At 50.6% G+C, this 69,467-nt stretch overlaps 1 protein-coding gene across 3 annotated transcripts; it reads left to right on the forward strand.

Annotated features, from left to right (window-relative positions):
• The first annotated feature begins 20,624 nt into the window (after positions 1–20,624).
• COL6A2 (collagen type VI alpha 2 chain) lies at positions 20,625–60,415 on the forward strand. 3 transcript variants are annotated; one of them, XM_027548155.1, is made up of 28 exons: positions 20,625–20,730; positions 34,263–34,402; positions 34,574–35,172; positions 35,372–35,392; positions 36,107–36,172; positions 46,137–46,190; positions 46,276–46,320; positions 46,613–46,639; positions 46,869–46,895; positions 46,994–47,038; positions 47,598–47,651; positions 48,052–48,114; positions 48,531–48,593; positions 48,878–48,967; positions 49,575–49,637; positions 50,225–50,287; positions 50,498–50,560; positions 50,927–50,989; positions 51,263–51,313; positions 51,558–51,593; positions 51,818–51,880; positions 51,965–52,027; positions 52,171–52,206; positions 52,393–52,438; positions 52,701–52,853; positions 53,019–53,471; positions 53,688–53,726; positions 59,305–60,415. In XM_027548155.1, the coding sequence occupies exons 2-28, from the start codon at positions 34,264–34,266 to the stop codon at positions 59,901–59,903; spliced, it is 3,084 nt and encodes a 1,027-aa protein (XP_027403956.1). In that variant the 5' UTR covers positions 20,625–20,730; position 34,263; the 3' UTR covers positions 59,904–60,415. The 3 variants fall into 3 exon arrangements, with proteins under 3 accessions (XP_027403956.1, XP_027403965.1, XP_027403975.1); XM_027548164.1 differs by lacking the exon at positions 59,305–60,415 and adding an exon at positions 57,138–58,220; XM_027548174.1 differs by lacking the exon at positions 59,305–60,415 and adding an exon at positions 56,125–56,390.
• Positions 60,416–69,467: the final 9,052 nt, after the last annotated feature.

Consider the following 69,467-nt stretch of genomic DNA (forward strand, 5'->3'; position numbering starts at 1 on the left):
ATGTAACAGCCAGGGGCCCAGGGACACAGAGGTCAGGTGGACGCTGAGCTAGGCTGAGCTGTAAGGAAATGAAACGCGTGGTCCTGGCCCCACTGCACGTAGCTGCAAAGCACGAGGCACCCAGAGGACCAGGACACAGCTGGGTGGGACAAGCTGGGGAGGCAGCCCCTGGAGCCGCAGCCCCATGCTTTCAGGAGGGACCTGGCCTACCACACTGCCAACTCATCGGGCCAGACCAAGGACCCAGCCAGGTGTCCTGAATGTGGGTCAGGAGCACTGACGCAGCCACTGCCGAATGGGACCCTGTCAGGTCACCAGCCTCCCAGAGCCCGGCCCTCTCGCTGCCCCATGGTGGATGGGAGCACCAGCCCCTGTGGGTCTGAGGGTCTGAGAGGCTATGAGGAGCTGCTCCCAGACACCAGCCCCCACACATGGCAGGCTCTGTGCCGGCAGGACCATAATTAGAAACAGACCCATATGTGACTCAGAGGGAGCTGGCGCCACCCTCCCCCACCAGCTCACACGGGCCTTTTAACCAGGGTTCACTTCCTGTGAGCCCCCGCCTCTGTCTGGCTGGCATGTGTAGGCTGCATGGCTGATGTCATCCAGCTGGGATATTCTAGTAGGCTCTGCTCCCATGCATGTCCACTCCAACTCTGGGAGAGAGGTCACCAAGTTCCTCATGCCTCCCAAGAGCACCCGGTTACATAAGTACACATGCATACATGCACACACATTCCTTTACATGTGTGCACACAAACAGATACATATACACAGACATACTTACATACGCATTCCCTTACATGTGTGCATACACATACACTTACAGGCATACACACATATGCCCCTACATGCATGCATACACACGCACACATTCCCTTACATGTGTGCATACATATACATGCATTCACTTACATGCATGTACACAACCATGCACACACATGCGTGTACATGCACTTCCTTGCATGTGTGCACACAGATGCACATATATGTCTGCTTAGCTGCATGCACACAGACACATTTACATACATGCACACAGGGGCATATACATATATACCTACACAGAGATGTATACACATCCACATACGTATGTATGCATAAACATGCACACAGACATGCACAGACACATATGCAAGTATACATGCACACAAACATACACACACGCATTTAATATGGCTACACATATACGTGTGCACTTATATATGTGTACTACACATGCATACATAATTCAGACAGGCACATACACCTACATACACATACACGCAGCACATTCTACCAGCTCCTCACCCCTGCAGGGACATGGAATCCCAGCTCACTGCAGTGACCACTCAGGACTTCCAAGGCCCTGCCCCAGCCTCTCCAGGGGCTCTGCTTTGGAAAAACACAGATCTGCCATGGGATGAGAGGGACACCAGTCCCTCCTACCAGCCCATGACCCTCTCTCATATCCTGCTGGAAAACAGCCTTCATTCTCACAGCAAATCAGCCCTGCTCTGTGGGTGTGCACCATGGGAGTTATGTGTACCATGGGGGAGTGAGTGCACCATGGGGTAGGTACACCACAGGGAGGTGTGCATGTTGGTTGTGTGTACCATGGGGTTTGTGGGTACATGGGATTTGTGGGTACATGGAGTGTGTGCACCATGGAGGGTGTGCACCATGGAAGGTATGTACCAAAGGGGTGTGTGCCTGTGGGGTATGTGTGCACCATGAGGGTGTGTGCACCATGGGGGGTGTGCACATGGGGGGTGTGTACCATAGGGTGTGTGGGTACATGGGGTGTATGTATACCATGGGGGCGTGTGCACCATAAGGGTGTATGCACCATGGGGGTGTGTGCCCATGGGGTATGTATGCACTGTGAGGGTGTGTCCACATGGAGTGTGTGTGGACATGGGGATGTGTGTACCATGGGGTACACCATGGTACATACACCATGGGGGTGTATGTGCACCATGAGGGTGTGTGTACATGGGATATCTGTGCACATGGGGTGTGTGCACCATGATGGTGTGTGCACATGGGGTATGTGTGCACATGGGGGGATGTACACCACGTGGTACATGCACCAAGGGGACTACCAGGATACATGCCACTTGCTCCCAGACCTGCCCCTCAGCCTGAACTCCTTCTGTACCCCATCCTTGTGTTGTCTGCTCTTGTTCCCTGGAGGAAGGTCCAGATGAACTGCCCTGGCCACACCCACCTGACCTCTGGCTTCCCAACTCTAGAACCCACTACTATGTGAGTGGGGAATAGCCATGAGCTTCTTCTTCTTTTTTACCTAAGGTGTAATTGGCATAATTAATAATAGTGAGTATAATGTAATGACTCAATAATTGTATACATTGCAGAATGATCACCACAGTAAGCCCAGTGTGCCTCCATTACTACACACACTCATAATCTTGTGATGAGAACTTTTCAAGATCCACTCTCTTAGCTACTTTCACATATACATCTTTTTTTTTATATACATCTTTGTATTAAGTACATGACATGCCCATGATGGATTCATTTTATAACTGGAAGTTTGTGTCTTTTGAGCCCTTCATTTATTTTGCCCACCCTCTACCACCCACCTGAGGCAACCACCAACCTATTTTCTATATCCATAGTTCAGGTTCTTTGCTTGAATTTTTGGTTTGGTTTCGGTTTTCTTAGATTACACATATAAGTGAAATAGTATAGCATTTGGTTTTCTCCATCTAACTTATCTCAGCAAAACGCCCTCTAGGTCCATCAGTATTGTCACCAATGGCAAGTTTTCATTCTTTTTTATGACTGGGTAATATCCTGTTGCATGCATATACCAATCTTCATTCTGTTGTATGCACACTCTGCGTCTTCTTTACTTCTATTCACCCATCAGTGGGCACTTAGGTTGCTCCTACGTCCTGGCTATTGTGAATAAGGTTGGAATGAACATGGGGGTGCATATGTCTTTTTGTGGTAATGTTTTCTTTTCCTTTGCATAAATACCCAGAAGTGGAATTGCTGTATCATGTGGAGGTTCTATTTTTAGTTTTTTGAGGAATCTCCATACAGTTCTCCATAGAGGCTGCACCAATTTACATTCCCACCAACAATGTAGGCAGGGTCCCTTCCCTCCCCATGCTCACCAGCGCTTCTTGTTACTAGTCTTTTTGATGATGGCCATTCTGACGGGTGTGAGGTGATACATCACGGTGGTTTTGACGTGCATTTTCCCGATGATGAGCAGTATGAGCACCCTTCATGCACCTAAGCCTGTCCGTGTGTCCTCTTTGGAAGAAACATGAGCTTCTCCCTGGACACTGGGAGCACATCAGTGGGCACCAGGTGGACCAGTGGGATCTGCCAGTGGTCCAGTGGGGTCCGCCACTTGAGTCCAGTGGGATCAGAAAAGCAGTTAAACGTTCAGGGCAGGTGCTGACAGCCTGCCAGCTCTGCAAGGACTTGGCAGACGGGGCCCCAGGAAGTGTATTCATTTTCTACAAACTTCGGCTTGAACACAACCACCCATAGCCCGACATCCATGGGTGAGAACTGCAGGAGCCCTGCTGGTCCTCACATGCAGCGGCAAGGACAGATGAGCTGGGGTGCGATCGGGTGGGGCTCTGAGGACCCCTTTCCAGGCTCATCCGGGTCCGCGGCTGAATCCAGTTTCCTGTGGCTGCAGGACTAGGTCTTTGGGCCGCTGTCAGCTGGGGCCGCCCTGAGCTCCTGCCATGAGTCCCTTCGTCTCTGCTTCAGAGAGCTCCCTCAGGTCCAGTCCCTCCCAGGGTTCCCTTGCCTGCCTCCATCCAGAGAAAACTCAGCTCCGGAAGGACCACCGGTCAGGTCAGGCCACCTGGACCATCTCCCCATCCTAAGGTCAGCTGACTGGCAACCTCAATTATACTGCAAGCATGCCGTGGTGCTCAGGCCTGGCCCAGGGGTCATCTCAGAATCCTGTGCCAAGGGACAGAGCTGGACTCTGAGCTGGGCACCAGAACAGGCAGATCTCCTGGGCAGCAAAGTCAGGGTCCCAGAGGTGGGGAATAAGGGTGGGGTCAAGGGGTTGGGAATGAGCCAATGCAACCACCACACCTTGGACATGCAAAACGATATCAGGGATGGTGGGATGGGGGAGGAGACGCAAAGGCCCAGTGATTTCGTCTTCAGCTCATCCAGACACGGGGGGCCTGTTCCACAGAAAACGTGGGTGTTTCACTGTTTCCACAGTTACTCACAAACAGCCCAAATTCCTTGATAAATTTGCTGTGACACACTCACCTCGATCCAACCACCTTCGCAACATTTTCTTAGAGTGACTAATGAAGCTCAGCTGCCCGGGTTCTGGAAAGTGCATCGTTACAGGAGCTGCTGTGGCCAAGCTGGCTGGCCCAGGAAAGGGCTGTGGCTGTGTCTCTCCCCAACAGGGTGACGTCCCCACCCAAGTCCCACAGGAGATGCTGGCCCCCAACCCTAGGGACTGAGATATGGGCACATAGCAGGGAATAAGGGAGGGAGCCCTGTCTCTGGGTCTCTCCTTTGGAGGAGCCAGTGGGCTGGCCAGTCACCCTGTCTCTGGGCACTTGCCCTGCGCAGGGCGCCTGGGCCAATGGCAGCTGGCTCAGAGTTGCACGCGCCTTCCAGCCCCAGGTGGCGGGATGCCCAAGCTGGCAAGAGGCACGTGCAAGCCCTGGCGTCTAGGACAGCCATGGAGATGGCCACTGCCGGCCAGCAGCACCACATCTGGAACAGGGTCCAGAGTGGACAGTGGCCCCACCCAAGAGGACTGGACGGGTAGGTGCACCCTGACCTCTGGGGCAGGCGGATCTAACCCAGCCAGTGTCCAGGACTGACTGCTGAGGTCGGTGGAATTTCTCACTGGTGGTATGTGGTCCGGTGATGTCCTTTTACCTTTGTAGCCATTTCCTTGTTCTCGGGTGGAGCCCTTCACGTGGGGACAGGAGAACCTCAACTGATGGCCAGGGTGCCTGCTCCATCTCACTGACCACTTCGCAGGACGTGTCCGCCCATTTCACAGGTGGGGAGACTGAGGCAACGTGGGGCCTAGCAGTTGGCCTCAAGCTACACAACAGATAAGCGGGGCTCCAGGATCCCGGCTCCTCATTAGTGCCATGTGTGGGCAGAGGTCTGCCCACCATGGAGTGACCAGAGTCTGAGGCCCAGGGGGAGTGGTCCCTCTGTCATGCCATAGCCATGCTACCCAGAGGCTGACCATGAGCATTTACCTTGGGCAGTGCAAGAGCCCATGTCCAGGAGGGCAGCCCCCAGGGCCAGGCTGAGTGGGTGGGACAGGAGGGCATGAAGATGGGGACCTCAGGGGCTTCATGTCAGAAACAGCTTTCCACATACACAAGCCTGACCCCCACCCTGGCAACCACTTGCTTGCACCAGCCACAGCTCGACCACTATGCTGATGGCTTGGCCACCATGGCAGGGACCCTAGGAGGCCAAGGTCAGTCCTAAAGCCAGAAGGCAAGGCCAGGCTGTGGCCTATCTTCCTGGAGGGAGTGACCCAGGCCCCTACCACTCCCTTAGGATCCGCCACTGCATCCCTCAGGTACCTGGGCCCTCCAAGGCCCCACCCTCCCTTCTGACTGCTGACCCAGAGGACTTTGTTCTTGGGCCAGACACCTTCTCCAAGACCCTTCCTGCGGGCCCGGCCTCAATGGCAGAGCTGGGTGGGCAATGGAGGCTATCTCTTTGGGCCCCCATGTCGCCCAGGCAGCCATTCAGACCAGCGGGGAGAGAGGGCTCAAGAGGACCTGGGATCTGGCAGGACCAAGTGAGTCAGCACCTCCTCCAGGAAGACCGCTTAGAATAGGGGAGCCAGGTCACCAAACAGTCCAAGAGAGGCAGACTAGCAGGATCCAGGGACAGGGCAGGGTGCTGGGGTAACCAGATAAGGGGGCTCAGAGCTGATAGAGAGTGGGCTCCAGGAAGAGCTGGCCAAGGTAGGGCTTCGCCACAGGCCAGGCTCAGACCAGTCCTGTAGGCCAGGCCTATGCAGTCCTGTAGGCCAGGTGGGATATGGTAGCTATAGCCAGAGGAACAGCCTGGCAGGGTTCTCCAGCCTGGCCAGTCCCTTCAACACTCAGCCACTTCCCCAAGTTTGGAAAGGTGCCCAAGGCTGGTCAGCTGCTTCCCCACCAAGTTCCAGGGTGGGTGAGGATTAGCCCTCTGCAAGAGGGTTGTCCACTCCCGCCAGACAGAAAAAGTGACTTCCACACCCCTCCCACCTCTTCGGCTATGTCCACGCATGTGTGGAGGACTAAGTGTATGGAATAACTGAGTGGAGGGAGGGGTTGTAGGGACACAGCGCTGGTCTCTCTCAACCTCATCCACGTAACGAGGAAAGGCCTGCTCGATGGGGTTAACCATCCCCTGGGGCCCTGCAAGGGGAGGTCGGTGGCAGCTGCAGCCTGAGCCCCTCCCGGCCGGTGAGGCCCTGGTCTGAGGGAAACTCGATAGGGCTCGTTTGGCATTTCAGAAAAGCCCACACCCGCAATCACCCTGAGCCCTGGAACCAGGACTCTCTTGAAGTCCCTTCCAACTTGCAAATCCATCCCAATCGCCGCCCACAGAGCCGCCCACCCGCAATGTAGGTCTGCAGGAATTCACGACTCGGCTCCTTCGTTCTGTGTCTTAAGGCTGTTAATCCTCAGACAAGCTGGTTCTGTTTAGGGCTTGATTTGTCAGACAATTGAGAATTTTCTTCCTGCCAGAAAGGGGTTCCATCAAAGGGCAGGGACCCTTCTCTGTGGCTGATATCTCCTTCTGAGAGTCAGCCATGGACCAGGGAGGGGCCAGAAGGCCTCCAGAGTGGACTCACATTGGGGGAGGGGTCTGCAAGCACCAGGAGAACGCTCATCCCCGGGAAACCCCGCAGGGCCCCAGGTTGGTGCTGTTACACCACCAGCCTTCCTAATTTCTCAGAGCAGCAGCACACTTGGGGATGGGCATGAGTCCCTGCGTCCTGACTCCATGGGGTGAGAGGACTGGGGGTGCTGTGAAGTGGGTGTCCCTCCAGGTGGACCCTGAGGTTCCTTCCAGGCAGGGGACGCTCCATGTATGACTCGCAGGCTGCGCTCTGTGCCCAGGGCCCTTCTGCCTCCTGAGCCTCCCTGTGTTGGTAGTAGACATCTAAGCAGCAGCAGTCTGACTGACTCAGTGTCCAGGCTCTGGGTATAAGTCTCCCCAGGTCAGCTGTGGCCCCAGACCTCACACTCCAGCTCTGGGGAGGAGCCAGGTCCCCTCCCAAGCCCTATGGTGTCCTCTCCCCTCTAACCACAGCATCTGCTTCGGCACAATCCCGCCAGTCCAGAGGCACCAGGACACAGCTGGGCGGGAGGAGCAGGGAGTGAGCGGGCACCATGGAGGGGGACTGCCATCCAGTAAGGTGCTGACCCCACAGCAGATGCAGTAGAGGAACAGCCAGAGAAGCAGAGTGAGCCTAGGCAGGAAGCAGTCACCATGCCAGCGGGAGAATGAGGAACACATGGGAGGAACCCTCCCAGGCTCGCTGCCAGCGTGAGTGCCATTTCTAACAATGTGAGAACAGGGCTCGTCAGGACAGATGCTGGGTGTTGCTAGAAGCACTCAGCTTGTCTCCTCCTCTTCATATGGGACACTCAGATGTGTTCCCTGGGTTCTGCTGGACCGTTTTCCCATGACTGTGCCAACCAGCACACATGTGCACTCAGTGGTGACTTGGGGAAGACACCTGAGGGGCCAAGCTACAGACCAGCAGTGTCCTGACCCTGGTACCCTGCAGAGTCCCTTACACGTGTGGGATGGCTCCCTGCCAAGAGTGCTAGGAAGAGCCCCAAGACAGAGGAGCAGCCACAGCTCAGGTGACCCCGAGGCCTGGTCAGCGTCACACGGCACAGCTGGGACTCTGCAGTCATGCCCATTGTGACCCGTCACTTGTGTGCCTGGGCCCCAGCGTCCTGACCACCGTCATCACAGACCAGCCAGAGGCAGTGATCTCCCGGACGGATGGGCCAGCACAGGACTGCTCTTCATCTCAGAAAGAGAGATGGGTCCAGCCACACAGGGAAGTCAGGCTCAGACACACCAGCACCGAAGTGGAAAACAGACAAATGAAAGATAAACCACTAAGACAAAAAGCTGATTGCCTGAAAAGATCAATACATTTGATAAAACTCTACCTATACTGATTTTTAAAAAGAGGGACATCACAAATTATCAACATCAGAATGAAAGAGAAGACACCACTACAGATCCAAAAGACACTAGACAGACAATAAGGAACAATAAAGACAAGTGATGGTGAGAGACTAGAGAAGCATCAGCAGAGTTCCACCAAGCTGTCAACACAATGGGAATCACAGTTAGAAGACCCTGGGCTTGCAGGTTTCAGATTTGTTGTTGTTGTTGTTTTTTCTTTTTTTTTTTTTCAGATTTGTTTTATCCCTGGTTCTTAAGTAATAATGTAAAGAGTTCTTCTCTCTCTACTTCAGTTTCAAAAAAAAAGAAAGAAGAAAAAAAAATAACAATGACCATCATTATGCCATTTAATTTGGACAACTTATATGAAACTAATTCATTGACAGACACAAAATTTTCTAAACTAACTCGAGAAGAAACAGTCCTATATTTATTAAGGAAATTGATTTCTCTATCTGAGAGGGATTCACTGAAGAATTCTATCAACCATTTAAGAAAGAAGAGGCATCAATCCTATATAAACTCTTCCAAAATACAGAGGAAAGGGAACACTTCACAACTCATTTTATGAGGCCAGCATTACCCTGATACCAAAACCAGACAAAGGTATTAAACGGAAAGCACAGAGCAACATCTCTGATGAATACAGAGCCTTAGAAACTGAACCTACCAACTTCCAAAACCATGACCAAGTGGGATTTAACCCAAAATGCAATTTGGAGTTAAGATTTTAAAAAATCAGACAATATAACAGAATAACAGTGATGCACATATTTGATCTCTTCAATAAACACAGAAAATATATTTGGCAAAATATGATACATGTTTAAGAAAACACACTAAGAAAACTGGGAACTGAAGGTAACTTAGGCTCAAATGGTAGAGAATCCACCTGCAATGCAGGAGACCCAGTTCAACCCTTAGGTCAGGAAGATCCCCTGGAGAAGGAATGGCTACCCACTCCAGTATGGTTGCCTAGAGAAGTCCATGGACAGAGGAGTCTGGCAGGTTACAGTCCAGGGTGGCCCTAAGAGTCAGACATGAGTGAGTGACTAATACTTTCACTTTTCTCAACCTAATAAAGAACATCATCAACAATAACCAAAATTCAGTTCAGTTCAGTCACTCAGTCATGTCCAACTCTTTGTGACCCCATGAACCACAGCACACCAGGCCTCCCTGTCCATCACCAACTCCCAGAGTCCACCCAAACCCATGTCCATTGAGTCGGTGATGCCATCCAACCATCTCATCCCCTGTTGTCCCCTTCTCCTCCTGCCCCCAATCTTTCCCAGAATCAGGGTCTTTTCAAATGAGTCAGCTCTTTGCATAAGGTGGCCAAAGTATTTGCATTTCAGCTTCAGCATCAGTCCTTCCAATGAATATTCAGGACTGATCTCCTTTAGGATGGACTGGTTGGACCTCCTTGCAGTGCAAGGGACTCTCAAGAGTCTTCTCCAATACCACAGTTCAAAAGCATCAATTCTTCGGTGCTCAGCTTTCTTTATAGTCCAATTCTCACATCTATACATGACTACTGGAAAAACCTTGACTAGACAGACCTTTGTTGGCAAAGTAATGTCTCTGCTTTTTAATATGCTGTCCAGTTTGGTCATAACTTTCCTTCCAAGGAGTAAGTGTCTTTTAATTTCATGGCTGCAATCACCATCTGCAGTGATTTCGGAGCCCAGAAAAATAGTCAGCCACTGTTTCTACTGTTTCCCCATCTATTTGCCATGAAGTGATGGGACCAGATGCCATGATCTTAGTTTTCTGAATGTTGAGCTTTAAGCCACCTTTTTCACTCTCCTCTTTCACTTTCATCAAGAGGCTCTTTAGTTCTTCTTCACTTTTTGCCATAACCAAAATTACTCCTCAGCTAAGATCATATTTAATATGAAAACAGAAGGCTGTCTCTAAACTCGGGAATGCAGTCAGAGTGTCCCCTCTCACTGCTGCTACGGGACATTGGCCGGGGGGTTTCACTAGTGCACAAAGGTGAGAGAGGGAAACAAGAGAAACCTAGATCGGAAAGAAGTAAGACTGTCTATTCACAGACAACCACAGACTGGTTCCAAATAGGAAAAGGAGTACATCAAGGCTGTATATTGTCACCCTGCTTATTTAACTTATATGCAGAGTACATCATGAGAAATGCTGGGCTGGAAGAAGCCCAAGCTGGAATCAAGATTGCTGGGAGAAATATCAATAACCCCAGATATGCAGATGACACCACCCTTATGGCAGAAAGTGAAGAGGAACTGAAAAGCCTCTTGATGAAAGTGAAAGAGGAGAGTGAAAAAGTTAGCTTAAAGCTCAACATTCAGAAAACTAAGATCATGGCATCTGGTCCCATCACTTCATGGGAAATAGATGAGGCAACAGTATAAACAGTGTCAGACTTTATTTTTCTGGGCTCCAAAATCACTGCAGATGGTGATTGCAGCCATGAAATTAAAAGATGCTTACTCCTTGGAAGGAAAGTTATGACCAACCTAGACAGCATATTCAAAAGCAGAGACATTACTTTGCCAACAAAGGTCCATCTAGTCAAGGCTATGGTTTTTCCAGTAGTCGTGTATGTACATGAGAGTTGGACTGTGAAGAAAGCTGAGCGCCGAAGAATTGATGCTTTTGAACTGTGGTGCTGGAGAAGACTCTTGAGAGTCCTTTGGACGGCAAGGAGATCCAGCCAGTCCATCCTAAAGGAGCTCCGTCCTGGGTGTTCATTGGAAGGAATGATGCTAAAGCTGAAACTCCAGTACTTTGGCCACCTTATACAAAGAGTTGACTCATTGGAAAAGACTCTGATGCTGGGAGGGATTGGGGGCAGGAGGAGAAGGGGACGACAGAGGATGAGATGGCTGGATGGCATCACCGACTCGATGGACGAGAGTCTGAGTGAACTCCAGGAGTTGATGATGGACAGGGAGGCCTGGCGTGCTGCGATTCATGGGGTCGCAAAGAGTCAGACACGACTGAGCGACTGAACTGAACTGAACTGACTATGTACTTAGAAAATTCTATGAAATCTACCAAAAAAAAAAAAACCCTGCAAGAACTAATGAGTGAATTTAGCAAGGCACAGGATCTATATACAAAAGTAAATTATAAGGCAGGACTTCAGGAATGATGGAGTGAGCACCTCTGTGAATTCACACCTTCATACAAGCAATGAAGTAACTGACAAAAGTAGCTAAATTAACTTTTTCTGAGCTCTGGAGATTAGCCAAAGGATTATAACAATCTGAAGAGCTTATTCAAGAAAAACTACTGTACTTTGGTAAGAATAAACTACTGAAACATGCTGTGACATGAATGAACCTCAGAAACATTGTGCCGAATGACAGAAGCCAGACACAAGTGTCCACGTGTTATATGTTCCATTGTTTGTTCGTTTGCACTGCGAAGCGTATGGGATCTAGTTCCCTGACCAGGGATTGAACCTGTTCCCACTGAATTGGGAGCACAGAGTCTTAATCACTGGACCACCAGGGAAATCCCTATATGATTCCTTTTATATGAAACCCTCAGAAAAGGCAAATCCATACAGATGAGTAGACTAGCGGTTTCCTGGGGCTGAGGTGGAAAGGGTTGACTGTAAATGAGCCTGAGGGCTCTTGTTCAAATGATGAAAAAGTTCGAAAACTGATTTGTGTTGATTATTACACCACTTGGCAAATTTATTGAAAATCATTGAATTGCACACCATTGAATAGGATGAATTTTGTTATGTAAAATACACCTCAATTAATCTGTTTTTTGTTTAAGCTACCCATAGTCTTTGCTATTATCTCAGTTCAACAGCTAGAATGCTGGACCTTCAAAAGAACAGCAGCCTTGGTAAATATGCCACACTCTCAACTGGGTCACTTAGAAAGTTATGTTCTAAAAGTAAGGAAGAAGTGGTAATAATATACCATTCTTCACAAAGGCATAAACCTAGATTTGAATTACATCAGTTCCTGATTAGAAAAAGGTAATCTGTCCCTAAACTAACTTCCCACTAAAATAAAATTAAATCCTATAAAAAGGAAGATAATATTAAGAAGAATCTCTACAATCTTTCACAAATAACGTCCAGCATTTAATAAAAAATCACCAGGTTAGTCAAGAGACAAGACTATATGGGGAAAGAAAAAAACAGATCCACAAGTGGGTCTGGTTTCAGAGTTATCATATGTTAACTTTAAATGTGATTAATATCTCATATTATTAATATTGAGATATTATTATTTTTTCCCATAAAATGAAAGATGAGATAGCCAACTGAGTAAGAGAACTGTAATCTAGAAATTGAAGATAAAATGGAAATTCCAAAAATTAAATAAACAATGACTAATAGTAAGAACCCAGTGGATGGGATTAACAATGATTAGACACAGTGGAAGAGAAGATAAAATAATTGGAAAGTTGAAAATGATCAATAGGAAATGGTCAAGACTGAAGGACAAATGAGAAATGGAAAATACAGAAAAAAGCATAAGAGATAAATGCAAATGATGAAAATATCTAACATACGTGAAACTCAAGGCCCAGATGGAGAAAAAAGACAGAATAGGGCAGAGGCAGTATGTGAAGAGATAACAGCCAAGAATTTTCTAAAACTGATAACAGGCATATACTACAAGTCCAAACAAGGAATCCACATATGCCAACCAGGATAAATGCAAAGACCAGCACTCCTAGGTATGTCACAGGAAAACAGCTATAAACCCAAGACAGAACATCGTAGAAGCAACCAGAGAAGAAAGGCACAGTATCTTCAAAGGAACCACAGAAGGACGGACTTCCCGCAAGTCTGGAAGCCTGAGGTCGACGCCTATCTTCTCTGTCATCTAGCTGAGAGGGAATTCTGCCTAGGAAACAGCCTTCAAAACTGAAGGCTAAATAAAACGTTGCAGAGACGAGTGAGAACTGACAAGATGTATTACCACCAGACGTACACTAAACTAAATATTAAGAGAACGACGATGGGCAGTGTCTGAAGCGTCCCCTGTGGAACCTGGCAGTGATTCTCTCCCGTCAGGCATTGCAGGGTGGGCTGAGAGGAAGGTCTGTTTGCTCTTCTCTGTCCTGTTGCACCTTTTGAATTTTGCACAATGAACAGGTGTTATCTGCTCCAAAATAAATAAATAATGTTATAAACATTCAGTGTCAAACATTAGTCAAAATTTTTTAATTACTAAAATCGAAAAGGCCGTGGAAATGAAACACGACTGATAAGGGCACTCCTGCACATGGGCACACTCCCATCACACATTCCATGTGGCTCGTGCAGGGACAGAGGCCTCGAAGAAGAAAAGTCCCAGCCCCCCAGGCCCCCTGCCCTCTCTCTCCCTCCAGTCTGAGGGTGAGTGAGGAACACGTGGTTAGCACTCCAACATGAGTGCACCCATCATGAGTGTCGTTCATCTTCACTCACATGGCAAGGCCTTTGAGAACAGAGGCTGTAACTTTCTAAGATACAAGCCCCTGAAATGGTCAGCACTTGCCTGGGGAGAGAGCATGATGGGGCCAAACGGGATGGAGGCCACATGGGAGAGGGCCTCAGTTGTGGTGGGAGCATCGACCAACCACCGTCACAGAACCTCTGTACCTCTTCCCACACCTCCATTCTTGAGTCATAGTAGTCCTTCGTCTTGCTTTGACCAAAAACATGTGCAAAGTGATGCAGTTCTTCTGAAATGTGGTGTTGGAGAAGACTCTTGAGAGTCCCTTGGACTCTTGAGTCAAGGAGACTCAACCAGTCCATCCTAAAGGAGATCAGTCCTGGGTGTTCATTGGAAGGACTGATGTTGAAGCTGAAACTCCAGTACTTTGGCCACCTGCTGCAAAGAGCTGACTCATTTGAAAAGACCCTGATGCTGGGAAAGATTGAGGGCAGCAGGAGAAGGGGACGACAGAGGATGAGGATGGTTGGATGGCATCATCGACTCGATGGACATGGGTTTGGGTGGACTCCAGGAGTTGGTGATGGACAGGGAGGCCTGGTGTGCTGTGGTTCATGGGGTTGCAAAGAGTCGGACACGACTGAGCGACTGAACTGAACAGATGCAGTGTGATTTCTGAGCCCAGGTCTCAAGAATCTCTGCAGCTTCTGGTCTCATTCTGTTGCAACCCTGCCATCACATCAACAGGTCTGAGTTTCTAGAGAGGCCACAGCACGGAAAGTCATGACCCTGGCCAACAGACAACTCCGAAGGACTTCTAAGCGATCCCATCCTGGATCCAAAGGCGGTGGTACTGGTGGTGGGGGTGATGGTGGTAGTGAAGGTCGTGGTGGTGATGGGGTGGTGGTAAAGGTGGTAGTGAAGGTGTTGGCTGGTAGTCATGGCAGGAGTTTGGTGGGGGGGTGATGGTGGTCACAGTAGTGGTGTGACCCCTCTGGACCTCCTGCTGCTGCTGCCACCAAGTCACTTCAGTCGTGTCCCACTCTGTACGACCCCATAAACGGCAGCCCACCAGGCTCCCCCGTCCCTGGGATTCTCCAGGCGAGAACACTGGAGTGGGTTGCCATTTCCTTCTCCAATGCAGGAAAGTGAAAAGTGAAAGTCAAGTCGTTCAGTCGAGTCCGACTCTTCGAGACCCCATGGACTGCAGCCTACCAGGCTCCTCCGCCCATGGGATTTTCCAGGCAAGAGTACTGGAGTGGGGTGCCATCGCCTTCTCCTCTGGACCTCCTAAGACATCGTAAAAAGACTAAACTTTATTTCACATGGTTTTTGTATAATTTTTTGTGTCCCAGTTCTTTGAAAATCTGTGATGCCTTTGGAATTACTTATTCCTTCGAGAATACCATGAAACTTGTGGGTCCTCTTTCCTGGAAAATGTGCATGGGACAGTTTTGCTCAGACTTTGGGGGTCTGGTGACCTGGCCCTTAAGGCAGACCCACAGTGAGAATCCCTGTGGTGTGGCTGCCTGGCCATCCCATACCCCAACCATCCAGGCCAGCCCTGGCATCCCAGAGTGGCCTTCCCGAACCAGCAGAAGTTGAGTTGCATGACATTCTGGGCCCTTTCAGTTGAGGACAGTACGGCTGGTCAGGAGGAGGCATAAACATTTTGAGGCATTTTGTAAACTAATTCCACGTAGTTTACAAGTACCCAGAGGTGGTGGAGGGGAAAAACCACCGCTGCTGGGGAGATTAGATGTTCAAGACCTAGAACCTTCTTCCCCCAACCACCCTCCCTGTGAGCACCAGTCTCTTGACTTCGAGGCTCTCACAACACAGGATCCATTAGTCAGATGTGTGAAGGGAGCACTCAGGATGCTATCGTCAGCCTGGCTTCACTCCCTAAGACATGACCAGACATGCAGGAGAGGTAAAGACCCCTCAGGAGCATCACGTGGCTGGGTCGAGTCCACCGGGCACTCACAGCGTCTTTCCACTCACCCGCCAGCACAAGTCCCCTGACCCTCCTGCCACCCTGTGCCCTGGCCCCTCGCGGGCCCCTCACCGGGGCTCACCGTTGTTCTGGCTCCCCCCAGAAAGGTGGATGGTGGTCCATGCTGAGCTGTCACAGCGCCCAGGGGTTGTCATCAATACAAGCACCCCACCGCCCAGCCCCGCTAAGATGGTCCAGACTAGCGAGTGGCTTTGGCTTAAAACCATGAAAGCTGAGGCTCTCCCGCTGACTTGGGATCCGAGCTGACACACTGCCTCTCAGCATCACTGCTGATGGCAGGTCTTGTTTCTGCGTGTCTCCCTGGAGAGTGGGAGTTAACTCTGTCAGCCCTGAGAGCGAGCAAAGGAAAATGTGAGTCCTCACTCATCTTCTGCACGCATTTCTGAGGATGTGAGAGCCCCGCCCGTCACCCAGAATGGTCCCACCAGAGGCCCTGAACATGAGAAAGCCGCAGAGGGCTTGTCCATACGGAAGCACTTAAGGCCTCCCTGGGCCTGAGAACGTGTGGGCAGAGGAGGAAATGGCCAGCAGGGCCCGCAGCCAAGCACGGCTCCCTCCCCCACTGACAGCACACATGTGTCTCCTGGAGTCACTGGTCCCAGTCCTCGGAGTGTCTGCGCTGCTGAGGCCTGGGACCAGGCTGTCCACACCCTTCGTGCTGCTTGTCTCCACACCCTTCCCCACAGATTAGAGTGGCCCTGGCACCTGGCTTCCTCCTGGAAACTCTCGGGACCGAGAGCCCCCAGCCTCTGACTGAGCCAGGCCCTTCACGGATGCTGCCTGGACCAGGCGGCCATCCCAGTGCAGACAGCTGCCCAGGGCCAAGGGCCGACTTGAGTGCCCCCTTCTGCACCTCAGAATCCTGAGGGAACAGTGGTGCAGGAGCAAGGGGACAGCATGACTGGAGCTCCCCGGGGGGAGCAACCCCCACCCCCACCCACTGTCAGCCTGCAAATGGGACTAACGAGTGGGGAGCAGACATTGCCCAGCTGCAATTCTAGGACGTCAGGATGGCCCCCTCCCACATCCCGGCTCTGACAAGGGGAGGCTCCTTGGGCTCAAGGATCAGAGAGGCTGAATAAAGCCAAAGCAGGAGGTCCTCCCAGCGGGTGTCTGGTTTCACTGCTGTGGTCTGAGATCTGTAACACACCTTGCAGAATCCCCCACCCCCACAGCCAAGGTGGGCTGGACGCAGCGGGCAACCCTAAGGGTCTCAGTCCCATGAATCTCCACGGAATATCCAGGCCCTGCAATGCCTGCACTTCTGAGGTTCAGGGATTCACTGATTCAGCAGCCATTCCCCATGCTGAAGCTGGGCACTGCCCTGCAGGCGGAGGGCTCAGGAGACCACCCTCAACTCCAAGGCTGAGGTTCTCTTTCCAGGAAGGTTATGTCCACTCTCAGACCTGTTTCCTTGGCAGCGAGGGCAGGAGGGTATGGACAACAGGTGTCAGAAGCTGCACAGAGGTACTGCCTGGCGGGGAGCTCCCCCTCTAGAAGTAGGAAGCCGTTGAGTGACTGATGATGTCATCACTGCCTGGACAGGCAAACAGAGCAGCAAGCACAGCTGGCCTTGCACTGATGGCTCCCTCCACGGAGGAAGCGGGGGACGCAGTGTCCCAGGAGGCTGCAAGTGCCTGGCACCCCTGATGGTGGGCCCCCCAGGGCAGAGAGCTGCAAGACTGGGCTGCTCCCCATGCTCGGGAGTCAGGAAGCATTTCTCTAAAGGTGAGTTTCGTCCACAGACACACAACCTCGCTCCAGAGCCCAGGGCCTGCCCACAGCCCAAGGGGCACCTGCCCACTGACACCTCCAATACCACAGGTCCAAGTGCAGGGCCAGTGGCCCAGGCCTGCTGCACAGACATTCCTGCTCCCTGACGCCCTCAATTTCTGCTTTATTGATTATGCCAAAGCCTTTGACTGTGTGGATCACAATAAATTGTGGAAAATTCTGAAAGAGATGGGAATACCAGACCACCTGACCTGCCTCTTGAGAAATCTGTATGCAGGTCAGGAAGCAACAGTTAGAACAGGACATGGAACAACAGACTGGTTCCAAAGAGGAAAAGAAGTACATCAAGGCTGCATATTGTCACCCTGCTTATTTAACTTCTATGCAGAGTACATCATGAGAAACGCTGGGCTGGAAGAAGCACAAGCTGGAATCAAGATTGCTAGGAGAAATATCAATAACCTCAGATATGCCGATGACACCACCCTTATGGCAGAAAGTGAAGAACTAAACAGCCTCTTGATGAAAGTGAAAGAGGAGAGTGAAAAAGTTGACTTAAATCTCAACATTCAGAAAACAAAGATCATGGCATCTGGTCCCATCACTTCATGGCAAATAGATGGGGAAACAGTGGAAACAGTGGCTGACTTTATTTTGGGGGGCTCCAAAATCACTGCAGATGGTGATTGTAGCCATGAATTTAAAAGACGCTTACTCCTTGGAAGAAAACTTATGACCAACCTAGACAGCATATTAAAAAGCAGAGACATTACTTTGTCAACAAAGGTCCATCTAGTCAAAGCTACGGTTTTTCCAGTAGTCATGTACAGATGTGAGAGTTGGACTATAAAGAAAGCTGAGCACTGAAGAATTGATGCTTTTGAACTGTGGTGTTGGAGAAGACTCTAAAGAGTCCCTTGGACCGCAAGGAGATCCAACTAGTCCATCCTAAAGGAGATCAGTCCTGGGTGTTCATTGGAAGGACTCATGTTGAAGCTGAAATGCAAATACTTTGGCCACCTGATGCGAAGAGCTGACTCATTTGCAAAGACCCTGATGCTGGGAAAGATTGAGAGCAGGAGGAGAAATGGACGACAGAGGATGAGATGGTTGGATGGCATCACTGACTCAATGGACATGGGTTTGTGTAGACTCCGGGAGTTGGTGATGGACAGGGAGGCCTGGTGTGCTGCGGTTCATAGGGTCACAAAGAGTTGGACACGACAGAGCAACTGAACTGAATTGAACTGACTCCCTCAAAGCTGCCCTCCGTCTGAGTCACCCAACACATGGGGTCGAGTGATACGCCTAAGAGTGGAAGATGCTGCCTCCAGAGCCCAAGTGGCCTGCCAGGCCCGTGCTTCTGCCTTGGAAGGGGACACAAGGCACAGCAACTTGTCCTTCACTTTGGGGACATCTGGGCATGCCCTGGCAACCAGCCCCTACAAGTGGCATGAAGGGAAGCTCCCTGTATTTCACAGGGCTCCTCTCCCACCTCCAGGGCACACATGTCTTAAGGCCCCCTGCCCACTAGCCTCCTGGCCCATCCTGACCAGTGTGAGATGACCTCAGTGTGAGGGGCCTGTCCTGTCCTGGGGGGATGTCCAACATCAGGACAGAGGGGAGAGTTGGCACCGCCCTGAGGCCAAACCGTAAATGAGCACTGTTGTGCCCCCACATGACTGCAAACTGTTTCTGAGCCTCTTTTGGTAATTGGGATGGAAAAGAACGTGATCACTGACCAACGGCCTCACTAACCCATGACAAGGGTGTTGCACCTGGCACAGCCTGGGGCCTGTCTGTTCCTCCCTCCGCCTTCTACCAGGGAGGCTTCAGCGCTTCCTTCCTGCTAACCATGGGCCAGCATTTTCTCCAGGCCTCTGTGAGTCATCCCAGAATTGAGTCTGTCCTGTGACCTCAAGACTGCTGGGAGATTAAATCCTGCGTTCCAAGACGGTACCTCCGAGTCCAGCTTTCCTGCTTCTCTAATCTTCTGTCCTGGCTTCTGGGTAGTATACGCATGCGAAGTTGCTTCAGTCGTGTCCAACTCTTTGCGACTCTATGGACTATGGCCCACCAGGCTCCACTGTCTAAGGAATTCTCCAGGCAAGAATACTGGAATGGGTTGCCATCTCCTTCTCCCGCCCAGGGATCGACCTGTGTCTCTTGCATCTCCCGCATTAGCAGGCGAGTTCTTTCACCCCTAGCGTCACCTGGGAAGCCCTTCTGGGTCAAGGACCCACAAATCCAGCCCAGGACTACAGTCAGCACCTGTGGGCTCCCTCGCCACTCCTGACACTTGGCCTCTTTCCTTCTGACCAGGCCTGCATGTCCCCATCCAGGTTCAGTGTCTCAGCGTCACTCCGCCTGGGCCTGACAGTCACAGACCAGCAATGGCCAAGCAGACACCTTCCACGGCCTGGCCCGCTTCAAGGGTGCTGGTGAGGCGCCCTGTCCCTGAGCCAGGGACCTCGCCCCCAGTCCCTTCTGCATCCCTCCTCCAGAAGGAGCACTGGTCCTAGGGAGTGGCAACCCCCACCACAGCCCTACCTGGGACCTCTTCTGACTCTGCTCAGGCAGGGACATCACAGAAATCCCAGGGCCCAGTCCCAAGAGCAGCTCCGGGGTTCTCACAGGGTAACGGTCTGCCAGTTCCTTAGGCCCTCCTCTCCACCCAGAGAGCCTGAGGCTCCCGCTATCCTGGCCATCCTTGCCCCTCCTGGCTGGCCCTTCACCTCTGGGTGGCGGAGACCCCAACGCAAGACACACATTGTGATCCATGGGTCACAGAGCTGCGTGTCCCTGAGCGAGGAACGAGACCCCAGCCTGCCGGTTCTGAGCAAGGGGGACTTGGGAAGGAGACGCCTGGCGGGAGGACTCTGCAGCCTCCCAGGGCCATTCCTCCGAGGGCCGAGTGAGTGGTGAGTAAGGTGCCCCAGGCCCGGTAGTAGACACTCCAGGTCGCCAGGAAATGGGGGAGTGCGCAGCAAGCAGGGAGGTGGGCAGGTGTCCAGTCGGAGCAGCATCCAAGAACAGGGAGGGGTCCTGACTTAGCAGGGACCGCAGAGGGGCCTCTCTTCCGCACCCTTGCCCCCTGGGGTCCCTTCCCGCCCCCCACCCGCACCCCTGTCCCCTCGGGTCGCCTCCCGGCCCCGCCCTGCCGCCATCCACGTGGCCGCAGCGCCGCCCGGTGGCCGCCGTCTGGCCGCGGAGGGGCGGGGGCGCGGAGCAGTTGCCCGGGGCGCCGGGCGGTGGACTGGACGAGGCGGGGCGGGGGCGGGGTCTGGCGGCGGCCCTTCCCGCCGCCCCTCCCTCTGCCCACTCGGCGCCGTCTTGCGCGGTCAGGACCCGGAGCCTCTTCGCTCCGGACGAGTCCGACGAGGGCGCCCGAAGCACGGTCAGGTAAGGCCACTGGCAGCTCAGTGCCGCGCAGCGGGGACGCGGGAAGTTGGGTCTTGCCCGGTGGGGTCCGCCCCCGCCGCGGTGCTCCCACTTGCACTGCCGGCCTCGCTTGGAGCCCCCGGGTACGCTCCTGGGGCGCCTCGCGCGGGGACCCATCCGGCTGCCCCCTTCTCTCCTGGGCAGAGCCGGGTCCCCTTTCGGGGCGCCGTGCTGGGGCTCCGGGCGCCTGCCATCTACGCCCGGTCCCCCATCTGCATCCTGACCCCTGGCCGTTCCTGGAAGGTTCGGTCCTGTGTCTCGTGCCTGGGGACATCTCTAGAGTTTGAGTAGCCCAACTCACTCCCATGGGATGACTCCCCCCCAACACGAAACTGGGTACGGAGTGTCCAGGGTTGCTGGCCCCCCTCCTCGGCTCAGCTGAGAGGGAGCGGTTGTCCCTCCTCCCCAGAAAGACTCGTCCCTAGAATGAGGTCCGAGGGGCCAGCTTCCCTGCAGTGGGCCTCAGGGGAGGAGGGGTCCCTGACTTTCCGATGGAGAGCAGGGGAAGGGGAGTCACACTCACACCCCGCCTACCCAGGAGCCAGCAGGAGCCCAGCCTGCCCCATTCCTCTGAGGCTGGAGGTGTCCACTGAGCATCTGCCCCCGACCCGAGAGTCTGCTGAGGGAGACTGAGGGGAGCGCGGGGGGCAGGGCGGGTGCTGACTATGCTGGGCGGCTCCCCTTATGGGCCGGCCCCACACCCGCCCGGATCCTCAGGATCCACCCCAGCAGAGCCAGGGACAGGGCCCAGCACCCTCTGGGGTGGTGAGGGGAGGTCTGCCGCTGGGAATAACTGCTGATACCAGTAAGGACGACTGAAAACAGCAGGATGCCACCCCTGTGTGCCTGCCATCCTGCCCAGGGCCCCCAAACATCCTCCCCTGCACCTAGGAAGGAAGCTGACGGCTCCCACACCCCTAGGCCACCCAGCTGTCCCCAAGGAAAGGCTCTTCACTTGCAGATTGACACCCAAAAAGAAGGAGGCTTGAGGTCCACACATTTCCCTGGGTTTAGTTTCCAGTAAAGGAGCTCTGGCCTGGAGGCCCTCATAGCAGGGTTTATTCCCTGCCTGCCTCTGTCTGCCTCACCAGGGCCAGGAGGCCTGATGGGTATTTGGGGCTCCCAGGAAGGAGGGAAGTGGTCTGCTTCCTCCTGTCGCTTGGAGGCAGGAGGTGGGGTGGGAAGAGGGCCTGGGCCCTGGGGCATAGGTGACTGGAGGGGCTAGACATAAGGGGCAGAGATGTGTCCATTCGGCCAGACGTGGGTCTCAATGGACCTCTGAAATACTCTGGCCACTGCAAAGCTGCCACCCTGGGCTGATGACAGTGACCTGGGGGCAGGGCTGTGAAGACCGCAGCAGGTTGGGGGCAGTTGTTGGGCCCGTCCAAGGTGGAAGCTACAGGCAAGGCAACATACAAGAGACCAGGCTCCAGCTGCTGGGTCACCTGGTCAGGCAGGGCACATCCACACCCAGTGGACTCTGCATTGCCAGCCAGCACGGGTGGCTCTGTTGTGCAGTGGACCTGCCTGAGGTCCCTCAGGTCAGTCGAGCTCCCTGGAATGGGCCAGTGCCTGGGAGAAGGAGCAGGACCCAGGGGTCTTCCCAGGCCTCAGCAGAGGGTGTGGGCTGAGCCTGCCCTCCTCTCCATTGCCATTTTCTCATCTGTAGGACAGGGTCTCCAGGTACAGAGTGGAGGGAGACCGTGTTTGCTGCCATGAATGCTTTATGATACCTGGAAAACTTGGCTCTCATGATTATTTTAAGAAAAACCCAAATAGTTTGATTCTTTTATTTTAAACCCCACCGCACGTTCCACTGGATTGATCCCTCCTGTGACTCCTTTCAAGCATTTGTGCAGAGCCGGGGCACCCTGGTGTGGGGTACATCTGCAGAGAAGCAGGACTCATGGGGTTCTGCTCACTGAACAGGACCTGGAGGCCAGCCCCTACCCTGAGTACTCGTTGGGGCTGGGCCAGATCACACAGCAACAGTGCAGTTAATGCAAATGGAATTGTTTTCTTAATTTACCTTTTGTGGTGTTCATTGTTGGTGTGTAGAAATGCAGATGATTTTTGTGTGTTGACTTTGTATCCTGCTACTTAAATTAACTCATCTATGCAACAGTTTCTTTCTGTGGACTCTTTTGTACATGGAAGATCATATCATCTGTGAACAGAGATAATTTTACGTCTATCTTTTATTTCTTTTTCTTGCCTAATTATTCTGGCTAGGACTTCCAATACTATGTTGAATAGAAGTGGTTAAAATGGGCATCTTGTTTTGTTCCTGACCTTAGAAAAACTTCTAGTTTCTCACGATTGAGTTTGATATTCGCTGTGGGATTTTCATAAATGGCTTTTATTATGCTGAGATAGTTTCCATCTAGTCCTACTTTGTTGAGTTTTTGAATCATGAAAGGATATTGAATTTGATCAAAAGATTTTTCTGCATCAGTTGAGATGATCATGTGGGTTTTTCCTTCATTCTATTAATGTGGTGTGTTACATTAATTGATTTTCATATGTTGAACCACCTTTGCATTCCAGGAATAAATCCCACTTGATCATGATGTCTAACCCTTTTTCCATCCTGTTGAATTCTGTTTCCTAATATTTTGTTGAGGATTTGGGGCTGTAGTTTTCTTTTCTTGTAGTGTCTATCTGGTTTTGGTATCAGGGTAATATTGTTCAGTTGCTAAGTTGCTAAGTCCAACTCTTTGTGATCCCTTGGACTGCAGCACACCAGGCTTCCTTGTCCTTCGCTGTCTCCCAGAGTTTGCTCAAATTCATATTCTATGAGTCAATGATGCCATCTGTAATGCTGACTTCATAGAATGAGTTTGGAGGGATTCCCTCTTCTTCAATTTTTTTGGATAAGTTTGAGAAATATTGATATTAGTTCCACTTTAAATGCTTCATCAGTTCGGTTCAATTCAGTTGCTCAGTCGTGTCCAATTCTTTGCAACCCCATGAATCGCAGCACGCCAGGCCTCCCTGTCCAACACCAACTCCTGGAGTTTACCCAAACTCATGTTGAAGTCAATGATGCCATCCAGCCATCTCATCCTCTGTCATCCCCTTCTCCTCCTGCCCCCAATCCCTCCCAGCATCAGGGTCTTTTCCAATGAGTCAACTCTTCGCATGAGGTGGCCAAAGTATTGGAGTTTCAGCTTCGAAATCAGTCCCACCAATGAACACCCAGGACTGATCTCCTTTAGAATAGACTGGTTGGATCTCCTTGCAGTCCAAGGGACTCTCAAGAGCCTTCTCCAACACCACAGTTCAAAAGCACTAATTCTTCAGTGCTCAGCTTTCTTCACAGTCCAACTCCACATCCATACAAGACCACTGGAAAAACCATAGCCTTAACTAGATGGACCTTTGTTGGCAAAGTAATGTCTCTGCTTTTGAATATGCTATCTAGGTTGGTCATAACTTTCCTTCCAAGGAGTAAGTGTCTTTTAATTTCGTGGCTGCAATAAAGCCATCAGGTCCAGGGCTTTTCTTTGTCAGATTTTCAATTACTGATTCAAATTCCTTACTAATATACTCAGATTTTTCTTCATGATCTTCTCTTTATAGGTTTTGTGTTTCTAGGAATTTGTCCATTTCATCTAGGTTATCTAATTTGTTGATGTGCAACTGATTATAGTACCCTCATAATTCTTATTTCTGTAGAATAAGTAGTAATTTCCCACTTTCATTTATGATTTTAGTGATTTGAGTATTCTCTTTTTTTCTTAGTCCATCTAGCTAAAGGTTTGTCAGTGTTGTTGAACTTTTTGAAGAATCAACTTTTGGTTTCATTGATTTTTTTCTACTGTTTGTCTATTATCCATTTCATTTATCTCTGCTCTAATGTTTATTATTTCACTCCTTCTGCTAGATGTATGCTTAGTTTTTTTTTTTTTTTTTCTAGTTCCTTAAATTGTAAAGTTAGGTTATTGATTTGAGATCTTTCTTGTTTTATGTAAACACTTATAGCTGTAAATTCTCTCCTTCATACTGCTTTTACTGTGTTTCATGTATTTAGTATGTCTTGTTTTCATTTTTATCATCTGTGAGTATTTTCTGATTTCCCTAGTGATTATTCTTTAATCTTTTGGTTGTTTAAGAGTGAGTTGTTTAATTCCCACAATTCTGTGAATTTTCTAGTTTTCCTTCTGTTATTGACTTCTAAAGTCATCCCATTGTAATCAGAGAAGGTACTTTTCATGATATTTTCTTTTTAAATCTTTTGAGGCTTCCATTGTTGTTACATTTTTCCCTATCATTACAAGCCTTACCCTCTCTGGTTGAGTTGACTTTCAGGGGATTTAAAAGACTGCCACCTCCCCCACCCTTTTATTTTTCTCTTTTTCTCATTTTGGAAGTCAGACATTGAAGACTATAACATTGGAAAGCAATTGCATATACAGGGGAAATTAGACAGGCACTGCACATATCTAGGGGAAAGTACAGCCTCAGGAAGGATATAAGAAGACCTTACCATTACTCTTCAGGGCTTCCCAAGTCCAAAGTGGTCAAGAACCTGCCTGCCAATGCAGGAGACATAAGAGATGCAGGTTCGATCCCTGAGTCAAGAAGATCCCCTGGAGAAGGAAATGTCAACCCACTCCAGTATTCTTGCCTGGAGAATTCCATGGGCAGAGTAGCCTGGCAAGCTACAGTCCATGGGGTCACAAAGAGTCAGACACAACTGAAGTGACTTAGCACGTACACACGCACCTTTACTGTTCAGGCTGATCCTTGGCACAGAGACAGCCTACAACATAAATAAAACAAAAACAATCAAAAATAGCAAACCCTAGGGAAGGAGAAGAATCTGATTTCCAGAGTTACATATTAGATTCAAATGTCTAGTTTTTACCAAGAATCAAAAGGCAAGTAAATGAACAGGAAAATATGGCCCATTCAATGGAAAAAATGTAAACCAACCAAAACCATCCTTGAGAAAGACCTGATGGTGGATCTACTAGACAAAGACGTTAACACAACTATCTTAAAGATGCTCAAGGAGCTAAAGGGAGATGTGAAGAAAGTAAAAAATAATGTATTAATAAAATAGAAATATCGATAAATAGAAAACCTGGTAGAATCAAAAAAGATTTAATAGAGCAGAAAGCACAATGATTTTACTTATTAGAGGGCTTCAAATGCCAATTTGAGCAAAGAAAGGATCAGTGACATTGAAGATAAGACAATGGAAATTATGAGTCTGAGGAGCATAAAGAAAAAAAGATTAAAGAAAAGTGAACAGAACCTAAAGGACCTGCATACAGTTTTAGGAGTCACAGAAGGAGAAGAGAGAGAAAGGGGCAGATGAAACATGTGAAGAAACTTCCCAAATTTGATGAATGACATGAATATAAACATCTAAGACAAATAAGATGAACTTAAAGAGACTCACATGTTACACAGTATAATCAAACTGTCAAAAGACAAAAACAAAGAGAAAAATTTTATATCAGCAAGAAAGAAGTGGCTCATCAGATCCAAAGGAACTTCAATAATGTTACCAGAAGATGTCTCATCAGAAACTCTGGAAACCAGAGGCAGTGGGTTAATATATTCAAAATGCTAAAAGAAAAAAAAATCTGTCACCCAAAAATTCTATATCCAGCAAAACTGTCCCCCAAAATTGAGGGCAAACTTAAAAACTTCCCAGATAAACAAAAGCTGAAGAAGTTCATCACCAGATCCTCCCTATAAGAAATGCTCAAGAGAGTCCTGCAGGTGAAATGAAAGGACAGTAGACAGTGGCTTGAAGTCATATGAAGAAACAAAGATCTCAGTAAAGGTAAATACATGAGCAATTTTATAAAGCTATTATTATAACAATGGCATATAACTCACTTATTTTCTACATGATTTGAGAGACTAATACATGTTTAAAAAAAAAAAATTAATGTATACCCCGGAGTGGAATTGCTGGGTCATACGGTAGCTCCGTCTTTAGTTTTTTTGAGAAGCCTCCATACTGTTTTCCACAGTGGATGCACCAACTGATTACACGGTGGAATCCACCAATTCCCTTCAAAAGTGCGTGAGGGTCTCCTTTTCTTCACATCCTCATCAACAGTTGTTATTTGTATTCTCTCTGATGATAACCATTCTGACATGTGTGAGCTGATATCTTATTGTGACTTTGATTAGCAATTCCCTGATGATTAGCAGTATTGAGAATCTTTTCCTGTACCTCTTGGCCATCTGCCTTTCCTCTTTGGAAAAATATTCAGTTTTCCTGCCCATTTTTTAACTAGGTATGAGCTGTTTATATATGTTGGATAGTAACCCCTTATTTGGAGAAGGAAATGGCAACCCACTCCAGTATTCTTGCCTGGGAAATCCCATGGACAGAGGATCCTGGCAGGCTACAGTTCATGGGGTCGCAAAGAGCTGGACACAACTGAGTAACTAACACATACACACACAACCCATTATTGGTTGTATCATTTGCAAATACCTTTTCTCATTATGCAGGTTGTCTTTTTGTCAATGGTTTCCTCTGCTGTGCAAAAGCTTTTAAGTGTAATTAGATTTCATTTGTTTAATTCTGGTTTTATTTCCTTTGTTTTTGGAGATAGAGCAGAAAAAAAAAATTGTGCTGTAATTTATGTCAGAGTGTTCTGCCCTTGTTTCCCTTGGGAGTTTTATGGTATCCAGTCTTACATTTAGATCTTCAATCCATTTGGAGTTTATTTTTGTATATAGTGTTAGACAACGTTCTAATTTCCTCCTTTACATTTAGCTGTCCAGTTTTTTCAGCACCAATTATTGAAGAGACTGTCTTTTCTTTATGGTATATTCTTGCCTCCTTCGTCATAGATTAATGACCGTAAGTGCATGGGTTTATGCCCTGGGCTCTCCGTTCTTTCCTGTTGATCTGTGTCTGTTTTTGTGCCGGTACTATATGGTTTTGATTACTGTAGTTTTGTGGTGTAGTCTGAAATTGCACACATGATTCCTTCAGCTCTGTTCTTCTTGAAACTTGTATTATTGTAACTTCAGTTTGTAACTCCACATTTTGTTTTCTACATAATTTAAGAGACCAATGCATTACAAATAATATTTGCTTGTGTTTTTGGAGCAGTTTTTTGTGTGTATGTTGTCGAACTTAAACTGGCTTCCCAGGTGGCACAGTGGTAAAGAATCTGCCTGATAATGCAGGAGACACAAGAGACACAAGTTCTATCCCTAGGTGGGAAAGATCCCCTGGAGTAGGAAATGGCAACCCCCTCCGATATTCTTGCCTGGAAAATTCCATGGATGGAGCAACCTTGGGGGGCTACCAGTCTATGGGGTCGCAAAGAGTCGGACATGACTGGGCAGGCAGCACAAAGTTAAACTGGCATAAATTCCAATTATATTGTTATAGTTTTATAATGTTAAGTTAATCCCATGGTAACCATAAAGAAAGTACGTAAAAACTCAAAAAGAAATGAGGAAGGGACGTAAATGTTTTACTACAACAATCAGCTACACAGAAAGGAAGAAAGTAATGCAGAAAATGAGGAACAAAAAACTATAAGGTACATAGAAAACAAATAGCAAAACTAAAGAAGTAATTCTCTCCTTATCAATAGTTATTTGAATTTTAAATGGATTATACTGTCCAAGCAAAACACAGATACTGGCTGAATGGACTTTAAAAAACACCATACAGCTAAATACTGTCTATAGAAGATTCACTTTAGATCCAAAGACACAAATAGGTTGAAAATGAAAGGATGGAAAATGCTATTCCATGCAAATAGGAACCGAATGAGAGCAGGGGCAGCTATACCAACACCAGGTAAAGTGAACTTTAAATCAAAAAGAGTTATAAGAGACAAAGAAGGATATTATATATTAATAAAAAGTTTACAACAGAAAATAACATATTATAGTTGTAAATATATACACAATAACAGGCTATCAAAATGTTTAAACCTTAAAAATGCTAAATCTTGATCAAGCATTGGGAAGATGGTTGCCTGGCTCTTGGTCCACTCTGCCCATGTCGCTTTGTTGTAATAAAGGTGATAAGTGAGAGCCCAGTTATCACGACTGTGGACTCAAAACCATGCTGCCTGGATTTGGAGCTCCGCTACTAGCTGAGCACCTCGGACAAGGTACCTATCTTGGTCTCAGTTTCCTCATCTGTGAAATGGAGGTTATATTGGCACTAATATCCAAGGGCTGTTGTAAAGGTTAAAAGTCTGCAGTGTACCATCTGGTGCAGAGTAATCATAGGCATTTCATGCCACTTCATCTTTTCTATTTTCTTCAAAGGCTTTTTAGTCCATGCTCTACACACAGTTATTTGCTCCTCCTGGATTTTATTTGGGTGCCCTGCATGAGGTAGGATTACTTTCAGTCATATTGTGAGCCCTTTTCCCAGCCTTCTTTCACTGCTCTGAAAACAGCCATCTCATCTTTTCAGTTCTCATCTGGTTTTATGCCACTGCTGTGTGGTCTTCTGGCCATTTCCAACACCAAAACAATAAATACTTCATTACTGTGATTGTATTCCATTATTGTACTTGATAGCATAAATTTTATCAACCTTCATTTTTTATTTTTCTCACCTACTCTTATTTATTCCTTCAGATGAACCTAGAATTTATTTTGTCAACAAATAATGGCAAAAAAGAAAATTTATTGGAAATTTTAGTCAAAATTACATTCAATTATAGATTTGGTTAGAAATAACTGATATTCTGAAATAACTGATATTCTTAAGTATTGTGTCTCTCATCTAAAAACAAGGTTTTTCTCTCCAACTGTGTTCTTTGGAAATTTTTTGAGTTTTTTCCATAAGTCATGCACATCCTTAGGTTCTTGTTAAGTTTATTCCTTGGATTTATTTTGGTTTTCTTGCTAGTGTAAACAGTATTTTTTCCATTACCTTTTCTAATTGGTCGTTCCTGATAGAAGAAAACCTGTAGATTTTTATGTATTTTTCTTATAACTGCCTCAATGAAACCCGTTTCTCTCTCCCCTAAACTTTGTTCAGTTTATCTTATTGAGTTTTCTAGGTAGATAGTACCATCTTTAATAAGGAGTTCCCATCTCATCCTTTACAAGATTTATACTTGTTTCTTTTTACTGTCTTATTGCATTGGCTTCCAACACAACAGTGAGTAATAGAGTGAGATCAACACTCTTTGTCTTTTTTAATTTTTGTACTCTAATGGTCATTCTTCAAGGGCAGGAGTTTCAAATCCAGAGTCAGTTCCATAGACGGGTCCACTGAAGTAATAAGGAATCTGATTTCTGTATATGAGTAATCTGTGTATTTGTGTCAGGTAAAATTGTCCACATTCTTAAAGGAGTCTGTGACCCATGAAGACAAAAACATCTATTTTAGCTTTGTGTAAAATTTGATTGCTGTTGTTCAGTTGCTAACTTGGGTCTGACTCTTTGTGACCCACTGGAATGTAGCACACCAGGCTTCCCTGCCCTTCGCTGTCTCCCAGAGTTTGCTCAAACTCATGTCCATTGAGTCGGTGATGCCATCCAACCATCTCATCTTCTGTTGTCTCCTTCTCCTCCTGCTTTCAGTCTTTCCCAGCATCAGGGTCTTTTCCAGTGAGTCATCTCTTTGCATCAGGTGGCCAAAGTACTGGAGCTTCAGCATCAGTCCTTCCAATGAATATTCAGGGTTGATTTCCTTTAGGATTGACTGGTTTGATCTCCTTGCAGTCCCAGGCACTGTCAAGAATCTTCTCCAGCACCACAATTCAAAAGCATCAATTCTTTGTCATTCAGCTTTCTTTATGGTCCAACTCTCACATCTGTACATGACTTCTAGAGAAACCATATCTTTGACTAGATGGACCTTTGTCAGCAAAGTGATGTCTCTACTTTTTAATACATTGTTTAGGTTTGTCATAACTTTTCTTGATTTGAAATTTATATCCTTTATGGTATTAATCCAACTCCTAAATCTCTTAGGAGGTTTTGCCTTGTCTGATTTTTTTTAATCATAAATGGATGTTTGGTGGCTTTAATAGAGCTGTTACATACATACCTTATTTTAATGTACTTCACATTATTGAACCTTGCAGATATTTTGGTTTTTACAAATCAGCAGCTTGTGGTAACCCTGCATTGAGCAAGTTTATCAGAGCCATTTCTTCAACTCTATTTGCTCACTTTCTGTCTCTGTCACATTTGGGGAGTTCTTGAAATATTTCAGACTTTTTCATTATTACCTTGTTATGGTGATCTGTGATCAGCAGTCTTTAATATTACTAATACAACTCTCTGAAGGCTCAGATGATGATTAGCATTTTTTAGCAATAAAATATTTTTAATTAAGCTATGTATATTATTTTTTAAGACATACACCATTTCACACAATAGATTACATTATAGTGTGAACATAACTTTTCTATGTACTAGAAAACCAAAAAAAATCCATAAACTCCCTTTATTATATTTGCTCTATTATGGTGGTCTGGAATCAAATCCACAGTACCTCCCTATTGTTTGCAGAAACTCCTTGCAGAATATTTTTTAGGAATGGTGTGTAGGTGGCATAGATCTGAGCCCATTTACATCTGAGGTGCTTATCCATTTTTTACTCTTTGTTTGTTTTTAATTGAAGTATAGTTGATTCACAATAGTGTGTTAATTCCTGCTGTACAGCAAAATGATCCAGATATACATGTATATGCTTTCTTTTTTATGTTCTTTTCCATTATGGTTTATCTGAGGATATCGAATATATTTCCTTATGCTATATAGCAGGTCCTTCTTTTTTATCCTTTCTAAATGTTAGTTTGCACGTACTTACCCCAGAGTCCCTGTCCATACTCTCTCCCCCTTGGCAACCACACGTCTGCTGTCTATGTCTGTGAGACTGTTCTGTTTGGTAGATAAATTCATTTATGCCATATTTTAGATTTCACACGTGCTATCATATCACTTATGTCATATGGTATTTATCTTTCTCTGAATTACTTCACTTAGTTTGATTATCTCTAGTTACATTCACGTTGCTGCAGATGACATTATTTCATTCTTTTTCTGGCTGAGTAGCATTCCATCGTGTGTATTAACTATGCACCACCTCTTCTTTATCCACTCCTCTGTCAGTGGCCATGTAGCTTGTTTCCATGTCCTGGCTATTGTAAGTAGTGTCACTATGGACATATGGGTGTATGCATCTTTTTGAACTAGAGTTTTGTCTGGATATATGCCCAGAATTGGGATTGCTGGATCATATGGGAATTCTGTTTTTAGTTTTCTGAGATGTTTATTCTTGTATATGAAAGATAAGGTAGCTGGGGAGACATCCTTGGGTCATTTCATTTTCCTGTCAAAATTCTGAATTATTATCTCATCTTCAGTCTACAATGTTGTAGAAGAAGAGTTTGATGCCTCTATTAGTGATTTATTGCTGTATAATAAAGTATTCAAAAACAGTGATTTAAAACAATGTGCTAAGTCACTTCAGTCATGTCTGACTCTTTGCAACCCTATGGACTGTAGTCTGCCAGGCTCCTCTGTCCATGGGCTTCTCCAGGCAAGAATACTGGAGTGGGTTGCCATGCTCTCCTCCAGGGGAATCTTTCCGACCCAGGAATCTAACGCACATCTCTTATGTCTCCTGCTTTGGCATGTCGGTTCTTTACCACTAGCGCCACCTGAGCATTTACTATCTCGTAATTTATTCAGGTTAGGAATTCAAGGGAGGCTTTGCTGGGTGCTTCCAGCTCAGGGTCCCTTGCAAGGTGCAGGCAGGATATTGGCTCTGCCATGGTCATCTGAAGTCTTGGCTAGGGTGGAGGCTCTGCCTCCAAGATGGCTCACTCACCACTGTCAGTTGGAGGCCTCATCGCCTCCCCTAGTGAGCTGCTGCAAAGGCTGTTGTGACAGCCTGTCTGTCCTGTCGTGACAGACAGCCTCGTCCTTAGCAAGCAGTTCAAGAGAGGACCAGGCAGAAGCCACCATGCCTTTTATGTCCCATATGTGGAAGTCACACAACACACTCTGAGTTATTCTGTCAGCCACAGTGGTCGGTGATAATTTGGGGCTGAAAGGACTCCAAGGAGGGTACCTTGGAGATTGCCTCCCATAGGCCAAAGTGATTTATCCCTTTGGGTATTTCTGTATTTTGTTGTTGCTTTTGTGTTTTTCCACTGGGTAGATACTTTTAGAAGTTTTCATTACATTTGAGAATAATATTTTCCACCAGTACACTTTATTATTGGAGAAGGCAATGGCACCCCACTCCAGTACTCTTGCCTGGAGAATTCCATGGATGGAGGAGCCTGGTGGGCTGCAGTCCATGGGGTCTCTGAGGGTCGGACACAACTGAGCGACTTCACTTTCACTTTTCACTTTCATGCATTGGAGAAGGAAATGGCAACCCACTCCAGTGCTCTTTCCTGGAGAATCCCAGGGACGGGGGAGCCTGGTGGGCTGCCGTCTATGGGGTCGCACAGAGTCAGACACGACTGAAGCGACTTAGCAGCAGCAACACTTTATTATGTGGGCCTCTTTTTAATTATGTGTGTTAGTGCGTGGTGTGTGTGGTGTATGATGTGTGTGTGTGATATGTGTGTGTGGTGTGTGTGGTATATGTGGTGTGGAGTGTGTTGTGATATGTATAATGTGTGTGTGGTGTGTGTATGATGTGTGTGATATGATGTATGTGTGTGATGTGGGGGGGGTATGGAGTGTGTGTGGTATGTATACTGTGTGTGTGTGGTGTATGATGTTTTTGTGGAATGTGTGTGGTGTGTATGGTGTGGAGTGTGTGTGTGATGTGTATAATGTGTGTGTGGTATGTGTGTAATGTGTGTGTGATGTCTGTGTGTGTGGTGTCTGTGTGATATGTATAATATATGTGTGCCATGTGGTGTGTATAATGTGTGTGGTGTGTGGTGTGGAGTGTGTGTGTGTGATGTGTATAACGTATGTGGTATATGTATGATGTGTAAGTGATGTGCGGTATGATGTGTGTATGATGTGTGAGTGTATGATGTGTATGTGATGTCTGTGTGTGTGGTATGTGTGGTGTGGAGTGTTTGTGTGATGTGTATAATGTATGTGGTATAATTCAGAACCCCTGGCCTGCACCTCACCCCACCTTCTCAGTCAACACAATCGAGTGTTGCCCCCAGCCCTCTGTAAACTAGATTCCTCTGGGTGGGGAGTTCCCTTCCTCTGGACACTTCTCTCTGGGCACATCCATCACCTCCTGCAGGAAACCCTCCTGGATTTCCTGATGCTCCCATGGGGCTTGCTTTAATCTCTACACCCAGGCTGCGCAGGGCAGGGAGGAACAGTGAACGTCCCACTCAGAATGGAGCCCAAAGCCTGCAGTCTCTGCTCCCACTGTGTTTGTGGTCCCTACCCAGGCAAAGGAACAAGGCGCACCCTGAGATGAGGTGCTTCCTGACCTCCGCGTGTCCCCCAGCATCATCTGGGGCGGGGGGCTGGGGGCTGGTGATGTGAGGGTGGGGCACGGTCTGCAGCGCCACTCTTCCCTTTTGCAGGATGTTGAGGCGCAAGGGTGCTGCCAAGATGCTCCGCAGCCCCTGCTCTGCCCTCCTGCTCTGGGGGCTCCTGGGGGCCGTCCATGCTCAGCAGCAGGAGGTCATCAGCCCTGGCCCCTCGGACAGGAATAGCTGCCCTGGTACGACTGGTGTGGGTGTGGTGGGGCGGGGCCGAGTGGGGCAGGGATGGGGCGGGGCCCAGGGTGGAGGGGCGGGGCCGGACCGAGGGCGGGGCCGGCTGCGGGGAGACCTAGCAGGCAGACCCCAGGACCACCGGCTCAGGCCCCGTGGTGACGCCTGTGCATCCCCAGAGAAGGCCGACTGCCCGGTCCACGTGTACTTCGTGCTGGACACGTCGGAGAGCATCACCATGCAGTCCCCCACTGACAGCCTGCTCTACCACATGCAGCAGTTCGTGCTGCAGTTCATCAGCCAACTGCAGGATGAGCTCTACCTGGACCAGGTGGCCCTGAGCTGGCGCTACGGCGGCCTGCACTTCTCCGATCTGGTAGAGGTGTTCAGCCCGCCGGGCAGCGACCGGGCCTCCTTCACCAAGAGCCTGCAGAGCATCAGCTCCTTCCGCCGGGGCACCTTCACCGACTGCATGCTGGCCAACATGACCCAGGAGGTCCGGCGGCATGTGGGCAAGGGCGTGGTCAACTTCGCGGTGGTTATCACCGACGGTCACGTGACCGGCAGCCCCTGCGGGGGCATCAAGCTGCAGGCAGAGCGGGCCCGCGAGGAGGGCATCCGGCTGTTCGCGGTGCCGCCCAACCTGAAGCTGAATGAGCAGGGCCTGCGGGACATTGCCAACACACCCCACGAGCTCTACCGGAACAACTACGCGACCATGCGGCCGGACTCCACTGAGATCGACCAGGACACCATCAACCGCATCATCAAGGTCATGGTGAGTGGCCGGGCTGGGGCAGGGCAGCAGGAGGCAGTATGCTCCAGGTCTACCTGCTGTGAGGTGACTGAGGGTGTGGGCCGGGGGTGAGGAGGGGTCTGATGTCTGCTCTGATATCCTGGGTCTCCACCCAGATGTGGAGCTGGTGCCACCTCCAGTTCCCCACTCACCAGGGTTTCTCTCTGTGTCTTTTCCGCAGAAACATGAAGCCTATGGAGAGGTGAGAGTGTCTCCATCCCAGCCCCATGGCTGCCAGGGCCTCTGACTCAGAAGAGATGACCACTTCTTCCCATACCCCACTCCCGAAAGCTAGGAAAATGAGAAGGGATGAGGGAGCATGACCCCTCTGCTCCCTGTGGAGCCTGAGACTGGAGCCTGATTGAGGGGCTCTTGGCCAAAACCATGCTGTTTAAGCCCAGGAGATCAGCATCAGGGTCACCTGCAATCCCTGTGGATGAGGCTCAAGGTTGAAGGTTGCCCCCGGGCTGACAGGCTCTATCCACCTAAATCAGGCCAGGAGAAGGCAGGTGGCCAGCTATGTGCCCAGTGTGGGACCCTCGTCCCTGTGCTTCCCCAGCACCATCTCACAGCCCTGGCTCCTACAAGCGTACGCTTTCCCAGGACAGCTGCTCAGAACACAGAGATTTAACATGCAAGATCAGCGGACACTGGCCAGCAGCGACTTAATCCTTCCTATTGCCAGTCGTTGCTTAACCCAGCCTTGGTTTCCCAAACTTGACTGGAGCTCTCATGTGGACCCCCGAACCTGCCCCTGGTGGGCACAGAGGCCTCCTGGACACCTCTCAAGTCTGTTCCATCACACAGCCCCGTTTTCAGGATGGCCCAGCGTCCAGGGGGCCCAGGCTACGCCCCTCCCTCCCTCCTGGTACTTGTGACCCTGGCCTCACACACTGCCCCTTGCTTCTGATTTTAGTGCTACAAGGTCAGCTGTCTGGAGATCCCTGGGCCCCCTGGCCCCAAGGGCTACCGCGGACAGAAGGTAAGCTGCCCAGACCACCGGTGGGGTCGATGCCACAGGAAAGCCTCTGACCTCTCCCCAACTCCGTATCTTAGGGCCAGTGCGCCTTGGATGGACTCCCCACTTCTCACCCCAGAGGATCTAAAATTCAGTTTTTATCAACTTCTTTTCCTATGGCATTTTCAGAAAAGTAGGAATACTTATAAATTAAGATTTGCCCATAAAATACTCCTCTAAAGTAAACAAGCATGCCCATGTGCCGGGGACCAGCCCCGGCTGAACCAGGGTATTCGAAGGAGAGACGGCGTAGGCGAAGATCAGGAAACAATTGCTTAATTAAATGTTAATTAAGGATATAAAGAGTAATAGAATGAGGATAGCTCAGTAGGAAAATTCAGTGAAGAAAAGAGGCTGAATAATTCAGCCAGAAGGTAAGAGAAAGAACGACATGGTGAGACCAAGTTTCGGTGAACAAGGCCCGCACTTTATTTTTCAAAGTAGTTTTTATACCTTAAGTTATGCACAGAGGATAATGGGGGAAGGGGTAGAGTCTTGCAGCAAACCAGGCTTTCTTCCTGCAAACTTATCATATGCAAAAGCTTAGGTGATTTGCATCATCTTCTGGCCCAGAGGCCTGTTAACATTTTAAGACCTTTTCTTCAGAAAACTTATTTTTCTCTAAAGGTGATTGGTCAGGAGCCACCCTCCAGAAGCATTAGATAAAGTTGCATTCCTACAGAGCAAAGGTGTGGTGGGCTACAACAAGATAAAGAATTAACTCAAGGGTCCCAGGTTACAAACATTAAAGCTACTACTTACACCAATTATATTAACCAATACACTGCCAGGGACACAGCAGGTAAGGGATATGGAAACTTAGCAGCAAACATTGGCCCAACAAGTGAAAATCCCTTCACCAATACAATTTCTAATCAATCTTTTAACTATTCAAAAGAATCTGTGTTTACACAGTTTAGAACATCTCCTGCCTCTCACAGTTGGGAAGCTCTGAACAATCACATATGGCCGGAAAAACCTATTCAGGCAGGCTAGAGGATTTCCAAAGGAGTTTGTAGGTTAAACACTGTCACACCCAGGAATTATTAACTGGAGCTGTAAGCTAACTTTTTTCAGAGAGGTAGTGGGGGACAGCCCCCCGTAAAGTCAGAGGTGTAGGTGAAAGCACAAAGCAGAAAGTAGGCAGACTCTGGTTTTGGGGGTAGATTGCTCGAGAATTTCCAGGGAGACTCCTGAGGCTTGATCCCGCCTTTGCGTATGCCAAGCCTCCTTCCTCATGACCTTTGTCATGGGCGGAGTTCCTCACGCTGGCTACCGGCAGTGATAGAATTTCCAGTTGAGCTATTCCAGATCCTGAAAAGTGCTGCACTCAATATGCAATATGCACTCAATATGCAATATGCCGGCTCCCGGCATCTCCCCCTTTTTTATTTCTTAAAACAGCCAGATGCAGCTCAGTCGCGAGCTTTTGAATGTTCTGCCGAAGAATCCTGACAATACAAGGAAGAATGATTATGAGAAGCAAAATTAGAACTAAAGATATTAGACAGAATGTTTTTTTCCAGAAATAAAGTTAGAGAAGGTGTGAAATAAGTCATTAGCTGCTCCAGCGGTGGTAAAATCCAGTCGACAGTGTTCCAGGGTCTGTATTTGATTATGAACTTTCCCTAAGTGCAGGCCAATGTCAGAGCTGTTCCAAACACCTGAGATACGATTTGTAATTTTTTTCCATTTATAATCTGTCTCGTTTACCTTTAAAGGTGTCACGCATATCCACCAGTAATCAGCGTGGCAAGACAGAGCCATTTTCACTTTTAAAGCCTGTAACTCAGCCCCAATATGCATTATTGCCTCTTCTAAGGCGTCTACTCTCATCTCCAATTTTCTATCTATAACTTCCTACGTTGCTAGAGTTAAAGAAACATTTTTAGACATGGTATCAACATATTGGGCAGTATGCACTTGTTGAGTCAATGATATTGCTGCCACAGTAACAGAAGTAATTGCTGCTATTAAAGCTGATATTCCTAAAATAAGTAAAGCCCACAAATCGTCGTGATCACATTAAATCTTGTAGTTGTTGTAACATAGCAAGACTATAGTTATATCAATAAGTGGTTACATCATAAGGTGGACATTGTAACACTACCAAAGAGCAAACATTATATTGAGGGTTTAAACAAAATGAGAGCATGCATTGTTCACAAGTCACTACATTGGGTCCACCAGTGAAAGTCACATGTACATTAAGTTTTCCAGAACCATTGGTAAAGAGAAAAACATAAGGAGAGGGTAGACAAGCCAAAACAGAATAAGTAGAATTATTTTCTGGTTGGAGTTTGCACTGCAGCAGCCCCGTTGGTCCCGCCGGGATCTCCATGTTTATCTTGCCTCCCCTTCCGGCGGGCTCCTCTTTTGTGATCGAAGCTGTGGGGGAACTGGATGTCTGGGGGTCTGCAACATGGCGAATCAACCTGTCTTGGATCTAAATTGGAGAATCTGCATCCTGTGGAAAAATACAAGCACATCCTCGACCGCTAGTTAATAATGGGTCAGGACCCTTCCATTGTCCTGAGAGGAGGTCCTTCCATTTGACTAATGGTTTTGCATTTAATTGCTCCAGGCACCAATGACAAAGCATTGAAGTAGTTCCAGCCAGATCAGTATTTAGAATATTTATTACGAAAAGAGCATGTTGCAAGATTTGATGGGGAGAACTATACTTAAACTCCCCTTCTTTTAGTTTTTGAATTTGGATTTTTAATGTTTGATGCGCTCTTTCAACAATGGTCTGTCCCTGGGGATTATAAGGGATGACAGTATTATGTTTAATTTGAAACTTTATACAAAATTCCTGAAAAGACTTAGAAGTATAAGCAGGAGCATTGTCCGTTTTCAAAGCTTTTGGTAGGCCCAAATATGAAAAACAAGTAAAGAGATGTTGTATTACATCTTTAATTGCTTCCCCTGTATGAGCAGTTGCAATAATAACATGAGAAAAGGTGTCTACAGTTAAAGAACAAAGGAGTTTTCCAAATGAAGAGACATTAGTTACATGCATTTGCCAGAGTACGTTAGGTTTGAGACCGCGAGGATTAACTCCCATAGGTAGACTATTATAAACAGTGGGGCAATATAAGCAAGAACACACAATCTCTCGAGCAGCCTCTCTGGGAATTTGGAATTGATATCTTAAGGCAGTAGCATATTGACGATAAAGTAAGTGAGAGGCTCTGGCCTCCTCAATCACAGTAGCCACTGTATTTCAGATTAACAAGTCAGCCAAATCATTAAAGGCATTTTAAGGGCCGGGCAATCCGGAATGAGCCCGAATGTGTCCAATGAAAAATATTTTATTTCTTTTCCGAATTTGTTGCTGTAATTTAGTTAACAAATGAAATATGGTAGTTTTATTTTCAGGCAAAACCGCAGTTTCAATGTGTGGAAACAACCTGACAATATACTGAGAATCAGAATAAAGGTTAAATTCCTCATCTGCAAACATAGCAAAAGCCTCTATGACTGCTGTTATTTCAGCTCTTTGAGCTGAAGTTTCCTGTGTTTTTAAAACCTTTTGGTGATTTTTAGTAACTATGGAGGCTTTACCGTTTGCTGACCCATCAGTAAAAACTATTTGAGCATTTGGAATAGGAGATTGTTTACATCTGACAGAAAAAATAACTGGATGTCTGGATATAAAATTCAGCAAAACATGTGAGGGTAAATGATGCAAAATTTTGACCAAAATGGTTTCCTATAGCAATCTGCCAATTTTTATCAAACATTAGAAGAGCAACAAGTTGTTCCTTATTATATGGAATTACAATTTCTGATGGCTCTTTACCAAATAATTTAATGTTCTGCTTTTTTCCTTTAATATCAAAGTAGCTATCAATCCCGGATAAGAAGCCACTACCTTTTTAGTTTGAGCGGGAAGATGGACCCACTCTAGGGGGCTGTTTTGCTATAAAACCAATTTTTTGTCTGGCCACCCCAATTACACCTATGGGGGTTTTATTGCAAAGGAATTATCAAGCAGTTGTCAATTTAATTTTTAAAATTTTTTAAAATTTACATTTTAACAACATAAATTTAGAGATATGTTAATTTAGGTCTAATGTTTAGTTTAGGTCTCTATAAATTTAAATAAATGTATAACCTCCTTATCTCATTTTGGTATACAGATATACCTAAATGCAAAATGTATTTATATATGGCAACAAGTATAAACTTATTGACATACAATATATATAAATCAATATACTTGAATTAATCTTATAATTAATATATCAATTCATACATATTACAGCAATACAACACACACACAGCCAATACCAACCAACACAAACCAATGCACTGTAATAATACATGTCACACATATATAATTATACAGCATACAGAACATATATCATCACAGCACATCAATCCATACCAATTAATATCAGCCACACACATTATATTACTGCAATATACATTTAATTATACAGTATATATATAATACATATATTGATTTATATACAAATTAAGTAAGTATAGATCTATAAATAGAATTAGGTATACCTTTATTATATTTTATTTATACCCATATCTAATTAGGCAAACTGTAATTAGGCAAATATATTTATATTATGTATTTATAACAATATATAAAGTATTGTTAATTGTACCACCTGTTGATAACTAAGAAATTGAGAAAACCCTTCTCTGAGTATCTCCTATTTGAGACAGCACGTCCCTCCCCCATAGGGTAAAGGGGAGCGTAGGAACTACATACGGTTGGAAAGTTCCACAGGTATCCTCAAACTGCCAATCTAACATTTTTGAACTTTTAACTACTGTGGGGGCTTGAGGGCAAATAAAACAAAATTTGACCCCTGAAATCTATCAGGGCAACTTGACAATCATCACTATTTTGTAAAAGACTTGCAGTTGATCCTTATTGAGTGAAATTATTATATTTGCTACTTCTTTTCTAAAAAGTTCCACACTTCTTTTTTCCTCCTTTTATAATTAATTGTGCCACCAAGCGGGAATAAGATAAAACTATTTTTCTTGGGGTCAATGGTAGATGGAACCAATGGACCTTTTTGTCACAATCACCCTGTAGGTGTATGTTTTATGGCAAGAATAATTTAATCTCATCTTTTGGTAATATTAATCCTAATTAACTGATCATTTAAAGTCTCATACACTTCTGTCTCATTAGTCAACTTTCTCTTAGAACTGGAATTAGGATCAATTTTTAAGCAATCAAATAAAGGCTTTAAATCTGCAGTAGTCAGTTTTAAATGTGGGCATATCCAATTAATGTCCCCTAATAATTTTTGGAAATCATTTAAAGTTAGTAAACAATCTCTCCGCAGCTTCAAAGGGGCATTATCAGTTTTTTAAAACTTTTGGCCGACCTAAATATGAGAAGTAAGTAAAGAGGTGTTGCACAACATGTTTATAAGCTTCTCCAGTTATCGTTTTGTAACCTAAATCTGATCTATAGCTTTTTAGATGACAAGCAACCGTCTAATCTTTGCTTGAATACTTCCAACAACAGGAAACTCACTACTCTTCAAGGTTTTAAACACTCCCTCACCTTTTTCTCTACAGCATTCCCACCCCGCATACCAGTTTTTCTAATCTCAACTCATTTTCAGTAGTATGTGTTGGCCAGGAGCTGGGTCAGTCTTTCCCAGCAATGTTAAGAGACGTCTGTTCCTGTGTCTAATAGCCCTGACATTTTATTTTCTTGAATTAAAAGATCTTTTAAAGGCCTTGGAGCTGTACTTTCCTGCACCCAAAAGGCTAGATCACTAGATCTAAATACTCTGTGGCTCTTAGCTTGAGAAGTCAAGTTTTTCTTGTCTGATAATAAGGTAAAAGCAAAAACTGTGTTATTCTTTGACCTTTATTAATTTGCACAGTTTTGGTAGGCGGCGAGATCAAAACTATAATTTCTCCAATATAATCAGAATCTACCACACCATATACCACCGAAATTTCTTGAAAAGAAAGCGAGCTACACCCTAGCACAAGTCCTACAATGCCCTCAGGCAGGGGGCCAGCCACTCCCATTGGAATCGGAGCAACCGCAAGTCAGGGGTTAAAATTGTTGCTAAATCCCCTTACCGGGTCCGCTTTTTACTTAGCCTGGGTGAGACCCCCCCTGAGGGGGTTTTCTCCAAAGAGCGTGCTCTGCATATTGTGCACGCAGTCTGTTTTAAAATCTCCACTGTTCAAAAAACTTTTTATCTTCCTCAGGCTTAGGCAACACTTTGAGAGGCTTTGGGGGCAAAGTGGGGAACTCTTGGGCCCTGGAAGGCGCAAACGGAGGCGGCAGCAATGGCCTTAAATCAGAAAGTGGTGGATAAGTTTTTTTTTTTTTTTTTTTAAGGTTTGTGCAGTGGGGGTGGGGGGGAGGGGGAGCTCGCCAGGACACCTGGTCACAGCGTCTCTTACAGTCTCTCTCTCTCTTCCTCTCTTCCTGCTTTTCTCACTTTTCTCTCCCCCTTCCTTTTTCGCTACCCTTCTCTTTCCTTCGTTTCTTTCCCTTTACCCTCTTCTCTTCCCTAATCTTTTTTTTTTTTATCTTTTTCTCTGTATCTCCTTTTTCAACTTCCTTTCTCTATCTTGCTGCGTTCCCTGATTCCTTCCTTCTCCGTTCTTCTCCTTTTCACTCTTTAGCTCTTTCTCTATCTTTAGATCTTTCTCTATTTTCTTTCCTTTTTTCTTTTTCACTTTTTTTTGTTTGTTTTTCTTTTTTTGCTTGGGTGAGGCCCCCCTGAGGGGGTTTTCTGCAAGGAGCAGGCTCTGTATATTGTGTATTTTTTAAAAGCTCCTTTGTTTAAGAGAAATCTTTTTTATCTTTTTCAGCTTTAGGCAATGCTCTGGGAGACTTTGGATGTAAACTGGGGAATTTTTAGGCCCTGGGAGGTGCAAGCGGAGGTGGAGTAGTCGCCTTAATTCAGAAATTGTTGGATAAATTTTAAAGGTTTGTGTAGAGGGGGAGGGGGCTCTCCAGGGCGCCCGGCCGCAGCGTCCTGTAAGCCCTCTCCTTCCTCCGGAGGTAGAGCACAGTCTCCCTCCTTTTCTTCGTCAATGGCAGAAAATATGATCTGCGCAGAAGGTGGAGACCCACTACCATCCACCGCTATAGCCTCTCCCATAGACTATCCCACAGCCTCATGACGAGGGTCCAGAACATTTTAAATCATATTTATAGGATAAGCTTTTAGTTGTTTTTTACCTTCACCCAAGTATCTAAATTAACAGTAGCCTCTTTAACAGTTTCAAGATTACTTGTATAAAGAGTTGCCATTCTTAGTTTCAGTGTTACCCATGTCAGAAAATTAAGTATAATAGAAGATAAAGCTTTTAGCTTTTAAAAGATCAGGCTCTTCTTTGGCCTTTTGACTTCAGAAAACCGTTTTCTTTCTCTAAGTCTAACTCTTTAACACTTTCAACACTTCCCACTCCTCTCGCCCTGTCTATCCTACAGGGGGGTCCGCGGCACCCTTGAGTGGGGTCCTAGCCGTCCCGAACACTGGAAGAACAATAGGGCTGGTGACCCAGATTGTTCCGGGGGAGGAACAGTAGGCTGATGGCCCAAACTGTTCCAAGGGAGGAGCAGTTGGGCTGGTCACCCAAACTGCTCCGTGGGGGAACAAGAGGGCTGGTCACCCAGTTGTTCCGAGAACGGGGAGCAATAGGGCTGATGGCTCTGATTGCTTTGGGGAGCTTACCTTCGAAAGTCCCTGTTTCGGGCGCCACCTGCCGGGGACCAGCCCCGGCTGAACCAGGGTATTCGAAGGAGAGACGGCGTAGGCGAAGATCAGGAAACAATTGCTTAATTAAATGTTAATTAAGGATATAAAGAGTAATAGAATGAGGATAGCTCAGTAGGAAAATTCAGTGAAGAAAAGAGGCTGAATAATTCAGCCAGAAGGTAAGAGAAAGAACGACATGGTGAGACCAAGTTTCGGTGAACAAGGCCCGCACTTTATTTTTCAAAGTAGTTTTTATACCTTAAGTTATGCACAGAGGATAATGGGGGAAGGGGTAGAGTCTTGCAGCAAACCAGGCTTTCTTCCTGCAAACTTATCATATGCAAAAGCTTAGGTGATTTGCATCATCTTCTGGCCCAGAGGCCTGTTAACATTTTAAGACCTTTTCTTCAGAAAACTTATTTTTCTCTAAAGGTGATTGGTCAGGAGCCACCCTCCAGAAGCATTAGATAAAGTTGCATTCCTACAGAGCAAAGGTGTGGTGGGCTACAACAAGAAAAAGAATTAACTCAAGGGTCCCAGGTTACAAACATTAAAGCTACTACTTACACCAATTATATTAACCAATACACTGCCAGGGACACAGCAGGTAAGGGATATGGAAACTTAGCAGCAAACATTGGCCCAACAAGTGAAAATCCCTTCACCAATACAATTTCTAATCAATCTTTTAACTATTCAAAAGAATCTGTGTTTACACAGTTTAGAACATCTCCTGCCTCTCACAGTTGGGAAGCTCTGAACAATCACATGTGGCCGGAAAAACCTATTCAGGCAGGCTAGAGGATTTCCAAAGGAGTTTGTAGGTTAAACACTGTCACACCCAGGAATTATTAACTGGAGCTGTAAGCTAACTTTTTTCAGAGAGGTAGTGGGGGACAGCCCCCCGTAAAGTCAGAGGTGTAGGTGAAAGCACAAAGCAGAAAGTAGGCAGACTCTGGTTTTGGGGGTAGATTGCTCGAGAATTTCCAGGGAGACTCCTGAGGCTTGATCCCGCCTTTGCGTATGCCAAGCCTCCTTCCTCATGACCTTTGTCATGGGCGGAGTTCCTCACGCTGGCTACCGGCAGTGATAGAATTTCCAGTTGAGCTATTCCAGATCCTGAAAAGTGCTGCACTCAATATGCAATATGCACTCAATATGCAATATGCCGGCTCCCGGCACCCATGTACATAAGGAAGCACGAGCTACATTACTGTTAGTAACATGATGAAAATTCATACAGGGCACCCATGCTTGTCGTTTATTAAATAAGTGGTTTTTAAGAGGTCAGGTTGGCCCTGCATTTTCATAACAGCAGAGGTGTATAAAATGAAATTCTTCCAAAATTACTACCCGAGTATAAGAAACGCCAGTGATTCATGTCAGAAAGCTGCTTCTTTCCAAATTCAGTGAGGTATCTAGGTGCTTGTCTGCCAGGCCACTGGTCACATGTTCTCGCTGCCTCCCTGGTGACTCCAGTCCTAGATCCAGGGGTGAATTTTCCACCAGAGGCAGCTTTGGCCACCCATGGCAGGGCTGTGACTCTGGTCCTTGGTGGGGAGGGGGCATCTCTGGAAGCTGCTGCGGAGATCACTGTGGTTAGTGTGGGGGCAGAAAGAACCCCAAAACGGGGCACAGATGTTCAGAAGCCTCTGCCCACCCACTAGTTCCTGTCTGTGGTCTCCCTCTTCCTGGATCCCCAAGACCTTCTGCTCCTTACTCCTCCCTTCTCTGACCTCCTCTCACTTCTGCCCATCTTTGCCCTGAAACTGGAAGCATCTTAATAAGTAGATGCATTTACTTAATACAGTCCCACACTGTACTGTTAAACCTTGAATTCTGAGGAGCCGGCCTGTCTTGAGGTGTTATTTAGCTGCCCCCACAGGATTCAGAGGAATTGACATCATGGCATGAGATACGGGCAGGAGCAGCCAGGTGCAGAATTGGAGTCCTGTAGATCTGTGTGGGCACCCCCACCCCAGGGCCGCTCCAGCCCCACCGCAGGGCGGCTTCTCAGAGAGCTGACGGTCAGAGCTCAAGGGAACAGGTCAGATAGGCCTGTTCTGACAGGGTCCAGGATTCTAGGGGTCCCAAGGTGGTGCTGTAATTGTCACCTGGCCACCCAACCCCAGAACCACAGTCTTACCACCTCCCAGGAGCTCTCCTGGCCCAATGCCTCCCTTATTCCTTTCTCTGTCATCTGCTTTCAGGGCGCCAAGGGCAACATGGGTGAGCCTGGAGAGCCTGGACAGAAGGGGCGACAGGTGAGTGCCCTCCCCACCCCGGCCCATCCAGAGGCCCCTGTCCCCACGGCTGGGGTTGCATCCACCACCCTCTGTTCTTCCACAGGGAGATCCAGGCATCGAAGGCCCCATTGGATTCCCTGGACCCAAGGTAAGTTGCTGCTGACCCTGCCTGGGGGGTGGGGACATGGGGACAAGCCAAGGGCTTCCTGCCTCCAGGAGGGGCCAGCCACGGGGTCAGGCTGTGCCCGGCGCAGTCCATCACCCCGCCCCTGACCCACGGAAGCGAAGTGCCTTGGTATTTCCGGCGTCGCATCATCCCTGGTGGCATCTCTCCACCAGAGCCTGCCGACACACCCCGTTCTCTTCCCTGGACCTGGTGGGTGGGTCCCAGCACCCTGCCCACCCGTGGTAATGCTTCTTTTCTTTTTTTCTGACCTCAGGGTGTTCCTGGTTTCAAAGGCGAGAAGGTGAGATTCCACTCTGGGCATCTGAGCATCTGGGCATCACCCAGCCCAACCCCCTCAGCTGCATCCTTCAGCGAGCCCAGGGTCCTTGCTGGGACACGAGACCCCGCGTCATGCCAGTCATGACCTCTGGGGCCTCTCTGGCCCTTGGTCTGAGGCAGACTCCGCCCGGAGGCAGTGGTGTCTGTGATGCGGGAGATCAGCACTAACTGGCCTCTTTCCTCCTGCACAGGGCGAGTTTGGAGCCGACGGGCGGAAGGTGAGCAGAGCGGCGGGCAAGGGCAGGGTGCCCACCTTCCCACAGCTCTGAAGGAAGTACCAGGGAGCTAATGGGGTCCCTCCTCCCCTCTCCTCCAGGGTGCCCCGGGCCTGGCGGGCAAGAACGGGACAGATGGGCAGAAGGTGAGTACACCGTCCCTGGGCGGGGCAGCAGTGCCCACGGAATGAGCATGAGCCCTTTCAGACTCTCAGGTCCTTCAGGGGGTGGGCTTCTGGGCCCATCCGCCCACTGCCCACACCTGTGGCTTGGGCAGCCCCTGGTCATGCCTCCTCAATGGACACAGGACAGATGGGGACCCGCATGAGGGGAGTGGACATTTGCTGCAGAAAAGCAGGTACTGGCCAGGCAGAAGTCTCCCAGCCTGGCCTGCAGACCTTATGTCTGGCCTGGCTGGGGGTTCACAGACCTGCACGGGTGCACACTCACAAGTGTCGCAGGAGACCATGCATGTATGCACACATGCACACATGTGGAGGAGACACCACAGACCCACACGCTCCCGGCCACACCCCAGGGATGCCATCCCACCTTCACAGAAGTGCCACCCTGACAGCCATTCACACAGATGTCCCACAAGGGGTGCCCAGTGTACCCAGACCTGGCACCTCTGACCCCTGTCATCAGGGCTCGTGTCCCCAAATCCAGCCCTGATGCGTCTTCTGCTCCCCTCTTCTCCTTCAGGGCAAGCTGGGGCGCATTGGACCTCCTGGCTGCAAGGGAGACACCGGGGATCGGGTAAGTGCAGCCTGGTGGCTCTGGGAGATGCTGGGCACCAGGCAGGGGTCAGTCCACCAGCTGTAGCAGGAAGCCAGGTGGCAGGGGCCATAGCGGAGCTCCTCCCCAACCACCTGTCCTGGACCCCTGCCAGAGTTCAGCCGGTGTTGGGGTCACAACGTGACAAGTGACCTCAGGGCTCTTGAGTCAGATGGAGGGGAACTGCTCTACAGTCCCAGGGCACGTCCCCCCAGGTTAGCAGCTTGTCTGATTGGCCCACCCAGGCCCAAGGGGTCCCGGCATCCAGTCCAGAGATGGGGTGCTGGTCACCCTTCCCCTGGTCAACTGGCCCTGAGCTCACAGAGAAAATTCAAGCATGGCCCCGGGCAGGAGCCCAACACAACCCTCTCCCTTCTCTCAGGGCCCTGATGGCTACGTGGGGGAAGCCGGCAGCCCTGGGGAACGAGGAGACCAAGGCTCAAAGGTAGACCGCCTGGCCATGGCGCGGGCGGGCCAGAGCAGATGGGGCCACCACCCTTCCAGGGCCTTCTCCCTGCCCACAGCACCCGGCCTAGATGCCCAAGAGGCGCTGTCCCTGAAAACCAGGCCGGGGGCCATGGGGTGCCCACACATGGGGGTCGTGTGGTACCCACAGTGGGGGCCATGAGGTGCCCAAACATGGGGGTCATGGGGTGCCTACACATGGGGGTCGTGGGGTGGCCACACATGGGGGCTGTGGGGTGCCCACACATGGGGGTCATGGGGTGCCCACACGGAGGCAGGGCTTGCTCCATGGACACAGGAGGAGAATCGCAAGCCCCCAGCCCCACCGGGGTCCTGTCCTGCTCCTGGGTCTGAGGAACAAGAGGCTGATTTCTTGATTTCTCCAAACACTTCCAGGGGGACCCTGGCCGCCCAGGACGCAGAGGCCCCCCCGGGGAGAATGGGGCAAAAGGAAGCAAGGCAAGTGTTCCCGGAGGCCCTGCGCTGAGGCCTGTGCTACCCCATGCGGGGAAGGGGCAGTGAGGAAGGGAGGGAGGTGGTCATGCAGGCCAGCCTGGACCCTGAGCACCCCCCACCCCATCTCTCTGGCCCTGCTGCCAGGTGACCGGGGTATACTGCACCTGAGGCAAACGTGGTCCCTCTGGAGGCAGCGGGCGTGAGTCCACTTGGGGCTGGGCCCTGCCCTTGGCCACTCACACGTGTAACCAGGCCATCACTGTAACTGAGTTATCTCCTCCCCACAGGGCTATCAAGGCAACAACGGAGCCCCAGGAAGTCCTGGCCTGAAAGGAGCCAAGGGCGGGCCTGGGCCCCGAGGACCCAAAGGCGAGCCTGTGAGTTCACATCCGCCCAGCCCCGGGGTGCCCGTCCCCCTGGCCCCTCCCTCCTGCTGAGCCACCCCAGCACACTCCCTGCTCTGGGCGTCTCTGAGCCCAACATCCTCTGGCATCTCTAAATGTGCCCCTTGTCCCCATGCTGCAGACACCAAGCAGGGCCACCAAAGAGTGGCCTGCAGGGCCCAACCACGCCCCTGCCAGACACTTGGTGCCTGTGAAGTGGCCCCGTGTCCCCATCTCACCCCCCTAGCAGGACTCCCCTGAGGGCTAAACCTAGACCCAGAGACACACAGGGCTGATCTCCGGGCTGACCCTCAGAGAGGTCGCAGCCTGAGGCCTGGCCTAATCCAGCAGGGACCTAAGTGACCACGCAGAGAGCTGGTCCAAGCTGGTGTCAGTCATGTCACCTGAACCCCCAGCCCGCATCATTCCCAGACCCTCGGCTGGGACAAACTGGCCCATCAGAAGACACAGTCTAGGCTGAAGCACTCTGAAGGGGGTCCCAGGCCCCACCGCCAAAGTCCTCATGGCGAGAACAGAGAGTAGGGTTCCAGTGTGGCCCCCACCATCAGGACCCCCCTTTCCACAAGCCTGTTTTCTGCAGGGGCGCAGGGGAGACCCTGGAACCAAAGGCGGCCCAGGCAGTGACGGCCCCAAGGGTGAGAAGGTGAGTGTCTGCGTTAGGGGAGCCTGGGGCATTGTCGGCCGTGTCTGTGTCTGCACTGGGGTCTCACTGGGTTGAGGGGCCAACGGGGCCCCTGTAACAAGGGATGACCAACACCCCCTCCACAGTCCACCTCAGACAACGAAGGCAACCCCCAGGGCCTGACCGTCAAGGGGTGCTTCCTGCAGGGTCTGGGAGAGCAAGAGGCACTCCCTGCTGAGGGGCCTGGGCAGGGCCAATTCCATGCACACCATGCACAGTTGAGCAAGCTGCATTCTGCTCCACCCCCGGCCTCCCCTCCCCTCCCCAGCACACATGTGTTCCTGTAGTTGGCACAGGAGGTCTTGTGATGAAAGCCGAAGGTGGCCAGCTCCCTGTGAAATGTGAGTGAAGGGCTCCAAGGAGGGCTTCCTCCTCTGGACATGAGTGGTGGCCCCTGCCTGCCCAGGCTGCAATGAGGCTGAGTGGACAGGCCTGCTGTTCCAGCGTCACCCTCCACAGTGTGCGGCCTCCTCCTCCAGGGAGTTAGTGATCCCCTCTCCCACCTCCCTCACATGCAAACCAAACTAACCTGGCCTTTCTTCTCACAGGGGGACCCTGGTCCTGAGGGGCCCCGGGGCCTGGCTGGAGAGGTTGGCAACAAAGGAGCCAAGGCAAGTGGTCATGGCTGGGTGGTCACAGGGGCCACGTGCCCTCCTGCTGGAGGGGCTGCACCAGGAGCCCCTGCCTTCTCCTGCCCTCCACCTTCAGACTCAGCCCGGGGGCCACTGTGGTCAGGGCTGAGGGCCTCTCGGAGGGCAGCACAGCCCCACCTTGCTCACGTCCACAGTGAGTCTCAAGCGCTTCATCCCTCTTCCTTCCAGGGAGATCGTGGTTTGCCTGGACCCAGAGGTCCCCAGGGGACTGTCGGAGAGCCTGGGAAACAGGTCAATAGCAGAACGCCGAGGAGGGCCCGTGGCTCTGGGACCCAGGCCCCTTGCTGTCTTTTGACCTCATTGTCCCCCTTCCCCACCCTGCAGTCCACTTGGGTCTTCTGTCCTTGGGCAGGAAGGACACTGTCCCCAAAAACCTGGGCAGCGGGACAGGGGGCATCTCACACCCTCATCCTGCCCTGAGGGGTCCAGCTTTATCAGATGGGAGGCGGTGTGGGGCCTGGGAGCTGGACGTGGCTCATGGAGAGTAGAGACCTTCAGGATGCCCAGCCCCATGGGGCAACAGTGTCACCTGGGGGTCAGAGCAGGATGACGTCAGTCCCCCTCTGTGCCGACTCCTTGCCTCCTTTCTGTTCTCAGGGATCTCGGGGAGACCCTGGTGATGCTGGTCCCCGCGGAGATTCGGGACAGCCTGGCCCCAAGGTATGCCCCCTCCCCACCCTCCAGGATGGGGCTGGGAGCCTGACCAAGTCTTCCAGGAATCTGCCCGCTCAGCCCCCTTGGTGTGGGAGGACATCAGGGGCTGAGCAGCAACCCCCCCACCTCCCCCATTTTCTCACCCTTGGGGGTAGTATGTCTTCCCAAAGCGCTCCCTGCCCATGAGGCCCCTCCCCACCTGCCCCAGTCCAGGCCAGCTGGCTTAGTCTCCACATTTTTCCACTGGACCTGCCCTGACTGGCCTCCTGTGTCCCCCAGGGAGACCCTGGCAGGCCTGGATTCAGCTATCCTGGACCCCGAGGAGCACCTGTAAGTCCTGGCACCTGGCGTGGGACAGGTACTGGGGGAGGGCCATGACCAGGGAAGGTTCTTGCTAGTTCCTGCTAGGCCCAGGGTGATTGGAGAAGGGCCCGGGGCGCCAGCAAGAGGCAGGCCTCCTGGAACCTCAGACCTTCTCCCACAGCCTGCGTGGCTCACCGTGAGGGCTGGGATGGGGCTGCAGGGCCTGCCAGCCCTTGGCCCTTGCTGAGTGATCCCTGTGCTTGCTTCCCAGGGAGACAAGGGTGAGCCAGGCCCCCCCGGCCCCGAGGTACGTACTGTGGTGCATGGGGCCGTCTGTGCGCCTGGCCTCAGCTGAGCTCTGGGGGTGGGAGCTGGCTATGCCCTGAATCTGTGCGGGGTTGCATCTCTGCCAGCACTGCTGAGTACGGGTTCCTCCTGAAAAAGCCGGCAGGTCTGCTGAGGCTGGGGCAGGGAAGCACTGCTGGGCCACAGAGCTCTCTGCGCTATTAACAAGGGTGTCCTGTGTCACAGGGGGGCAGAGGTGACTTTGGCTCCAAAGGAGAACCTGGGAGGAAAGGCCAGAAGGGAGAGCCTGTGAGTACCTCCATGCCAGGGCAGAGCCTTGTGCGGGGACCACCCAAGGCATTGCCAGAGCCCACCTGCCCTTTTCCTTCTCAGGCAGATCCTGGTCCCCCTGGTGAGCCTGGCCCACGAGGGCAGAGAGGAGCCCCAGGACCTGAGGTAGGTCAGTCGCCATGCCTTTGGCCTTGAGGCCCAGCCCCTGGGTCAGCCTGACCAACAGGCACCCAAACCACGTGGTCCGCAGCCCTCGCAGCATTGGCCGTGAGGAATGTCACCTCTCACGGTCACCCTTCCTTCTCCAGGGAGAGCCTGGCCCCCCAGGAGACCCCGGCCTCACGGTAGGTATCAGTTGGGTTGGACTCAGGGGCCTCCTGCGTCTTAAAATCCTAAGAAAGGGCAGCAGGGACAGACAGGTCGGGGGTGAGCTCAGGGCAGGAGGTGGACAGGGTCGGCAGGCTCCCAGGAAGCACTTCTGGTCCCTCCCCATGGTTCACGCTCTGCCCGCCCACCCGGCTGTGTTCCAGGAATGCGACGTCATGACCTACGTGCGGGAGACCTGCGGGTGCTGTGGTGAGTCGCGGCCCCCACGCAGCTACATCGGAGCACTTGTCTCCCTTGGGGCTCCTGTCCAGGGGTCAAGGTCACCTGCCCTAGTCCTGCCCTCCGGGTTGCGTTCACTGTTTCCCATGGTGCACTTGGGTGCACGCCCCTGGCGTCTAAGGGTGTCTCCATGGGCCCGGGGTCAGCGCGGCGACCCTCCCGCCCCTCGGTCGCCCGGCTCCGCCCTCCTGCCCGGTTCCCGCTGACCCCACCACTCTCCCGGCCCCGGCAGACTGTGAGAAGCGCTGTGGCGCCTTGGATGTGGTGTTCGTCATCGACAGCTCTGAGAGCATCGGCTACACCAACTTCACCCTGGAGAAGAACTTCGTCATCAACGTGGTCAACAGGCTGGGAGCCATCGCCAAGGACCCCAAGTCGGAGACGGGTCAGCTGCACCGCAGTGGGGTGGGGTACGGGAGCGCCGGGCGCAGTCTTGAGCAGAGAGGGGCCGGCGCGCAGGGCACCTGGGATCCAGACGGAAGCCCACGGGAGGGGTCTCGGAGGGGCCGTAGCTCTGCCAAGGCTGACCTCATGCCCGCGCCCGCTGCAGGGACCCGCGTGGGCGTCGTGCAGTACAGCCACGAGGGCACCTTCGAAGCCATCCAGCTGGACGACGAGCGCATCGACTCGCTGTCCAGCTTCAAAGAGGCCGTCAAGAACCTTGAGTGGATTGCTGGTGGCACCTGGACGCCCTCGGCCCTCAAGTTCGCCTACAACAAGCTCATCAAGGAGAGCCGGCGCCAGAAGACCCGCGTGTTCGCGGTGGTCATCACAGACGGCCGCCACGACCCCCGGGACGACGACCTCAACCTGCGGGCGCTGTGCAACCACGAAGTGACGGTGACGGCCATCGGCATCGGGGACATGTTCCACGAGAAGCACGAGAGCGAGAACCTGTACTCCATTGCCTGCGACAAGCCGCAGCAGGTGCGCAACATGACACTCTTCTCCGACCTGGTGGCCGAGAAGTTCATCGACGACATGGAGGACGTGCTGTGCCCGGGTGAGTCCTGGCGGGGGCGGGGGGGCGGGGCCGAGAGGGGTGGGGGGGAGGGCGGGGGGAGGGGAGGGATGGGGCGGTGCAGGGAGAGGTGGGGCTGCGCGGGGAAGGAGCGGGGGTGGGGCGGGGGGGGGTGTAGGCGGGGAGAGAGGAGGGGCTCCTGGCCCCGTAGGACCTGAAGGAGTCACCAGGACCCCCGCCTCTTTTCCTCTCTCCTAGATCCCCAGATTGTGTGCCCGGATCTTCCCTGCCAAACAGGTAACGCAGGCGCCACTGACCCCCAAACAAGTCGGCAGCCAGGGCCGTAGAGAGGGCTGTGCAGGGACCTCAGGAAATGCTGGTGCGGCCACCCCCAGGAGAAGCCTCAGGTTCCAGACCTGTGGTGGCCCAGCCTCCAGGATCCCAGCATTTCTGAGGAGAGGGCTGGGGGTGCTCAGCCACCCCCCACCTCATGCATGTGAGGAAGGGGAGCTGCCCACTGGGCACTGCGCCGGGCTCTCCAGCTACTGGTCTCAAACACACAGGTGCCTAGAGGGACAGAAACCCCAGAGTTGCCTGGGGTTGAAGCCCTGGATCCATACATGAAATAACTGGTCTTAAACCCTCCAGGAGGTGAACACATTCACAGCCCAGGGGTGGCTGGGCGAGGCAGAGGGGCCTCTCCCCTGACAGCCCCATGCTGCTGCTGCCCAGCATCTCCGGTCTGATCTTCTGTCCGGAAGCAGACGTTTACGGGGCCATGCCCCCCGCCCTACGTGCTGGCACTAGTGTGGGAGGCTGGGGACCCACAGAGGCTGCTCCAAGGAGTCCCTCAGGCAGGATGGCATCGTCCAGCCCCACTGGGCATCGAGCTGCTGCCTGCAGGGCTCTGCTGCAGTGACTGGGCCATGGAGGTGCCCAGGGACACCAGGAGCTGAGCCCCCACGGCTCGCCCTGCCCTTGCCAGCCAGGTCGTAGAGCCAGCTGGATCCTTGCGCTAAGTTGTGGGTGCTGGGCCTGTCCTGGAAGTGGGTCCTCCGGGGCTGACTCTGGGAGGTAGGGGCTGCCACAGCGGGCAGGGGCCAGGTTGGGCTGGGCTGCTGGCAGGTCCAATGTTGACGGGAACATGGGTCGTGCATCCACATCCATGTCTGCCATGAAGTTGGCGCTGGGGCTCCTTCCAGGCGTCAGATGGACCCCTGGGTAGGTTCAAAGGCTCCAAGGCAGCCTGAGGAGAGGGAATGTGTTGACTTGGGGACAAGGGTCCCTACTCTTACTCTGACAGAGAACTTCCAAAGAAGTGCTCCTGAGGTTGTACCAGTGACCACGCCATGGCCGATGGCGAGCAGTGGGGGCGCCCCAGAGTCAGCTGGAGACAGTGGTGTGTGGTGCCCAGGGTCACCCAACCCCCAGAGGCTGACCCAGTAGCACCAATCCCCATTTCCTCTGGGGCTAAAGGGGCTGGTGTCCCCACAGAGACCCAAACAACCCATGGTCTGTGCCCCTGCTGCCCTCAGAACGCCCAAGTCCTCTCAGGGTAGGAGCCCTGTGGTCAGGTGGCTGCTTGAGGGCAGAAACCTGAACCCAGCCCTGGTGCCAGGGCCCAGCAGTCATCTTGCTGGGGAAGTGTCGAGTCTCTCACCATGGGCAGTCGGCTGAGGGTCTCTGTAGCTACTTCTCACAAGCTGAGGCTGGTCCCCTCGTTCCTAGTTACTGAGAGTCTGTCATGAACATGTGTGGGATTTTGTCAGATGCTTTTTCTGCACCTATGATATGATTGGGTGGTGTTTTTTCTTTAGCTTGTCAACATCATGAGGTAGAGTCTTTGGATTTTGAATGCTGACCCAACCTTACAGACCTGACATAGATCCTACTTTGTCATGGTGTGTAATATATATACATGTGTATGTATATATGTGTGTATACACACACACACACACACACACACACACACACACACTGTTGGGCTTCCCTGGTGGCTCAGCGGGTAAAGAATCCACTTCCAATACAGGAGACACAGGTTCGATCCCTGGGTTGGGAAGATCCCCTGGAGGAGGGCATGGCAACCCACTCCAGTATTCTTGCCTGAAAAAAATCCCATAGACAGAGGAGCCTGGCAGGCTACAATCCACAGAGTCGCAAAGAGTTCGACATGACTGAACAACTGAACACACATAGATACAGACTGTTGGATTCAGTTGCTAGTATTTTGTTGAGGATCTTTGCATCTGTGTTCGTGAGAGATGAACAGAGCTGTGTGACCTTTCTTGTGATGTCTTTGGTTTTGATATTAGAGTGATGCTGGTCCCCAGCTTGGTGATCTCACTTCTCCTGGGCCTCCAGGACCTGAGAGTGAAAGGGAACAGACCCCTGAGAGACCCCTTCTCCCTTCTCCTAACTCTTCCTTTCACTAAACTCACACCCTCATTCTCCTTTTTTTTTTTTTTTTTAATTTCCACCTTGTCCTCTTTTTTTTTTTAAATATTTATTTGGCTGCATTGGGTCTTAGTTGTGGCATGCTAGGTCTTTGTTACAGCGTTTGAACTCTTCATTATGCATGTGTGATCTAGTTCCCTGACCAGGGATTGAATCTGGGCCCCTTGCATTGGGACTGTGACATCTTAGCCACCACCAGGGAAGTCCCTCATTTCCTTTAAAATGATTTGAAATTTCCAAGTAAATTAGACACTGTGCCCAGAGAGGAAGAGACCAGATGTAACTACAGAATGTGCTCCTTGACACGAGTGGAATCCGTCCAGCATGCTGAGGGCTGAGCAGACAAGGCGCAGGGGGATGCTGCCTGCTCTAGTGAAGCCTGGACCTTCTGGGCCAAGTGGCCCTGTCCACCCAGAGACTCAGCCACATCTGGGCTTGGATTGAGCTGGGTGGCAACTCAGCTGGGGTGGAACCATGAAGCCGCCGTCAAAGAGAAACAACGCTGGACACCAGTCAAAGGCAGCAAAGGCAGGTTTTCCTCCATGACAGCTGCTGTAGGAGGGAGGAGAGCCAGGAGGCCTGAGCCCTGCTCCCCACACCAAGGCCAGGGCTCTGGAACACTGGGGCCCGAAGGAAGGGCGCAGGGCAGGGGTGGGGCCATGGGCCAGGCCACCTGGACAAGCTAACTGGACATGCGGAGGCAGCCCCAAGGACAGGAGGCGTTGGGCCCATTGGACCCAGCGGGTAGGCCCTGACCTCCCCAGGGACAGGGTGGGTAGAGAGCGAGAGGCTCTCCGAGAGATTATTCCTTGGTCCTCGGAGATGGCTCTGGGCCTAGAGATTTACATCTAAAAGGCGAGGCAGATTTGTCTAAAGAAGTTGCTCCAGAGGGGCTTCAGGGGTCACCTGCTTAGCACCAGGTGGGGCTGAAACAGGCAGGAAATTCTCCTGGCAGTGCTGAGGCCCTCCCAGGGCAGGGCCCTGAGTTGTCAGCAGCCACCAGGCCGGGTCCATTTCAGAAGCCATCTGTGCTCAGAGTCTAGCGGTTCTCGAGCTCTTGCTCCATCTCCTCGGGGCTCCCTGAAGCCCCACTTACTTGGCCTTGGCCCTCAGGGCCAACAGTGCAGCCTCCCTGGCTCCTCATCTAACCCCTGGCTGCGCCTTTGGCCCCTCCTCGTCTCTGAGGAGAGAAGCGGCCGGAGGCGTGCTCATACCCACCACATCCCTGAAAGGCCTCTCTGGAATCCCCCGCAGATGGACCGTGGCCTGGCGGCGAGCCCCCGGTCACCTTCCTCCGCACGGAAGAGGGCCCGGATGTCTCCTTCCCCAGGACCATCCCCCTGATCCAACAGTTGCTAAACGCCACGGAGCTCACACAGGACCCAGCTGCCTACTCCAAGCTGGTGGCTGTGCTGGTCTACACTGCGGAGCGGGCCAAGTTCGCCACAGGAAACGAGCGGCAGGACTGGATGGACCTGTTCATTGACACCTTTAAACTGGTGCACAGGGACATCGTGGGGGACCCTGAGACCGCGCTGGCGCTGTGCTAAAGCCGCAGGGTGCAGCCCCACCTGGCTGCATGAGCTCCCGGGGGCTGCCTGCCTTACACTGCCAGGCTTGAGACAGCAAGAAGCTGTTCTCTCAGTCTGGAGGCAGAAGTCCAAAGTCAAGGTGTCCTGGGCCACTACCCCCTGGGCCTCTAAGAGAAGGTCCTTCCTGCCTCTCCAGTTCCCCTCTCTGCCTCTGTGGTCATGAGACTTGTCCCCTTCCCCTCTGCCTCCTCCTACAAGGACTCTTGTGGTCGCACTTAGGGCTAGATAACCCAGGATAGTCCCCCCCATTTCAAGGGAATTGTTCATTGAATTCCATCTGCAAAGTCCTTTTTGCCATATAAGGTCACAGTCACAGAATCCAGGATTAGGATCTCTCAGGGGCCATTATCTGGCCAGAAAGAAAGAGAGACCAGCAGAGCCTCACAGACGACCCAGCTCCCGACTCCACCGCTGGCCTGTGCCCAGGGCCCCTGTGCAGTCCTCTTGTCCCCTGGCTGAGACATGGAGCCCCTGCCCACACCACCAGTCCCTACATCTCAGACTGCCTGCCAGGGACACAGAGGGAGCTTGCTGGGCAGTTTCAGTCCACCTCGAAGCTGCTCTTCATCTGCACCACCACCAAGATAAGCTGCATCATTAATAAGCTCCTTAAAAAAAAGAAAAAAAAAAAATCTGAAACCCTCGCTCCTCTGCCGGGAGCAGCACTCCAAGGACACACCCAAGCGTGTCCTTCAGGTGCTGTGAGATCATCTCAGACATTCTATAAAAGCTGAAAAGCAAGGTACCTGAGTGTGTGCTGTGGTCAGCGGCTTGCTGGGGTGAATTGGTTGCTCACCGGATCTTGAGGGTGACCCATGTGGCACAGGGGGGTGGGGGTCACCTGGTGCCTACAGGACCCAAACAGGACTTCCCCCTCATGGTTGCTGCCAAGGGTCAGGCACCCCTGTGTGCCCAGCCCTGGGTCAGCACACCTGGGCTATGACCAGAGTCCTTTTCTGCCCAGGTCAGGAGGGGTGACCAAGGGCTGAGGAGCTAGACCCAGGTGGGAAGGACCAGCCTGGTCCACGCTGAGCCCCCAGGGTGGTTAGAGTTGCGATCTCAGCAGTGGCTAGGGGAGGGGCTTGGCTGCACATCCCTGGCATATGGATGGGGACCGAGCCTGTGGTCCCTCCGGTGTGTGGAGCGGGTTTTCAGCCTGTGTAGTGGCATGGCCCCTAGGTCTAGCCTCAGCCTGGCAGCAATCTTGCCCGCACACTGTCCAGCATGTCCAGGCTGGTGACTGCCCAGATGAGGGCAAGGGTGTCCTGGCCACACCTATGCCCGCTGGCCTATCAAAGCCTCATCTAGTTGACGGGCCCCTCTCTCTAACATTCCCAAGCCTGGAGAAATCTGGCCAGAGGCAGGTCGTTGAGTCTGAGGATCTTCTTGAGATGTTTTTACACAGTCACACCCTCATTTCCCATGGACTGTGATCCTTTGGGGGCGTATTCAATTCTTGGGTCAAAAAAGGGGGCTTTATGGACCCCTTCCCATGAGGGCCTGGAGGCTGCTGGGCAGAGATGGTGCTGGTAGAGTGAAAAGGGGCCCCTCAGTCTCGGGGTTGGGGACATTTCCTGGTGGCAGCACAACCAAAAGAGATGGTGTCCGTCTCAGGGAGACGGTGGGAGTCTGCACCAGCGTCCTGGGCGCTGTCAGGTGGGGGAGTTCCCTACCGGAGTGGCCTTGGGGGAAGCTCCAGCGTCTCAGTGCTCCTGTGGGCGGGGTGAGTGTAAAGAGGCCAGCGCGGGGCGTGGCCCGGCGGGCGCTCCAGGGGCCGGGCCGCCGGGCCTCACGTGGGTCGCCCGCGCACCACCCCTTCTCGCTCCTAGAGCTGTACGTGGCCCAGTGCACACAGCGCCCGGTGGACATCGTCTTCTTGCTGGACGGCTCTGAGCGGCTGGGCGAGCAGAACTTCCACAAGGTGCGGCGCTTCGTGGAGGAGGTATCCCGACGGCTGACCCTGGCGCGCAGGGACGACGACCCGCTCAACGCGCGTGTGGCATTGCTGCAGTTCGGGGGCCCGCGTGAGCAGCAAGTGGCCTTCCCGCTGACCTCCAACCTGACCGTCATTCAGGAGGCGCTGGCGAGCGCGCGCTACCTCAACTCCTTCTCTCACGTGGGCACGGGCATCGTGCAGGCCATCAATCAGGTGGTGCAGGGCGCTCGGGCCGGGGCACGCCGCCACGCGGAGCTGTCCTTCGTGTTCCTCACCGACGGCGTCACAGGCAACGACAGCCTGGATGAGGCGGTACACTCCATGCGCAAGCAGAACGTGGTGCCCACCGTGGTGGCCGTGGGTAGCGACGTGGACACGGATGTGCTCTCCAAGATCAGCCTGGGCGACCCGGCCGCCGTCTTCCGCGAGAAAGACTACGACAGCCTGGCCCAGCCCGGCTTCTTCGACAGGTTCATCCGCTGGATCTGCTAGCGCCCCCTCCCCCAGCCCGCACCCCCACCAGGCCCCGGGCCCCAGCCCCGTGACTCCTGCCCTACGGGCTCTGTCCTCCTGTCCATGGTGCTACTCCGACCCCACTGAGAGGTCCAGCCGCTGAGGAATGAGTCTCCACGTATGGGTATAAAGTCAGGAGTGAAGGACACCGGCCCACCCAGCTCCTACTGGGAATCCCATAGCTCCGGGCACCCCAGCCCTCCTCCCCTCTTCATCATCTGCCCTGGCCCTGCCCTCTATGCCCTCCCGGGACCCCAGAGGCTTCCTGGGGTGCACTTCTCCAGTGGACCTCCCTCAGCCCAGCCTCATTCACAGACTCATCCTCCCCCCCACCCCTGCCCCGCAAAAGCTCCCTGCCAGCCCCAACAGCCCCCCTGCCGCTTTCAGGTCTCCAGGGGACACCTTCCCCATCAGACTGAGCTGTGATAGCAGGCCCCATACCTCCCTGTGTGCACACACCCCAGTCCAATAAAGGCTTTGACCCCTCTTGCTCCCCAGTTTCCAAGTGACTGTACCAATAGGGATTCACGTAACCCCCAGGACTGATCATATCGCTGGGGACCCCGGATTGTTCTGTGCACTGAGATGTTGCTGGGCCTGGCCCCATGTCCTTCAGTGTTCTGGGCTGAACTGTGTCTCTCTTCCCTGAACTCCCAACGTTCAAGTCCTTCCAGACACCACACTCCCAAGGGACAGGATGGCCTCAGCCATGGAATTCACCTCTCTAGTTGACTCTGGGCTGAAAACAATGTACTTGGTTGATGAAGTCTCGCTCTGTCCCCGGACCAGGGCCAGAGTGCTTTAGGGACACTTGTTGGTGTTTGCACGACGATATTTGTGGATAGAGATAGATGGTGGAGAGATGATGGAGAGGTGATAGAGACAGAGGATAGATAGATAAGTGATAGAAAAAGATGATAGGTAGACTGATTGATTGATGGGTATATTGATGATTTTAACAGAGTGATAGACGATAGATATAGATAGGAGAAATGAGACAGAGGTGGTTTTTTTCTGGCAGCCTCGGTGACTTTGTGTTCAGACACCCAGGTCTTTTAAGTTCACCCTCTGGGAAGTGCCCTCTTAAACCCAGGCTGTATCATCTGCAGGGCCTGGCCTAGCAAAGGGCCTCAACATGGGGTCTGTCTTTAAACACACTCTGGAGGCCAATGTTTGACCAGGTGTCTGCAGGGCCACCATCCCCCCAAGGCTCTTGTTCTCCCAGCCCACCTGTGTCCACGTTTCCCTTTCGTGCACAGACGCAGTCATGTTGGATTAGGGCCTATTCCACCCAGGATGACCTCATCTCAGCTAATAACAGATGCCATAACTCTACTTCCAAATAAGGTCAAATTCTGAGGTAGGGGCTAGGACTTGGACATGGAGTTTGAGGAAGGGAGACACAGTTCAGCTCAGAACATGGGGAGGGGGCATGAGACTGATTCACTCCACCTCTCCTCATCTGCCTGTGCAGCCTGCAGCTAGAGGGCAGGATATCCCACCAAGTACCTTCCCTTCCTCTGCCCCTCTCTCCCCCTAGAGAACCCAACAAAATGCCAGCAGGGGACAGAGAAGAGAGCCCCAGGTCTCAGAGCTCAGTGCTGGTGCCTATGAACTTCCAGGGTCATGGCAGGGTGGAGGGGAGGGGATGGCTGGGGTCCCGCCCTCCGGGTCTCCAGAGTTCTGCCCACTGGGCCCTGCACAGCTCCCCTCTGCAGAGGGAAGGACACACACTCTCTCTCTCTCTCTGTGATGCTGGTGAGTGGGGGGCCAGGTTCCTTCCAGGGCGCAGGCCACCCTGGAGAGCTGCAGCATGCTTGCCACACTGGCATCCCCCAGGTTCTCCCCTGAGGGCCCCAACCTCCCCAGAGGCCAAGGGCAGAGCTCCCTCTCAGGGCTGTTCTCTGAGGCCCCACGTGCCCAGCTCTCAGCCCTTGGGGGACCCCCAGACTCACTCCCTGCCACATACATGTGCTGATATTTTGGTTTCCTACAAGGCCCTTCACTCCATACACACAGGACACCCTCAGACCTCTAGCAAGGCCGGGTTTGCAGGGCCCTCCCGTTCTGCCTGCTCACCCCCACCCAACCCTACTCGATGTGGATCCTCTCCCCTGAAAGCAGTGGACACGAGTGAAGGAAACCCAGCAAAGATGAACCCAAATGGGCTCACTTGGGGCAAAGGTCACAAAAGGAAGCCCAAAGAGTGGCCACAGGACCCACAGGACAGTGAGGGGCGCCAGCCACGCCTCCAACCTCCAAGCAGACATCGCCAGCATGAACTGTCCATGAGCTGGGACTCCAGGTCCTCGTGGGAGCCCAGTGACTCCCAGGCGACAAAAGTGTGCACAAGGCTATGGGTCCACCTACGTAGGAATGACGTCCTTATTCCAGGACCAAAACATAGTGTTTGAGGAGGACCCTCAGCCTGAATGGATGTCACACCTGTCAACTCCACTCCCCACAGGAAGGACAGAGTCGACCCAGAGAGTCTAGGCCCTCAAAGTGTCCATAAGGGGCCTGACCAGCCACACTCCTGTCTCTAGAAGGCACATCCCCTCACTGGTGTCCCCACACAGACACCCCTCGTGAATAACCCCACTAAGGCCCCCCCACCAGCACCCCTCAGCAACAGCCCTGCACAAACATCCCCTCACCAAGGACCCTCACCAATGTCACCATTCTAATGTCCCCACACCAACATCCCACATGAATGTCCCCTTCACTAACATCCTGTCATCACTCAGCAATGCCCACACAAATGTCACCTCAGCATCATGCCCTCAGTAACAACCCCTCACTAATGTCCCCTCAGTAACACCCCCTCACTAATGTCCCCTCAGTAACACCCCCTCACTAACGTCCCCTCAGTAACAATCCCTCACTAACGTCCCCTCAGTAACAACCCCTCACTAACGTCCCCTCAGTAACGCCCCCTCAGTAATGTCCCCTCAGTAACGCCCCCTCACTGTCCCCTCACTAATGTCCCTCAGTAACATCCCCTCAGTAACACCCTTCACTAGTATCCTCACTAGTTTCCCATACTAACAGTTCCTAGTGTTCCCTCAAAAATGTCCCTTCAGTAATGTTCTCTCACGACCATTTCTCACTAATGTCATCTCACTAATACACTTCAAGAGACTCCTGGAATAATAGGCAAATTTGGCCTTGGAGTACAAAATGAAGTAGGGCAAAAGCTAATAGGGTTTTGCCAAGAGAACACACTGGTCATAGCAAGCACCCTCTTCCAACAACACAAGAGATGACTCTACACATGGACATCACCAGATGGTCAATACCGAAATCAGATTGACTATATTCTCTGCAGCTGAAGTTGGGGAAGCTCTATACAGTCAGCAAAAATAAGACTGGGAGCTGACTGTGGCTCAGATCATGAACTCCTTATTGCAAAATTCAGACTTAAATTGAAGAAAGTAGGGAAGACCACTAGACCATTCAGGTATGCCCTAAATCAAATCCCTTATGATTATACAGTGGAAGTGAGAAATAGATGCAAGGGATTAGATGTGATAGACAAGTGCCTGAAGAACTATGGATGAAGGTTTGGAACTCTGTACAGGAGGCCATGATCAAAACCATCCCCAAGAAAAAAAAAAAAAAGCAAAAAGGTTGTCTGAGGAGGCCTTACAAATAGCCAAGAAACCAAGAGAAAAGAAAGGCAAAGGAGAAAAGGAAAAATAAATGCATTTGAATGCAGAGTTCCAAAGAATAGCAAGGAGAGATAAGAAAGCCTTCCTCAGTGATCAGTGTAAAGAAATACACTGAAAAAATAGAATGAAAAGGAAAACAATAGAATGGGAAGGACTAGAGATCTCTTCAAGATAATTAGAGATACCAAGGGAATATTTCATGCAAAGATGGACTCAATAATGAACAGTAACAATGTGGACCTAACAGAAGAAGATATTAAGAAGAGGTGCCAAGAATACACAGAAGAACTATATGAAAAGGATCTTAATGACCCCGATAACCACTATGGTGTGATCACTGACCTAGAGCCAGACATCCTGGAATGTGAAGTCAAGTGGGCCTTAGGAAGAAGCATCACTACAAACAAAGCTAGTGGAGGAGATGGAATTCCAGTTGAGCTATTTCAAATCCTAAATGATGATGCTGTGAAAGTGCTACACTCAATATGCCAGCAAATCTGGAAAACTCAGCAGTGGCCACAGGACTGGAAAAAGTTAGTTTTCACTCCAATCCCCAAAAAAGGCAATGCCAAAGAATGCTCAAACTACCGCATAATTGCACTCATCTCACACCCTAGTAAAGTAATGCTCAAAATTCTCCAAGTCAGGCTTCAGCAATACGTGAACCATGAACTTCCGATGTTCAAGCTGGTTTTAGAAAAGGCAGAGGAACCAGAGATCAAATTGCCAACATCCACTGGATCATGGAAAAAGCACTCATCTCACACGCTAGCAAAGTAATAATGCTCAAAATTCTCCAAGCTAGGCTTCAACAGTACATGAACCGAGAACTTCCAGATGTTCAAGCTGGATTTAGAAAGGCAGAGGAACCAGAGATCAAATTGCCAACATCTGTTGGATCATAGAAAAAGCAAGAGAATTTCTCAAAAAGAAAAACATCTATTTCTACTTCATTGACTATGCCAAACCCTTTGTATGGATCACAACAAACTGTGGAAAAGTCTTCAAGAGATGGGAATACTAGACCACCTGATGTGCCTCCTGAGAAATCTGTATTCAGGTCAAGAAGCAACAGTTAGAACTGGACATGGAACAAGACTGGTTCCAAATTGGGAAAGGAGTACATCAAAGCTGTATATGTCACCCTGCTTATTTAGCTTCTATGCAGAGGACATCATGCAAAATGCCAGACTGGATGAAGCACAAGCTGGAATGAAGATAGCCAGGGAAAATACCAGTAACCTCAGATAAGCAGATGGCACCACCCTTATGGTAGAAAGCTAGGAGGAACTGAAGAGCCTCTTGAGGAAAGTGAAAGAGGGGAGTGAAAAACCTGGCTTGAAACTCAACATTCATAAAACAAAGATCATGGCATCTGGTCCCATCACTTCATGGCAAATAGATGGGGAAACAATGGAGACAGTGACAGACTTTCTTTTTTGGGGCTCCAAAATCACTGCAGATGATGATTGCAGCCATGAAATTAAAAGACACTTGCTCCTTGGAAGAAAAGCTATAACCAACCTAGACAGCATATTAAAAAGCAGAGACATCACTTTGCCAACAAAGTTCCATCTAGTCAAAGCTACGGTTTTTCCAGTAGTTATGAATGTGAGAGTTGGACCATAAAGAAATCTGAGTGCCAAAGAATTGATGCTTTTGAACTGTGGTGTTGGAGAAGACTCTTGAGAGTCCCTTGGACTGCAAGAAGATCCAACCAGTCCATCCTAAAGGAGATCAGTCCTGAATATTCATTGGAAGGACTGATGCTGAAACTGAAGCTCCAATACTTTGGCCACCTGATGCAAAGAATTGACTCATTAGAAAAGACCCTGATGCTGGCAAAGACTGAAGGCAGGAGGAGAAGGGTACAACAGAGGATGAGATGGTTGGATGGCATCACCGACTCAAGGGACATGAGTTTGAGCAGGCTCCAGGAGTTGGTGATGGGCAGGGAAGCTTGGCGTGCTGCAGTCCATAGGGATCACTAAGAGTCAGACACAACTGAGCAACTGAACTGAACTGAACTGAACTGAATATGCTTCCAGTTCCATCTCTCATAGACATTCCTTCAACAGTTTCCTCACCGGTGACCCCAGACTAACACCCGGCTCTGTCTGTACCATTATCGCGTCACCCACATCCACACACTGATGTCTCCTCAGCCAAGCCTCCCCACCAACACCTCCTCACATTGTCTCTCAGGAGCATCCTTCACCAAAGTCTGCAAACCAACATCCCCACAAAAACGCTTCCCGGTAATGTCCCCTCAGTAACACCCTCTCACATTCATCCCTCACAAACCACCCATCACCAGTGTCCCTCACTAAGGCATCCTCAGCAGATCTCCACACTAACAGCCCTCACACATTTCACCATGTGCCCTCAGGGACACCCCACACGAACATTCTCACTAACCTCTCTTCCCAAAGTCACGTCCCCAACACCCCCGCAGTAAAGGCCCCCACATCTCCTCACTAAGTTCCCCTTACTAATGTCCCTCAGCCACTTTCTTCCCCAAAGTCCCCTCAGGAACACCCCCTCACTACCATAACTTCACCAGCGTCTACACCTTTTTCCTCTCCCTGATGCTTCCTCACAACAGGCCTTCGTGACAGCCGCATGTCCACCGCTGCTCACTAGCCCCCTCAGCCTCTGCACTGCTGTCCCCTCCGTCCCACAGCTCAACAGCAGCCATTGGGCTTGAGGCTTAAGCCCCTGCTGGGTGCCCACCATGCAGTGGGGTCAACAGAGCCAAGGCTGTGGGAAAGGAGGGGGAGGCCCTGTGTTTCTAAGCTGACCTCACCCTCACACCCCCCACCACCTGGAGAGACCCCACATGCCTCACCTCCCAGCCCCTCAACATGGGAGGAAATGGAAAAGGCAGCCAAGGGGTGACCCCCAGAGACGCAGAGAATCAGGAGCAGTGGGCTGGGGGTAGTTAGAGTTAGGGGCAGAGGCCAGTGCACCAGCAGATGAAAGCACCCACATCTCCAGGAGGGCTGACAAAAGGAACGATCGTGAGCATCTATTAATACCGCTGCCTCAGAGAAGCAAACAGGAGCAGATGACGGAGTTGTGAGGGAGCCATGGCACCTCGGGGAGCACAGGACCCTCGGATGTGCCGTTGCCGAGTGCCTTTAAAAACCCACTTGCAGTTCTTCTGAATGCCCCTTGAAAGGAACCCAGTCCCACCCGATACGGCCTGAAGGACCCCTCCCCACCCACTGCGCTGCCCCAGGTGAGCTCACCCAGGCAGGCCCCAGGTGAGCCTCTGAGGCCACTGGGCGCTGGCCCCTCTCCTGTCCCCACACTCCATGCTGCATCCCAGCTCACCTTCTTTCCTGAGTTCACCCCTTGGGGACCTTCCTGGAACTTTCTTTGCATTTGCACACGAACACACATATGTGCTTGCACACACAGACAAGCACACCCACCACACCCTGCTCACACACTGCCCTTGCTGGTTTGATTTGTAGGAGCTTTTCTGTTGGTCAATAGTAACTTCAAATAGGTTCCTGACATTTGCTCTGATTATCATGTCTTTTACCAAAACAGGTTTTTAATTTCCCTATAAAGTATTGGGTTCTCTGCCTTGCTCCAGGAGGACAGACACTGTACATCATTTTCTCTCAATATTCTGTGTGGTTACCTAACAAGTGCATGCATACTTGCTGTTTTTCCCATGTGCATAGCCTGTCTGGAAAGAATTGCAGGGTGTGGTGATGTTTTGAAATTACTTTTACTGGGAATGTCCTGGAAGCCAGAGGCTGCCATAGTAGGAGCAACTGAGGTGGGGAGACCCCGCCCCTGGGAAGGAGCTGGAGGTTGATGGATATTTAGGACTGGACAGACTAGCACCCAACAGAAAAACAGGCTACACATGTGAACAGACCACAGAAAAGGAAATCCATCGTTAACATGACAAGACAGTCAACCTCAGATGTAGCAGAAGTTTGAGGTGTGTTGGGAAATGTATCTGTCAGCACTTGCTACATAACAACCAGCCACAGTGTCTCATGGTGGGACAGTTGGCATTTACTTCACTCCTGAATTACCCACAGTCACCCGCGGTATCTCTGCCTAAGACTCCAGGGGCTACCTCAGGCCAGCTAACGCCCTGGGGCTGTGGGTCAGTGGGGATGCTTAGGCCATGGCTGTGGCTGCTCAGGGACCCTGTTCTCAGGTGAAGGTAAATGGTTCCCAGACAGGCAACAGGTGAGCGCCTCTTCTGACCTAGTTGTTACCATGCTCACCTGCTCTGCCCCTATCCCAGCATCAGAGAGCTGAGGATACACTCTGCTGTCAGCAGTGAGAGCCGGGCTCCTCCAAACTGCCACAGGGCTTCGAGGGAACTGGGGTGCTGAGGCTCAGCTGGGCGCCACCCTAGGACAGCCTTGTGCAGAACACACCCGGGGCTGAGAGGGCACACGTGACCCTGCTGACCTGAACATCAGCTCACAGGGAGAACTGAACCTCTTGTGGGAATCATGGGCAGGGTCGTGGTCACCATGGAGCCACCCTAGGGGTGGGGGTCAGGGTCAGGAGGATGCTGTGATGGGGAGATGGCCGCTCAGGACACGCACCTTTCTGAATGTGTCTCATTTTCACAATGAAATGGTAAAGGAAATACAGGGAAAGGACAAGTGAATAAAATATACATTACGTAGGAGTCTCTCTAACCCACTCCAGTCTTCTTGCCTGGAGAATCCCATGGACGGAGGAGCCTGGTGGGCTACATTCCGTGGGGTTGCAAAGAGTTGGACATGACTGAGCAGTTGAGCACAGGAGTCTTTCTAAACGCTGATGTGAAAGACCTCGGGGCTAACGCGTTAACTAGAAACAAAAACCAGCATTGATCTGCTCTGTTTAAGTGTCAAGGAATGGAGAACATAAATTCACATGTGTTTGTGTTTGCATAAATCAACACTAAATGGGCACAAAGAGGGAATTCAGCATTTCCTGACGAGGATGGGAAGGGGCTGGTGGGGACGAGGGGGCGGGGCTTCTCTGCGGAATCTCTGAGCAGCCCTGGGTTTAGAACCAGGTGACCTGACGCATTGCCTATTTTGAAAGACCTCAGCCTGCAGACCCATGGCAGCGCCCAGTCCTACAGCAGCTCTGACCCTCACCACCCGCAGCTCCAAGCCTTGTGGATGCTGCCCGCCTGGGGTACCCCCACAGGGCTCCCAGGTCACACCTCTTGCCCTCCTCCATCACCAACTCCCAACACCCCCAGGACCCCGTGGCCCATCCTCCAGTGGGCTGTCATCGTCATCGTCGACTCAGCTCCTGGACCAGAGCTGGCCCAGGTGGGTCTGAGAGGGGAACAGGCAGGAAGGCCAGAGGTCCCCAAGAGGCAGGAGGAAATAAGTGGCGGACATCCTGCCTGGAACTAACAAGTGTGTTTCTTCTTATGGAAATGTTTTTCTTAAGCTATGTTAAGGAAGCTATGTATTTGCTTTAGAATTTGCCTTTCTTCAAAATGGTTCCACCTAAGATTAACTTTTTTTCTTTTTTCAAACCTTGGGCTGATAATGGTTCAACAAACCAGTATTCCCTGTCAATTGTTTTATGGTTGGGGGTTGACACACCTCATGTCATCCTTTCTATTGTGGGAGCGGGGTCTGGTGAAACTCCCTCAGCCTTGAGTTGTCTCTCTTATCTGATTAATAATTTTCTAACAGACATAAAACACCTTGCTAGAAACTAGCAAGGGGGCTCTCTTTTCCTGTCCCCTTCTGATGTCTATGGGCTTCCCTAGTAGCTCAGCTGGTAAAGAATCTGTTTGCAATGCAGGAGACCCAGGTTCAATCCCCAGGTCAGGAAGATCCCCCGGAGAAGGAAATGGCAACCCACTCCAGTACTATTG

The sequence above is a fragment of the Bos indicus x Bos taurus genome, chromosome 1, assembly GCF_003369695.1.
Source record: "Bos indicus x Bos taurus breed Angus x Brahman F1 hybrid chromosome 1, Bos_hybrid_MaternalHap_v2.0, whole genome shotgun sequence".
Classification (NCBI taxonomy): domain Eukaryota; kingdom Metazoa; phylum Chordata; class Mammalia; order Artiodactyla; family Bovidae; genus Bos; species Bos indicus x Bos taurus.

Coding starts and splice junctions, on each gene's coding strand:
- COL6A2 (XM_027548155.1), top strand. CDS start 34,264: ATGTTGAGGCGCAAGGGTGCTGCCAAGATGCTCCGCAGCCCCTGCTCT. Junction 46,640..46,868: donor CTGGTTTCAAAGGCGAGAAG/GTGAGATTCCAC, acceptor CCTCCTGCACAG/GGCGAGTTTGGAGCCGACGG. Junction 47,039..47,597: donor ACGGGACAGATGGGCAGAAG/GTGAGTACACCG, acceptor CTTCTCCTTCAG/GGCAAGCTGGGGCGCATTGG.